Source organism: Notolepis coatsorum (assembly GCF_963971535.1).
Source record: "Notolepis coatsorum genome assembly, chromosome: 5".
Lineage (NCBI taxonomy): Eukaryota > Metazoa > Chordata > Actinopteri > Aulopiformes > Paralepididae > Notolepis > Notolepis coatsorum.
The window spans coordinates 8,732,954-8,805,042 of NC_140169.1; the positions used below are offsets into that span (position 1 = coordinate 8,732,954).

The following is a 72,089-nucleotide window of genomic DNA, read 5'->3' on the forward strand; positions in this document are numbered from 1 at the left end:
TATGTTGTGTATGTCATAAATGTTATCATGGATTGGAAATGGGGGATCTTGATGTAAACAAGACGAAAGTCTTTCTCTGGTCTGCATCCCCTTAACAATTGTGTGTATTGAGCCGTACTGTATTGTACCCATTCTGCAATCTGTTAAATAAAATGTTCAATCAATAAAATCAATCATGACCAGCAACTTCCTAAAACTGAAATCCTACTAGTCAGCCCTATAACAAAAAGAGAAATGTTACAGAGTAATATATGAGGCAATTTACTCCTAGGATTAAACCTGAAGTTACAAGTCTTGGTGTTATAATAGACCCAGATCCAAGCATAAGTCACACATCAACAAGGTGACAAAAACATCATTCTTCCACCTTAGAAACATAGCTAAAGTATGACTATTTATAAATAAAAAGGAAGCTGAAAAACTGACCCTGGCCTTTATTTCAAGCCAACTTGACTACTGTAATGCACTCCTTACTGACCCCCTGGACTGATGTGAAGCACTTTGGGCTGCAATTCTTGTATGAAAGTAAAGTAAGTACTATACAGTGTACAATTAGTGTATAATTTTTTCTAGGTTTTATTTTTAGCATTTTTACAGCTTTTATGGTCAGACATGGCCGACAGAGGAGAGGGAGAATATGTGGGGGAGGACATGCGGCAAATCCGTCCGGGGGCGGGAGGCGAACCCAGGTCGGCCGCGTAGGTCTTCTACACAGTATGCGGTGCGCCACTCTGGGTCAGTGTATTATTATTATCATGTTCTTCAGTGATAACATAACTTCAAGGAAATATTCCAGATCTAATCTAGACAGAAATATATTTTCCTCTTGGCAAGATAAGAGTTCACAGAATTGTCAGTACAGAAATACTTGATCAAACCATTGATTGAGTTTTTGGCTTACTCAAGATCTCAACAGCCTAGTTATCTTTTAAACTGTTTGAAAACAGCCTTCTTGATGATCCTAAAAATCAGGATGTACAATTCCTGCATGTGAATATGTTTTGCCCAAAAGCCACAAGGGAATCAACACATCCGAAAGAGCCAAATGTATTAAGGTCTGTACGATTAACTATTCCATCAGCAGGATTGGCTGCACTTAGGAGTCATGCCATTGTCTCTCTTCACAGGCACTCAGTGTTGTTCACTCACATGATGTACAACAATGTATTGATATGACGTATTCTAGATCCATTGTAAAGTCTCAGCTCAGTGTTATTAGTTATAATCAGGGGTGTAAAGTACTTGAGTAATTGTACTTCGTTACAATACTTAAGTACTGTTTTGGGGGATTTGTACTTTACTCAAGTATTATTAGGTTTGTATACTTTGTACTTTTACTCCATTACATTTCAGAGAAAAAAAACACTTTTTACTCCTTACATTTAAAATGCAGACCTACAAAGTACAAATCTCACAGGTCCAACCATTTTAATTAGTATATTTTAATTGTTTATCTGGCCGAACTAACATCAATGTTATTAATCCTGCGACCGCAGGTAAACAGCCAATCAAATCCCCATCAATGGAAAATGAACCCGCCCATGCCCATGCTGATTGGTCCTTGTGCAACACTAGAAAGCGGGGATCTTTGATTAAACACCTGCTATCAGAAGAATAGACAGTCAGATCCGCATTATGCTGTGGTTAATATTGTGATATTATTCAGGGTACTCTAGTATTCTGTCTTTAATATTGTGATATTATTCAGGGTACTCCAGTATTCTGTCTTTAATATTGTGATATTATGGGCGGCTAGGTGGTGTAGTGGGCAAAGCGCTCGCCACCAATGCAGGAGACACTGGGTTCGAGCCCAGTTCTCCGCATTGCTATCAGCTTGGCTGGTCGTTCATACTAATACAATTGGCAGTATTAGGGGGTGGGAAAGCTGATGGGTGGGGATCGGACGTTGTGGACAGCGACTCCTACAGGTCGGTTGGTGCGCCTGGGCAGCAGAATCAGGAAGCGACGGGGGCGGCGTGTCCCTCCCACGCAGACCCCCGCCACTGAGAGATCACGCTGTGCAGGTGAAAAGATGCGACGGCTGCTTCCTCGAGTACCGGAGGGGACACGTGATGTAAGGCTTCGTCCACATTGCAGCCGGCTTGTGGGAGGCATGGCCTAACAGCGTTCGAGACAGGGGAGGGTAGAATTGGACGATACGAAATTTGGATTGGAGAAAAATAGAAAATGGGAGAAAAAAAGTAGATAAAAAAAATAGTGTTATTATTCAGGATAATCCAGTATTCTGCCTTTAATAGTGATATTATTCAGGATAATCCAGTATGCTGTAGTTAGTGATATTATTCAGGATAATCCAGTATGCTGTGGTTAATATTGTGATATTATTCAGGATACTACAGTATTCTGTCTTTAATATTGTAATATTATTCATGCTGTGATGTGAATGCTGTCCATGTTAGTTTACCTTCAATGGAGAAGTGCATTAAGTAAGGGATAATGTATAGCTACGAGGTCAATGTCGCAAAATAATTGACCGACAGAGTTTAAAATACCGAGGCGCAGCACTGAGGCGTTTTAAACGTCAGTGAAGGTCAATTATTTTGCGACAATGATCGAGTATAGCTATACATTATCCCGCTTATTACATGGCTAACTTACTAACAATATACCCAATTCATTTTACATCGACAAGACGAGATCAAATGCAGACGCAGTTCTGTTCTGGCTCCGCTGTCATCGTCACACACTCCGCTGTCAGTGCAGCCAGCAGGTGTCTGTATCGAGTAATATCGGACCTCTGACGAGCGCTATTGACCAATCACAAGCAAGCATTTCGGCGAATGTGAAAACGCCATGTAATAAATAATTTTAATGCAAAAAAGGTGTCCTCTGTTCTTTCATTTCAGCATTGTCTATCGCAGAACACATTCCATTGTGGGCAGAGTGTATGCTTGGTTTCATTCCAGCCTTGCCTAAACACCAGCTGATGATTTCACCAATTGGCTCACCTCTTCAACTAACTCACCTGGTGCAATGTATAGTTAAAATGAAAACTTGGCCCACGATGGAATGAGTTTGAGACCCCTGGTCTATCCCTTTCAAAAAAAAAATGTACTTTTACTTTTTAGTACTTAAGTACATTTAAAAGTAGGACTTTGACTTTTACTCAAGTGTGTTTTTAGCCAGATACTTTGACTTTTACTTTAGTCAGATTTTGAGACGGTACCCATACTTTCACTTAAGTATAATTTCTGGGTACTTTTTACACCCCTGGTTATAATGAATGAAGCACTGTGTTGCTTGTGATGATTGATGTTTTATATAGCATTTACATTTTTGTTGTTCCAGAGGAACAGAGGTTAAAATGGATGCATTTATATAGTTTTTTTTTTTTTTTTTTATATCTCTAAAGCGCTTTACAATTTGTTCCCCACATTTTTACCCATTCACTCACACCGATGGCGGAGGCAACCATGCAAGGTGCCAAACTGCTCATCAGGAGCAATTAGGGGTTAAGTGTTTTGCTCAAGGACACTTAGACACGCTGCCCGGGAATCGAACCAGGAACCTCTGGATTACCAGACGACTGCGCTACCACTGTCGCAAAAAAGATGGTCCAATTCAAGCATTTTTTTAAAACAATAAAAAAAGTCACAACATTATAATAAATATATAATAACCACATGTGGGGGCATGAATTCATTTATTATTTAAAAAAGGTACAATTACACATTATAGTTACATATCAATAAACATCAATAAACAACAAGACGGGTTTATCGTGCAGGGCGGTAGAGCTCCTGGGCTCTGGTGAAACCCATCCCGTCTTCCTCCAACGCCTGCTGGGTCAGGATGTTCTGGTAGGAGACCAGAGAGGACAGCTCCAATAACTCTGAGAGGCCTCTGGTGGAGCAGAGACAGATGGATAGAGGAACAGAAGAATGTCTGATCAGAATTTGAAATATACATTCATTCAAAGCATTAACTTTTATAAAGTCGATTTGATAGATTGACAGTCTGGATAGAACCAGACATGTGAAGACGGTAGAACCAGACATGTGATGACAGTAGAACCAGACTGGCCAGGGTTCCCACTCTATTTTGAGAAATCATTTTCCAGTCGTTTTTCTTGACAATTCAGGACTCTCACAAATAATTTACTGGTAGGCCTAGTATCAACTAGGGGTGGGACGATAGATCGATATATTATCAATGATCCAATAGGATCGATGCAACGTAAAAAGATCGGTTCATATTGCGATACTCTTATTTTGAAAATGCCGTGGCGAGTATCCGCCCAACAGCAGCCTCTGAAACTGAAGTCTATTTTGCGACCCGAAATAAATCCCTGCCGTTTTATTCCGCAACTGCCTTAAATGCATCTAACATGCTTTGCATCCTCGCCCTTCCTTTATGCCCACGTCGCGTTAAAATTGACGCTACGTTAGCGTAAGCTAACCCTGATCAGAGCCATAGAGAGAACAGCAGAGTGGGGACTGGGGAAAGGGCATTATCCATTTCTGTGTGTGCGTGTGCATTTGGAAAGACGATGAAGTCAGAGGAGTACATTATATTGATAGTAAATTTACCGAGGATGGACAGATAATGTTGATATTTAAACATAAAAAAATACAATACATAAATGTATTCATGATTATCATGCAACATAAAACAATTGTAGGAACGGTTTGGGAGAGGAAGGGGTTTTAGGTTGCGGTTTAGTTCCAACATTTTTACTTAAAGTTTAAAGCTCAATATATCAAAACGTGGCACTTTAGTGAACAGGAGGTCTATTTGTATTCAAAACAATAGATTGTTTTTCATTTAAATGTCTGGAAGAGCTCAAAAAGAAAAATGTCAAGTGATATTTCCGTTGCCTTTTTTTGAGTTGATCTAAATGTTATCGATTCTGTTAAAAGGACATAATATCGATCGCAGGCACCTGAATCGTATCGTGGCAGACTGATATCGGCAAATATCGTATCGTTGTCCAAAGAATCTATATCGTAATGAAACTGGTAATTACCACCCCTAGTATCAACACAGACGCTGTCCACCTCAGTGTGCACGCTCATCAAGGGGGCAAAAGGAACGTAATCCTGGTCAGACTACAATATATTTGCATTTGTTAGCCATGCGATCTAAACAATCCATCCATGCCAAAGCTAGATATGTAAAAGGTGAAAGTCTCGCACACAAGATTTGGCATACTTGAAATGTTTTATCATGGATGAACAAAACATTCAATAGTTGATTTGAATTTCAATTACTTTTTAAGCACCTTGTTAAATCTTTTTGCTGTTTAAGGAATTCCATGCCTTGATTTTTTTTTTGTCAAGCACTTTAAGGACCCGTCTCACCTTCCGGTCACTGATAACCGTCTCACCTTCAGGTCACTGTTCCACCATCACTGATAACTGTCTCACCTTCAGGTCACTGTTCCACCATCACTGATAACTGTCTCACCTTCAGGTCACTGTTCCACCATCACTGATAACTGTCTCACCTTCAGGTCACTGTTCCACCATCACTGATAACTGTCTCACCATCACTGATAACTGTCTCACCTTCAGGTCACTGTTCCACCATCACTGATAACCGTCTCACCTTCAGGTCACTGTTCCACCATCACTGATAACTGTCTCACCTTCAGGTCACTGTTACATCACTGATAACTGTCTCACCTTCAGGTCACTGTCTCACCATCACTGATAACAGTCTCACCTTCAGGTCACTGTTCCACCATCACTGATAACTGTCTCACCTTCAGGTCACTGTTCCACCATCACTGATAACTGTCTCACCATCACTGATAACTGTCTCACCTTCAGGTCACTGTTCCACCATCACTGATAACTGTCTCACCTTCAGGTCACTGTTCCACCATCACTGATAACTGTCTCACCTTCAGGTCACTGTTCCACCATCACTGATAACTGTCTCACCTTCAGGTCACTGTTCCACCATCACTGATAACTGTCTCACCTTCAGGTCACTGTTCCACCATCACTGATAACCGTCTCACCTTCAGGTCACTGTTCCACCATCACTGATAACTGTCTCACCTTCAGGTCACTGTTACATCATCACTGATAACTGTCTCACCTTCAGGTCACTGTTCCACCATCACTGATAACTGTCTCACCTTCACTGATAACTGTCTCACCTTCAGGTCACTGTTACACCATCACTGATAACCGTCTCACCTTCAGGTCACTGATAACTGTCTCACCTTCAGGTCACTGTTCCACCATCACTGATAACTGTCTCACCTTCAGGTCACTGTTACACCATCACTGATAACTGTCTCACCTTCAGGTCACTGAGAACTGTCTCACCTTCAGGTCACTGTTCCACCATCACTGATAACCGTCTCACCTTCAGGTCACTGAGAACAGTCTCACCTTCAGGTCACTGTTACACCATCACTGATAACTGTCTCACCTTCAGGTCACTGTTCCACCATCACTGATAACCGTCTCACCTTCAGGTCACTGTTACACCATCACTGATAACTGTCTCACCTTCACTGATAACTGTCTCACCTTCAGGTCACTGTTCCACCATCACTGATAACCGTCTCACCTTCAGGTCACTGATAACTGTCTCACCTTCAGGTCACTGAGAACAGTCTCACCTTCAGGTCACTGTTCCACCATCACTGATAACTGTCTCACCTTCAGGTCACTGTCTCACCATCACTGATAACTGTCTCACCTTCAGGTCACTGTCTCACCATCACTGATAACTGTCTCACCTTCAGGTCACTGTTCCACCATCACTGATAACTGTCTCACCTTCAGGTCACTGTTACACCATCACTGATAACTGTCTCACCATCACTGATAACTGTCTCACCTTCAGGTCACTGTTCCACCATCACTGATAACTGTCTCACCTTCAGGTCACTGTTCCACCATCACTGATAACTGTCTCACCTTCAGGTCACTGTTCCACCATCACTGATAACCGTCTCACCTTCAGGTCACTGTTACACCATCACTGATAACTGTCTCACCTTCAGGTCACTGTTCCACCATCACTGATAACTGTCTCACCTTCAGGTCACTGTTCCACCATCACTGATAACTGTCTCACCTTCAGGTCACTGTTCCACCATCACTGATAACTGTCTCACCTTCAGGTCACTGATAACTGTCTCACCTTCAGGTCACTGTTCCACCATCACTGATAACCGTCTCACCTTCAGGTCACTGTTCCACCATCACTGATAACTGTCTCACCATCACTGATAACTGTCTCACCTTCAGGTCACTGTTCCACCATCACTGATAACTGTCTCACCTTCAGGTCACTGTTCCACCATCACTGATAACTGTCTCACCTTCAGGTCACTGTTCCACCATCACTGATAACTGTCTCACCATCACTGATAACTGTCTCACCTTCACTGATAACTGTCTCACCTTCAGGTCACTGTTCCACCATCACTGATAACTGTCTCACCTTCAGGTCACTGATAACTGTCTCACCTTCAGGTCACTGTTCCACCATCACTGATAACTGTCTCACCTTCAGGTCACTGATAACTGTCTCACCTTCAGGTCACTGATAACTGTCTCACCTTCAGGTCACTGTTCCACCATCACTGATAACCGTCTCACCTTCAGGTCACTGATAACTGTCTCACCTTCAGGTCACTGAGAACAGTCTCACCTTCAGGTCACTGTTCCACCATCACTGATAACTGTCTCACCATCACTGATAACTGTCTCACCTTCAGGTCACTGTTCCACCATCACTGATAACTGTCTCACCTTCAGGTCACTGTTCCACCATCACTGATAACTGTCTCACCATCACTGATAACTGTCTCACCTTCAGGTCACTGTTCCACCATCACTGATAACTGTCTCACCATCACTGATAACTGTCTCACCTTCAGGTCACTGTTCCACCATCACTGATAACCGTCTCACCATCACTGATAACTGTCTCACCTTCAGGTCACTGTTACACCATCACTGATAACTGTCTCACCTTCAGGTCACTGTTCCACCATCACTGATAACTGTCTCACCATCACTGATAACTGTCTCACCTTCAGGTCACTGTTCCACCATCACTGATAACTGTCTCACCATCACTGATAACTGTCTCACCTTCAGGTCACTGTTCCACCATCACTGATAACTGTCTCACCATCACTGATAACTGTCTCACCTTCAGGTCACTGTTCCACCATCACTGATAACTGTCTCACCTTCAGGTCACTGTTACACCATCACTGATAACTGTCTCACCTTCAGGTCACTGTTCCACCATCACTGATAACTGTCTCACCTTCAGGTCACTGTTCCACCATCACTGATAACTGTCTCACCTTCAGGTCACTGTTCCACCATCACTGATAACCGTCTCACCATCACTGATAACTGTCTCACCTTCAGGTCACTGTTACACCATCACTGATAACTGTCTCACCTTCAGGTCACTGTTCCACCATCACTGATAACTGTCTCACCATCACTGATAACTGTCTCACCTTCAGGTCACTGTTCCACCATCACTGATAACTGTCTCACCATCACTGATAACCGTCTCACCTTCAGGTCACTGTTCCACCATCACTGATAACTGTCTCACCTTCAGGTCACTGTTCCACCATCACTGATAACTGTCTCACCTTCAGGTCACTGTTCCACCATCACTGATAACCGTCTCACCTTCAGGTCACTGTTCCACCATCACTGATAACTGTCTCACCTTCAGGTCACTGTTCCACCATCACTGATAACCGTCTCACCTTCAGGTCACTGTTACACCATCACTGATAACCGTCTCACCTTCAGGTCACTGTTCCACCATCACTGAGAACCGTCTCACCTTCAGGTCACTGTTACATCACTGAGAACCGTCTCACCTTCAGGTCACTGGTAACTGTCTCACCTTCATTATGAGCTTGTCAAACGCCATGGAAGCCTCAAATAGGCCATCTGAATGACGGGCTAAAATACAATTAAACATTTCCAGGACAACATAAATATTTTTTCCAGGATATTTTGGTAATTTTTGCACATTTTCCAGGTTTTTTTCCATGATCTAGTCTCCACGACTTTCCAGGACGGGTGGGAACCGTGCTGACGGACGAGACGGTAGAAGCAGAGCGAGGCCTCACGCTGCCAGCTGATGTAAAATAAAATTATTATTAGAGATGTCCCGATCACATTTTTTTGCTCCCGATCCGATCCCGATCATGTGATTTTGAGTATCTACCGATACTGATCTTACCCGATCCAATAAAAAATAATTTATAAAATTTTTCTTCATCCCAATTTCTCACATTACATTCACCCTGAATGTTGACGTTATCCAGGTGAAAAGTTCATTCAAGCGAGGCATTGCAACCGGAGTCATCTTAAAAACTCCGCCTCCAACCTGCTGCTTCATGAGCAATGGCGCCATCGTATGTAAAAATCAGGTGACTGCAAGTTCTGCAACTAGTGGATGTCCCTCATCCTTGACATAAATCATTTGATGTATAATTAAATCAAAGGAAATTAGTTTGTTTTGGCAAAATTATTCCGCTCTGTGTGACAATAAATAAATGATGATATGCAATTTAAAACCAAAACTAAGACCCCAGTATGAGTTTAAGACGTGAACATGGTCATGTTTGTTGAATAAAAAAATTAAAAATCCCATTTTTTGTTTTGTTTTTATTAGTCTTTATCACGTGATCAGATCGAGACATCCCTAGTTATTATTATTATTAACCGTGCTGAGGGACGAGGCCTCACCCTGCCAGCTGCTGGCTGATGTCCTTGGAGGTGGTCTTCATGTCTCGCAGGTGCTCTGCTGAGGAGCTGTGGTCCAGCTGGCTGCTCTGGGAGCTCTGCAGCAGCACAGCCTCCGTCTCCTTTAGACGCGCCTCCGCCTCGGCTGGGAGAGAGGAGAGGTTACCCAGGGTTCCCACAGATTCAAGGACTTTCGAGTACTTTTCCAAGCAAAATTTCTCTCATTTAAAAACGGATTCAATTAACTTTTAAATTATTTTTTTTTATTTTTTTTATCCAATATTTATGGCTTAACACTTTGGTTGCCTAAGGTTAAATTAATGATATACCATAGATTGCCAGCGCTATTTGTCTATGGAGAAAGTCCCCTTCTTTGCAGGGCTATAACTTTTTAAATTCTATTGCTACATTGCCATTATTAGGGCCCATTCAAAGTCCTATATGTATTGTTCATTGTGTAGCAACGTTAAACTTTTTCATTCACATATTCATAGTAAAGTATGGTCTAATGTATAAGTATGTTTTCATCTCTTTCTGCAGCTTTCTCCAGAACGTGATATATAGCCCCAAATGCATTATATTGATGATGAAATACAGTTTGATGGCAATCAGCGCGATATAAAAAATTCCAACTAGACGTACTTCTAGAAGTTACTACACGTCATCTGATGTTGACCGGATGGGCGAGGGGGCGTTTATAATTCCGTGGGCAGCGTTATACCAATCATCTAATGTGGGTCAAATGTTGATAATATCAGTTATTATCGAAGACGGTAACGTTACACGCTGAAACTCACCCCAGTCTCCGCGCGCCGTTGGGCGATCATCGTCGAGTAGAAATTTTATCATTATGGGATATATTATTACCCGGTCAATCTCCAGCTTGTATAATGGTATATACGTCCAAATCATGTTGTTTATCGAGTTATTGGCAATCGATCGCTATGTAGTGTGACGAGCTAGAGTCACGGGACATGTACCGAGTGGCCGGAAGCAATACGGACGTCTAGCAAAACCTCTACTGCGCTTCCTGTTAAGCGGTTGCGCCGATCGGCCACCAGATGGCGCTCCTGAACCGCCAGAGAGCTCAGTGGGTCCTGCTGGTGGATCTCAGGCCAGCGGAGGGACATTATGAATCCGATCGCAGATTTTTGAAATATTGATATAAGGACGCTGTACAGCGTCCCCCGGCAACTTTAGCATGGCCAGCAAAGACGTGAGAAGACGTGTCCCGGCACCCAAAGTGTTAAAACCAATTTCCGACAATTAGTTACACTTCTGAATCAAGAAATTGCATTTTTTTTATCTGAACAATTTTATCATGGATGAACAAAACTTTCAATGCGAATGGTTGATTTGGTTGATTTGAATTCCAATGACTTTTTAAGCACCTCGTTAAAAAATTTGCCGTTTAAGGAATTCCAGGCCTAGACTTTTTGGAAAAAAAAAAAATCAAGCACTTTAAGCACTTCAAGGACCTTGTGCGAACCCATCGCAGGCGTCCTGCTCACAAACAGCCACTGAGTGGAATATGGTAAATGACTGCATTCATAACTTGTGCCTCACATTCACTCAACACATTTACACACCAACGGCGGAGACGACCATGCAAGGTGCCAACCTGCTCATCAGTTAGGGGTTGAAGGTGCTGTACGTGGCATTTTCTTTGGTTAAAATAAGTAGTCTACATGTTACAATAACAGCTCTACATTCCGACAGCCATCACCGAGTGTTGGGTCAGTAGCGTGGGTCCCTCTGCAGTAAACACTTAAATAAATACATTTCCTGTAATATATGCTTGAAACAAGTGCAATAAGCTAATTTGGCTTGGCAAGATTTCTTGAAATAAGTAGAAATTATCTGGGGTTCTCTTGGATAAAGTGGGAAGGGAATACCAGGAAATGCATTTTGTGAGGGACTGGTAGGCCTTTCACACCGGCCGCGAACGTAATCTCAAACCGGCCGGCGCGTTCACACTGGGAATAATTGGTTCGGAACATGAAAAATCGGTGTTCAGTGTTTTCTTAGAGGGCCGAACTAAAGCCTCAGTCATGTTCCGGTGTGAACGCGCCGGCCGGTTCGAGATAACGTTCGGGAACCGGCACGGAGCCCGGCCGGTGTGAAAGGCCTATGGGAGACCCCATGTTACTGACCAAACACTGATGGCGGTCAGAATGTAGAGCTACTTAACACTTACTTTTAACCAAAACATACCACTTACAGCACCTTTAAGTATCTTGCTCAAGGACACTTCGACAGGAGCTGGAAACGAACCAGGAACCTTCCCGTCAGCCCGTAATCAAATAGCAGGTAATGGTCATTAAATGAGGAGCGTGGCCGGTGAGCTGTGGCCTGGTACTGCGTTATCTTACAGATGAATCTGGTTCATGTTTACATCACAGATTACAGTGTCACCTACCCAGGAATGTCCTCCCGTCTCCTTGGATGTAGAGGTTTTTGACAGGCAGCTCATGGCGCGTGGCGTCAACAGCTGTGGCCAGAGTCTGGTATTCCTCTGTGAACCGCTTGGCAGCTTCAGCCACTGGAGTTAACACAGAGATCTGATGGGACACCGGATTAACAGAGTCATCGTCAAGCCATAGAGCAGACTGATGAGGGGGTGTGTGTGTAGAGTGTAAAGGTATATAGAATATGAAGGTATATAGAATATGAAGGTATATATAGAATATGAAGGTAGGTATATAGAATATGAAGGTAGGTATATAGAATATGAAGGTAGGTATAGAGATATGTATAGAGTATACGACGTATATGTTGTTATAGAGATAACCCGTTACTCCAGGCCAATAGGTGGACAGCATGCAGTAGTGAACCAGGTGAATCACATGGTGTGGAAACGTGTTGGTTTAACCCCTAGCCATATTTTCAGAAAATGCGCCTAAAAGTACATACGCAAGTAAAGGAAGATTGCTCCACTTCTACAAGGTTAGTAACAGACACAATATTTCTGACACTGGGAATACATTCCATGAGAGCCATAGATGAACATGCAAATGGCCCTTGTAGAAGTGGAGCAATCTTCCATTTACTTGGCAGATTTTCAGAGAATAGGGCTCAGGTTTAAGAGGTTAACTATAAAGGCTTAAATTAATTAGATTGAAAAAAAAATTATATTCATTCACATTTATTTTATTATAAAATAAATTTGTATTCCCATTTCGAGTCCCACCACTAGTAATACCACTTAAAATCATTGATAAACAAACGTAGTACTGAAAATATACTGCTGTTTTGATAGGGTTACGGTCTTTATTCTTTTCTACATTTTAAAAAGAAACGCAACATCACTTAATACGGACTGTATTGATCCATTTGTGATGTGAAATAAATCTCGGCCCAGTAACGAGCCGATCGGGTTTAAGAGGAAAGCTGGTTAATAACATCAGTTTAGTGACCTGCAGCTCCAGCAGCTCCTTGGTCCTCTTGTCCTGCTCCATGAGGAGGTACTGCCGCCGTTTCTCCTGGTTCTCCCTCCGTAGCTTCTCCTCTTCCTCCATCATCTGCAGCAAACTGGCCTCCGCCGCGGCCTTCAGTTTAGCAGTATTATGCTGCATCTAAGAGGGGAAAGAGATTATAGTAGTAGATTATATTACTAGTTGTAGATTATAGTAGTATATTATAATAGTGTAGTAGTGTAGATTATAATTGCTAATATAATCTACTTCTACTACTATAATATCACTGCTAATATAATCTATGTTATTATAGTAGTAGAATAGAGTAGTAGTAGATTATAGTGATTGAAAACTTTATTAACAGATTGCAGAATGGGTACAATACAGTACAGCTCAATACAAAAACTGCTAAGAGGATGAAGACCAGAAAAACACTTTCGGCATACAACATTTAGAGACATACAAATATACAGTATTATGTAAGAGAGAGAGAACATCATAAAAATAGAAAATGAGGAAAAAAAATGTACATTAGAGGGGGCTGGGGTTAGGGAGAATTTTGACATTTACCGGGGCCAGTTTTTTTTTGGATCCACTTTCTCCTTTTTCTGTTTTTCTCCCATCCCAATTTAGTCGTGCCAATTCCCCCCTCCCCTGTCTTGATTGTTGCTTGCATGTGCCACTGGTCGGTCGTAGGGAGGGTTGAAGAATCCACTTCTTTTCACCTGCCAGCGCGGACTCTCATTGGCGAGGTGCAACGTGTGGGAGGCTCACACTACCCTCAACATCTCCTGTCTCTGCTGTGCAGGCGCCTTGACCGACCTGTAGGAGTCGCTGTTTACAACGACCAGATTACCACCCATCGACTCCCCTCCTGCTGACTCTGCCAATTTGAGTCAGTATGACAGGCCGGAGGCAACGCTGACAGGCGGATTCGATACCAGTGTCTCTTGCGTTGGTGACGAGCGCAATGTCCGCTGCGCCACCCAGCAGCTACCAGGGCCAGTTTTGAATTATAGCCACCTGTAGGTGCTCTTTGAGAGCGGTTTTGAAGGAGGGTAGGAATTCACATTCCTTTACGGCTGTTGGTAGGGCGTTCCACATTATTGTGGCATACCGTAAATCCTCAAATATAGGACGGGTCTTATATTTACCTCAGCTGCAAAGAGCACCAGGCCCTTATTAGAGAGGCTTATATAAGAAACAGGCCTTAATTTCACAAACTGGCCAATTGTAATTGTGATTGATTTTATTTAGACATAAATATACAGATCACATGAGTATTTGCTTTGTCAGGGTGAAACTGGTGGATTAACGTAATTCACACACTGAAGTTGGAACCGTCTATAGGTTGCGGGGTCTGGGGACGATTTAGCGTGTGGTACCTACCTTCTCGACTTCAGTCAAATCGAGTTGATGATAACATGCAGTGGCTTTAGCCGACGCTATCATAGCCATCATGATCTGTGATGCCGACTGGACAACGCCAGCCCCGCCTGCCAATGTTAACACATTGGGCGCCGGGGGTTGTGCCCATCATTGTACCCAGTCTGCCACCGTTGAAAGCCTATGGAGATGTTTACGTACCTTCTTTGCAGGGCTATAACTTTTAAAATTTTATTGCTATATTGACATTACTATGGCCCATTAAACATCGATTATCTATCGTTCAGGATGTGGGAACGTTATATTTTTTCATTCATACATTGTAGTGTTAATACTAGGGGTGGAACGGTTCACAAAATGGACGGTTCGGTATACGTTGTTTTTATATAAAAAAAAAATGTAACACTAAGAATCTAAACATGCTTCTCATTTATTAAAAAAATAAAAAAAAAAGTTTACAGTGTTAGTGTTTACAGCCTTAAATAATGTTTGGCACACAAAGACCGAACTGACTGAAAAATATAGGCTACATTAAGTATTAACTTAGTGCAAACAAACAATATGCTCAGCCAGCACTAGACTTTCCTTTCTTTAATATAAACACAAAAAAACAATGTCAACAATGTTTAAATTCCCTGATTGTCAGTTCTTAAGGGGAGACACTGCAGGTGAATAGGGTAAATAAAATTAACTACGGTAATAGATATCACAATGAAACTTCCCCAGTTGATTACTTATATTAAGACAAGACTTTTTTGTATTACAAGTTTTCTGAAATTGTATGTTTAAATATGCAAATGAGGCATGATCTACTTAAATATGCACTAATTTGCATATAATTCCAGGACAGAAATCTGAACATTGGATAAAGCCATTTTCAAAATTATAGTTTCATTTTGTTGACATATTAGAGCCAAAGGTTATTACAGAGGGGATTTTGGATATCTCTTTTTATCACTCCATAAATCAGAAAATACTCCATTCAGTCCATTTTTATGGTAAAATTTCATATTTCGCCATGTTTTTAGGAATAAAATGTGATATAAATCAGGGTATGAATGCGATATCAACAAACCCTTCTGTAAATACCTTCAGAACATAGATATGAATAGAACTGGAAGGTTTGGTGTATGCGAGTGCTACTGAGAGTATGAGGAAAAACTCTTAAAACTCATTTTTGGGAAAACGCCTTCAAAGTTCTGTATTGTAAAATGCCACACTTTTTTTTTTTTAAACAGATATTTACAAACACAATACCTAATCAAACCATTAGTAATAGACAACCTAAACACATGCCTGTTAACTGAATAATAATAATGATGTTATTGAACTGAACAGAACTACACACAGGCTACAAACAGTGTAGTACAGTGTAGTACCCCCTAATAGGCAAAACATATTTGAATAGATATCACTATGAAACTCTCCCAATTTGTTATGTACATATAAACTAAGAAAAAATATATTGCAAGTTTTCTGAAATTTATGTTTATATATGCGAAATGAGGCACTTCCCCATTAAATATGTGTACATTTATGGATGCAATAAGGCAAAATGATGTAAAATAAACAACTAAATGTGTGTTGACGTTTTATTGTCACTAGTTTCATAGAAGACATGTTTAGGAAGCAAAATATAACAGATTCGTTTTCTGCTTGAAATTAAAGTGCAGTATTTGAAATACAATGAAAGGAATATGGCTGGATTTCTTATCAAAGGGAAAAGTGTCACTGTTATTTAAAATAAACAAATTAGAAGGCCATCAATATAAATTGCAGCATACATCAAACTAACACACACACTGTACAGTTTCAAAACAACACTGCTCTGTTCATTCTATTTTTAAAATACGTACATTATCCGTCTACATTTATTTAGATTAACATTTAAATATTGAGTGCAACTGTGGCTGAACTATCTATGGGTTGGCGGGTCCGCACGGACATTTTAGTGTCACAGACCTTCAGCTCAGTCAACGTTATCAGCTCCGGTAACGTTAGGAGGTGATGGCATGCAGTGGAGAAGCGGCAATAGTCCCGGTTGGAGTTAGTAAAACACAGTTGTATGTTCTTGGATGTTGAATAAACGCCTATCATTGTCTTTAAACACCCCGCCTCTCAGACTCCCATTTTCTCATCTGGTAGCTAGTAGCTACTATAACATTGCATTGACTGCATTAGCTGGCGGTGTTGTGTTGTACAAACTGCTAACGTTATGGCAAGATGTGTGTAGGCCTATAATGTTAATGGCTATGTTTTTTAAAGTCGTAATGAAGATTGATTTATATTGTGCTTGCCATTTTTACACAAACTGACTAGCACCTGGCTGCAGTGCTGCTGCTGCAGCAGCAGCCAGCGCTCACCTCTCCCGTCTCCGCCAAATGAATTTTTTTATTTTTTTTATTTGCGCATCCCCTGGGCCCTCATTTATCAACGTTGCGTACGCACAGATATGTTTGTAACCCGTGCGTACGATCATTTCTAAGCAAAGTGTGGGACTTATCAATTTGAATGTGTGCTTGACTTTGTGCGTATATCTATGCTCAGCTCAGACCATGCGTACCTGGCGCCCGGCGGTAGAATATGGAGACTGCAGACTGACGGCATTATGCTCTCATCAGTTTCATGCATTAGTTTCAACGCGGAAATAAGCTTCTGTGCATTAGTTTCAACACTGGCGCGTGTTCTGTATGAACCGTAATTCATTTTAGTTCATTGTAAAATAGCGACAGTACAAGAGGTTGGCCTGCTTGTTTGGCACGGGGGGCAGACGCAGAACACCCACCTCCAAACGCGATTAAATATTGTTTAAAATAGAAAGCGAAATACTATTATTTTGTGTGTCATGTTTCCAAATAAGATTGGTCACAACGAAATGCTTTCTACTTCAATTTGTTGGTTAGAATAGATGACCTCCGTTGAAACTTGTGAGCTCACACACAGACGTGGTGATAATAATAATAATAATAATAATAATAGCTTAATTTTATATAGCGCCTTTCAAGAGACCCAAGGTCGCTTTACATAGATAGGGGGGGGGGGATAACAAAGTAACAAACATAGTGGACAGACACAACATATAAATATGATGATAGAATTCAAGTTCAAGTTTGTATTGATCACATAACACGCTTCGCTCGGCTTAGTCCACATACGCTGTATTCGGGGGGCTTTGTCATTGTTGGGCGAGGTGGGTGGAATTTCGGGGCTGTGGGCAGAATACGGGTCATATGAACCCCCACGATAGTGTTCTTCCCCCTTCCTACTGTATAAGAAATAATTAAAAACGCATTGCAACGAGAACAGAGGTTATTTGTTGAGTTTATGCGTATTACAAAACCCTTGCAATAAATGTGTCTTAAATTAATGAAAAGCATACATGCTCTGGATACAGGTAGCATGTATCGTGTGGGTGATATATGGCTTGTATTCTGCTTGCAGCTTCGAGGTTCCACTTATTTCGTTTTGCAATGTCAAAGCCTTTTGAATATAAGTTGAGACGTTCCCGTGTTTCTGCAGTCTATGCGCAAAATAATAACAAGTTGAGTTCTAACAAAGAACGTATTACATGGGTAGGCTGATAGAGTAAACTGTAAATAAAATAGCCCATAACATTATAAAGGATAGGCTATAGCACATGGGTTCCCTTTCTTCCCCAGAGCCCCACGATTCCCTGGAGACATATGAATATGATATGGGCTGCTATACATGGGTCCGTCAGCGAGGAGATTTAGCCATTTGAGAATAGGCTATTATGGCCAAACGAGGGCCTATATAATTATTATTAATGTTTTCATAAGCGTAAAGATACAAGGACAACAGTTATATTAACGATCAAGTTAGTTTACTGTATGCAGGCTTCGCTGGGCTCCGTGTGACATGTCTGGCCATGCTGCGTTATGTGCAAATTACTGTTGCATAATGTAGGCTATGCATATATAATTTATATAGGCTATACCTAATACCGACAACAAAATAGATTGTATGCCTCTACAAATCATATTATACCCGGTAGCCAATCGAATGGAACGAATAAAGGCATTCATATTCCAGCACGGTTATAATGACACACCAACGCCAAACAGTGGTTAACGGTCTTTATTAGTATTTTGAGCTGTCCAGGCAGAATTGCAGCAATGGTCTTAGGGAGTCGTTGATATCTGACATCACTGTGTACAAGTCCGCCTTTTATTTCTCCCATAACACACGTTGTGTCTTCTTGGTTCGACAGCGCCTCTGTGAACAATCTCGCTCGTGGAGTTTCTCAGAGTTCGCTCGGGTCAGTGTTAATTTTGGCAGCTATTTTAATTTTAGTTTTAGTCTTTGTCACATGCTCCTTTTTCGTTTCATCATATTTAGTCACCTTCATTAATTTTTCGTTTAGTCAGTTTTAGTCAACTACAGGTCTGAGCAGTTTAGTCTTAGTCAGTTTTAGTCTCGATTTTGTCTTTTTAGATTTAGTCACAGAAAACGGAAGACATTTTGTCTAGTTTTTCGTTAATGAAAAGAAAAAGGCATTTTATTCTCTTGTAATGCAATTCTATGTACCGCTAAGTAAGTCAGTCAAATTCACATTAATTTCTATTGGGATCATAAATTCATGTAGACGCCCCTCTCCCCCCATAACGTAATGAGTTAAAGATGTAAACAGTTAAGACCCTCACCAGTCTTAAAACAGTAAAGTGAACCAAACGTTTCCACAGCCCATGTGAAGCAGACATGACTACTGGTTGTACAAAAAGAATATATATAGAGCATAGAAGTGCTACTATAAGACATAATCAAACCAATAGTTTTAGTCTGTCATGTGTCAAATGCTCCTTTTTCGTCATCATATTTAGTCACCTTCATTTATTTTTCATTTTAGTCTTAGTCAGTTTTAGTCAACTACAGGTCTGAGCATTTTAATCTTAGTCAGTTTGTCTCGATTTAGTCTTTTTTGTTTTAGTCTAGATTTAGTCAGGGGAAAAAGCTTCGTTGACGACCATATTTAGTCATCATTTTCGTTGACAAAATTAACACTGGCTCGGGTGAGTCGGGATAGTCCATTATTTCACATCCCATGGGGGGTGTATCATTACCATATATGGATAATCATGCACAAGCATTGACGGTATGAACAAATGGTATTTATCAATACGGAGTGTGCGTAGGACCCGTGTACGCACGGTTGATAAATCCCAAGATTTGTGCGTACACACATTCTAAATTCCGTGCGTAGGAACGGAAATAGAACATTTTCTATGCAACATTGATAAATGAGGGCCCTGAACCGTACGATACACAGACGCCCTGAACCGTGGGGGTCGTACCGTACGGTACACGGTTCGAATGCGTAGCGTTCCACCCCTAGTTAATACCGTCTAGAATATAAGTATGTTTAAGGTTTTCTGCTGCAATTCCAAAAACGAGAGTTATAGGCCCCGACGCATACGATAGATTATCGATTGGCGTTTCTTTCCTATACACGCTATATTAAAAAATTCAAATGTATATGATTGTATACATTATGCTTCATCATGCGCGAAGGAAAGTGGGGGGGGGGGGGGGGTCGTTTATAATTCCTTGACGTCAGTAACGGCTTTATTTAGTATGGGTTGATACATTGATCAGATGGATGGTTTGCAGTGAAATGAATAAACAATCGGGCAGAAAACAACATTAGTGTCCTCTTACCGTTCGCCGATGAGACTGGAGGAAAAAGATACCAATTATTTGACACCGATCTCCTAGATCCATTTCCGGTTTGTAAGGCGCAATAAACTCCGAAATCATATCGATTATTGAGTTTAGAAAGCGATCCAAATGCAATAGTGTTTGTCTGGATCCACGTAACAAGATATTACTGCCGGAGGGATTTCCTCGATGCACCAGCGCCACTTCCGGCTTTGGAGAGAGTGTAACTGGCCCAACCATCCACCAGGTGGCGGTATTGAGGCGTTGCAATCTCATACAGGGTGCCGCTGCAGTCCGGAGGGAGGCTGGATGAATTATGAATGACATGGCGAAAATGTAATACTGATCCCAACAACGATTTATGCCCAATGTGTTAACGTTTGCAAAACAAAGCCGGCGTTGTCCAGCCGACACCACAGATCTAGATGTGACGACGTTAGCTAACGCCAGCGAGAGGGAAACGTTAATGGATTTAGTGTAGCGGGAGGCAGCACTTAATTTGCATTGGCAAGAGTTTCTCATTCTATATCACGGCACGAAAAATTAAAAAAAATCTTTTTTTTGAGACCTTATATTGGAAGCCGGCCTGTATTTGTCTCCATGTATCAAACCCCCGGCTTATATAAGAGGCCCGTCCTTTATTAGAGTACCCTCCACTATTAGAGGATTTACGGTATTTGCAAAATTAGCTTAATCCCTTTGAGCCAAATCTGAGTTGAACGTGATTAGTGGAACTCCCTCTGGTGTCGTGGTCATGGACTTCACTGACCTTTAAGTATTTAGGTACATGGGTATCTTTGAGGTGTAGCGTATCTTGTAGACGAGGCCCATTGCAAGTTGCTGTACTCGGTAGTCTACCCTAAGCCATCCTAGACTATCAAAGTGGGCAGGGGTGAGGTGGGTTCTAGGAGTAAGGCCAAGCAGTAGCCTGACCAGTTTGTTTTGGGATGTTGGGAGCCTTGTTTTTAGGGCCTTTGGTACCATGAGGTGCATGCATAGTCGAAGTGACCTTGAATGAGTGCTCCTGCCTCCTGTTAAGAGTCTTCAAAGTATTCTTGTTTACCAGAGAGGAGATCCTGTACAAAAATGTTGTTCGTTGGTTGACTTACTTTATTACATTGGTTGCCATTTTGTCACCGGAAAGATGTCTCTAGTAGTAGATAATAGTAAAAAGAAGCCTCATTTACAATAACTGAGGTGACCCTGAAGGTCGTCTTACCTTGGCTGTGAGGTAGGCCAACAGAAACGCCTCATTATCAATGATCATCTTGTCATCCTCCGAGCCCCTCTCCCGCTCCATTAGAGTTTTCTCTGAGTCAGCGGGGCAAAAAATTATTAAACTCATAAATATTATTTCTCTATTGTGCATACAGTGCCTTACAAACATATTCACCCCCTTGGCATTTTTCCCATTTTGTTGCATTACAACCTGTAATTTAAAGTGGATTTTTATTTGGATTTTATGTAATGGACCTACACAAAATAGTCCAAATTGGTGTGAAGTGAAAAAAACTAAAACTCATTTTACAAAATTTTAGGAAATATGCATTCACCCCCTTTGATATGAAGACCCTAAATAAGATTTTAACATCCCTCCATAAATCCATTATTACCAAATGAAAAGAATATGGCACCACAACAAACCTGCCAAGAGAAGGCCGCCTACCAAAACTCAAGACGGGCAAGGAAGGCATTCATCAGAGAGGAAACAAAGACACCAAAGATTAGCTGGAAAGCTCCACAGCGGAGATTAATATTTGTCCATAGGACCACTTTGAGCCGTACACTCCACAGAGCTGGAAGAGTGGCCAGAAAAAAAGACATTGCTTAAAGAAGAAAACATGTTTTGGAGTTCACCAACAGGCATGTGGGACTCCCCAAACATAATGGAAGAAGGTACTCTGGTTAGATGACTTAACATTGAACTATTTGGTCATCAAGGAAATCGCCATGTCACGTCATAGGCAGGGACTGGGAAACTGAATTGAAGGAATGATGGATAGCGCTAAATACAGGGAAATTGAGGAAAACCTGTTCCAGTCTTCCAGCAATTTGAGACTGGGACAGAGGTTCACCTTCCAGCAGAACAATGACCCTGAGCATACTGCTAAAGCAACACACGAGGGGAAACATTTAAATGTCTTGGAATGCCTAGTAGACCTGGGACTTATAGGAACCCAAGGAGGGCAACCTACACTACCTTAGGCTTACTGCACCTTATGTGGATACTGTGAATAATGTATATTTCAGTGGATACTGTGAATAATGTATACTCAGTAGATAGTAAATTATAACACTACCTTATGCATACTGCACCTTATGTGACACTGAATAATGTGAATATTTTCTTCAGCTAGTTAGATAGTAAATTATATTGACCTAATTGTTTACACTGCCTGTGTTGTTAGCTTAGCGTTAGCCCTGGGAACTCTACAACACCATCCATTCGTGAGAAAAGGGGGTGGGTTATATTGACAAGGCTTGACAACAGAGGTTCAAATATAACTTCATATTTATTGTTATTTTATATCAGCATCCAGTCTCCACCGTGTGTTAAACTCTTCCCGTTTACATTTTCGAGCGTGACATCATCGCTTACGGCAAGCTTACAAGCTTAAAACGCAAACCGTAAACAAAACCCAGAGCGCACCAAGACTGAGTGTGTACACAAACTAGAGGGGGGAGAGGAGTTCGCATCAGATCTCGGAACGGACCAGAACGGAATGGAATGTAACTGAAATGGGCGAGTGAGAAAGGCCCCTTATAGAGACATATAACCCAAGAGATGGTTGGTCATTACAACCAGGAATACAAACACTTAACCCTGAGCAGTCCAGTACCGGACCAACAATCATGTCACGCCATAAATAGACCAATACAGTCCGTATTAATTAATGTAGCCCCCCCCCCCTCTAATGTAGCCAAGAGTAAAGAAGACCCTAACCCTATCAAAACACCAGTCAAAGTGTATATTTTCAGCACTACGTTTGTTTACCAATGATTTTAAGTGTTATTAGCTAAATTATGGAGTTCATAAATATCTCAGTGCATCCCGGCAGAAACCGGATGAATTAGACGAAAATAAAAAGCGGGCATACGCGTGTGTGTAGTCTTAGACAGGGCTTTTGAATTTCATAAAACTACACTTCCAAGCTCACACCAGCCCCCCGTCAATCATCTGACTTCCAGCAGCATGAACTTTATTTTTTTGTATGTTATTTTCGGGATCATATCTAATAATAATAATAATGCAGGACCTGCTCAGAGGTCTTTAATTGGCATGCAATTATCCTCAACACACACCGGAACACACACTCATGCATTGTCTCTGTAGGATCGCCGATGCGATTCGTCTCTGCGATTAACCCATCCCGTCATATTTACATTATAAAAAAGTAACTACTTACAGTAATTTCATTCACAGTTTTTGCTGCCCTGTCAGGGGCGCCTGGTGGTACTAAATACATATTGAACTCTGCCATTGGGAAGAGGAGATTTGGCCTGATCCATAGATGTGAGACTTGGCCATAATAAGGTAATTTATAGGCCTGATATTCTATATTCATATTTAAAATTGTCCGGATTGGCTAAATTCAGTACTGTATCTACGACACCCCCTGTAAATCATCTGCCCTTTATTCATTCGCTTAGATTTCTTTGTATACTTGGATCTCAAGAAGGTGATGAATTTCTCAGGTCAATGTTAGTATAGTGTTATTGACCGTCAAAGATGAAAAAATTATATATATTGATATTCTCCTTTGGTTCATTACAATTTACTCAAGCCTAGTAACAGACTCTGACACTAAGAATATCCCCTGAGATCCATAGATGTCCCTAGATACCAAGGACCTGCAAATGGACCTTGTAGAAGTGGAGCAATCTTTCATTTAGTTAGGTATGCATCTTTAGGCGAATGTTCTGAAAATATGGCTCGACATCGGATGGCGGAACTTTGCCCTCGTCCGACGGCTTCAGGCTGTATTTTCGGTGATCAATCAATACATAGAGCATCAGCATGTAATTTATCCAATCCGGTGCATTCCACGTGGGAAAATGGAAAGTAGGGAGGAGATACATGTCCGCGACATGTAAACAACATTCTTTTTGGACCCGCAAAGATTTTTTTTTTAATGAGAAATTCATTAATTAATAATAATTTTTTGGGGGAAAGCAATACTTTTATTCAGCAACTTCTATATAAATAAATTAAAAAAAAAGATTAGTCTACATAAAATTTGTATCTATAGCACCTTTAACATCCCGAGTCATCAGTCAGTTCTACGGTTAGTTGGGCGCGAGAGACTTTACCTCGGATAACTGAAAGATCAAACTCTGGGTGAGCAGCGTAGTGGCCATCCGAGAAGGTGGACTGCAGAAAACTTCTCCCAAGCCGAGCGGGCTCTAGGAGACTGGACATCGCTGGAAGGAAGGAAGGAATCACTCATCAGCCAAATCAAACTAAAAACTATACTTTGAATGCACTCAAATAACATTCCAATATTATTTTGTGTGATTATATATTAACCCTTTCACTGCCACACGACAGAAGGTTAACCCTTTACTATCACACAACCGACGGCGATGCTCCATCATTAGCTCCGCATCCGCAGAGCTAATGATGGAGCATCGCCGTCGGTTGTGTGATAGTAAAGGGCTAACTTTCTGTATTGTCACAGTGAAAGGGCTAATGGCTCCATCTAGCCTCACTGTTAGACGTTCACTCGCGGTTAGTCACTCTGCCCCCTAGTGGTGGCTCACACACGGTACTCTGTACAAGGTCGACGTCATTAGGAATGCTTGGAGGAGGTGTTTGGGACTTACAGGTGGACCGAGGGGCCATGGACCGTCTCGGGGGGGTGGCCACCCGGGGTCTCACGCCGCCAGCGGGCTTGGGAGAGGACGGTCTGACGACGCCAGCGGGCTTGGGAGAGGACGGTCTCACGCCGCCAGCGGGCTTGGGAGAGGACGGTCTGACGACGACAGCGGGCTTGGGAGAGGACGGTCTCACGCCGCCAGCGGGCTTAGGAGAGGGTGGTCTCAGTGGGAGAACAAACTCGTTGGTGAGAGAGTTACTCTGGGGAAGAAGCGGGGGGGGTAGAGACACGCCGTCATGAGTTGAAACTGATGAGATAAAGTCACTGCTGCAGTGCGGCGCTTTCAGAAGCATCTAGAACACATCTATTTAACAGCAGATTCCATCAGAACATCATGATAACAGTGATGTACTAGAGAATATCAGAACATCATGATAACAGAGAGTATTACCTAGGACAGAGCAGCGTTTCCGTTAGCCGGTAATTACCGGTATTTGACCGGCAAAATCTGTTGAAGTCCGACATATTTAATCTCTCCGGTCTTAATGTCCGGTGAAAATAATTCCCTGAGTCTAAGCACAATTTGAATTGTATTAAAATAGGCTAAAATTAAATAGCCTATGCGATGAACAAAACAATCATTACATTTGTTTCATCGTTGCTTCTAATAATGACAACGACGTTGTCAGCGAGAGCTTAGTGATGGGTGTGCGAACTTTTGTGAAGCTGCAGAGCCGGAGCAGCAGCAGCACAATGCAGTACTCCAGCAGTACTCCAATTCAGCCATTTTCAATTCAATGTTGGGTGGGGGGCGCTGCTGTGCGGTCCCCAGAAAAGAGCCAATAACAGCTGAATCTGCATCGACATACTCTCGCAAATAAGTCATTGGGAGGTGGAGAGAGAGAGAGTCGTCACGCAAACCCACGATAATGTTGCCGTCTCTCTCTGCCAAATTTCTCAGTTCTTCGCTTGATATAATTAATACAAATGTCCAATATAACGGAATTCGTTAGCTCATAAAAATGTGATTATAACAGACTGTTGTTTATTAATGTCGGGCGACTGCCCACAGACACCTATTTGATTTAAAGTCGGCAGCAGCACGAGTCTCGGGACTTATTTTATTTGGAATATAATGACTTTATACGCAAAAGTAGCCTGGTTTTAAGTAAAAATATTATAAATCTACATGCCTTGATGATGTCATTCTTTTGTTTTGTTGTCATTCTTTTGCCTATCAATTGTTTTTAAGCTCAATAAACTCTGACCGGAATTTCTCTCATTTGACCGGTAGATTGAAATCTACCGGACACTGAGGCCGGCAACAATTTTTTCTAACGGAAACCCTGGGACAGAGTATTACCTAGGACTAGGGGTGTAACGATTCGACCTCACAACGATTCGATTATGATTCTTCAAGCAACGATTCAATGCATCATGAAATCTCTTCATTTGACCACGATTCGATTAATTTTCTATTAGTTAATTCCCCCAAAAAATTTGAATACACAAATGTGGCTGGGGGAACTGATTCACTCAGCATGAATGGACTATAGGTCAATAAAAATAAACATAAAATATTTTATTCTTTTCCGATTATAATCGATCGAATCGAACACATTAGAATCGATGAATTTCGATTAATCGATAATCGTTACACCCCTACCTAGGACAGAGAGTATTACCTAGGACAGAGTGTATTACCTAGGACAGAGAGTATTACCTAGGACAGAGTATTACCTAGGACAGTGCATTACCTAGGTCCGGACAGAGAGTATTACCTAGGACAGAGTGTATTACCCAGAGAGTATTATCTAGGACAGTGTATTACCCAGAGAGTATTACCTAGGACAGTGTATTACCTAGGTCCGGACAGAGAGTATTACCTAGGACAGAGTGTATTACCCAGAGAGTATTACCTAGGACAGTGTATTACCTAGGTCCGGACAGAGAGTATTACCTAGGACAGAGTGTATTACCCAGAGAGTATTACCTAGGACAGTGTATTACCTAGGACAGTGTATTACCTAGGACAGTGTATTACCTAGGACAGTGTATTACCTAGGTCCGGACAGAGTGTATTACCTAGGACAGAGTGTATTACCCAGAGAGTATTACCTAGGACAGTGTATTACCTAGGTCCGGACAGAGAGTATTACCTAGGACAGAGTGTATTACCCAGAGAGTATTACCTAGGACAGTGTATTACCTAGGACAGTGTATTACCTAGGACAGTGTATTACCTAGGACAGTGTATTACCTAGGTCCGGACAGAGAGTATTACCTTGGGCAGAGTGCATTACCCAGAGAGTATTACCTAGGACAGTATTACCTAGGTCCGGACAGAGAGTATTACCCAGAGAGTATTACCTAGGACAGTGTATTACCTAGGTCCGGACAGAGAGTATTACCCAGAGAGTATTACCTAGGACAGTATTACCTAGGTCCGGACAGAGAGTATTACCCAGAGAGTATTACCTAGGACAGTGTATTACCTAGGTCCGGACAGAGAGTATTACCTTGGGCAGAGAGCTCTTCTCAACAACAGGCTGCCGGTAGCGAGACTTCACCACTGTGCCGCTGGCTGGAAGAGAAAGATGAGGAAGAAGAGAAGGATGAGGAGTAGGAAGAGAAAGATGAGAATGAGGAAGAGAAGGAAGAAGAGAAAGATGAGGAAGAAGGATGAGGATGAAGAGAAAGATGATTCTGAACTGTTTAACATAACTGTAACATGGTGGTCAGCTCGTTATAGTTGAGTCACACAACAAGCACAATAAACACATGTCTTCTGGTCTGTAATATAATGTTACATATTGAATACAATCTATAGTACTACTTAGCATGCAGGATAATGCAGATTTTTTTATTTATTTTTTATTTAACCAGGTAAGTAATTAACAACAAATTCTTATTTACAATGGCGACCTGGCAAAAGGCACAGCCTTGTGAGTCGTGAGGGATAGGAGCAGGGGGTAAAAGAAATAAGAGTTAAAACAGAACAAGATTAAAACATGGCAAGACAAACAGAGCAAAACAAAACCGCAGGCAGGCAGATGCAGGTGCTAGTTAGGAGCAGATGCAAGTGTCAGCTAAAATGTCCATGATAGTATACTTGAAAGCTGATTAAATTGTACTACTGTACTAAGTTGGAACGCAGTATAACCATGTACTACTTAGCATGCAGTATAGCCCTGTACTACTTAGCATACTGTACTGGCTTAGATATGGGTAGATCCTGGTTTAGACACAATAAAAGGTAGGGCTGCACGATTTTGGGAAATAATCTAATTTGCGATTTTTCTGACAGATATTGCGATTGCGATTAAATTTGCGATTATAATTATTATTATTTTTAAGCAGCCCCACAGAGGTTTATTGTAAAATGCGGCTTGCATCTGGTTTAACACCAGGTTTAGATAAGGGTAGTTTCTCCCTCTGAGGTTCCTATCCTCCACTAACTACTTTCCTGGGGAAACACTGGGTTTGATTTACTCACATTTGGTTTTCTTGCGAGCTCCACTGGCTTGGTTTTCATTACCTCCTTCAGAGCTAAATAAAATGGAAGAAAAACAGTAGAGGATTATTTAAACCAGGGTTACCACAGACATTGCAAAATGAAAGGAAGTTCAGAGTATCGGGGAAGATACTCCAGTCCTTCTACTCAGGAGCTGTAGAGAGCATCTTGACCGGAAACATCACTGCCTGGTATGGGAACAGCACGGCACAGGACAAGAAGGCCCTACAGAGTGTGGTGCGCTCAGCCGAGCGTACCACGGGTATTGCGCTACCTCCCCTGCAGGCTCTATACAACAAGAGGTGCAAATCCAGAGCCTGCAGGATAATGAAAGACCCCCACCACCCCAATAACAGCCTGTTCCAGCTGCTGAGGTCAGGCAGACGCCTGCGAATTCTAGAGACTAAGACGGAGAGGCTTAGGCTAAGCTTCTTCCCCCAGGCCATCAGAGCCTTGAACAATGAACATTGAGAGACACAGAAACTGAACTATCCACACACAAGTACATACACGACACGCACGCTGAGCACGCTCACACACTAGCAGCCACTTTAACACTCATGCCGCACACACGCACACTTATGGCCAGAGGAAAGGCCACTTAAAGTAGTATAACATCAGGAACAGTGTATTGCACTACTAAAGCTAACTAGCATGTCCTATATGCTCTGTAAATACTAATGTACAGATACCGAGATGGCACACCATGTACCTGTTTATTGCACTGTTTTATTGGATTCTATTAATATGTTGTACCACTGTATTTTTATTGGATTCTATTATATGTTGTACCACTGTATTGCACATCGTCGCGGGCAAGACCAGCCGCATTTCATTGTATACCTGTATGCCGTGACAATTAAAACTCTTGAATCTTGAATGAAATTCAAGGACTTAAGTACTTTTCCAAGCACTATTTTTTCATTTACAAGGATGTCACTCGAAGGATACAATTCACTTTTAAATGCCGTTCTTTTTTAAGCATCTTCTTGGCCTGCTTGCCAGCTAGAGCATCATGTGAAGAAATTAGGAAGAGCAGTTGGAGCACGCAACTTTGAAATTGAAGAAATTAAATTTTATTTACCCCCCCCCCCCCCAACTCAAATAAAGAGGGGTGCCTGGATACATTATGAGAATTCTGGCTTATTGATATTCCCACCAGACTATGCATGCAAAATGGGGCAATAGTGTCTCAGCCCCATTAGGGGTTAGCAATGGGGTCAGACAAGGGGGAATTTTGTCCCCAGTTCTTTAATCTATATGTCGATGGTCTGTCCGAGCAACCGAGTGCATGAAATACTGGTGATACTTTAGTGAACCATATTATGTATGCAGATGATCTTGTGGTATTTAGTCCGAGTAGCGCTGGTCTCCAGCAGCTTGTTGCTATATACTAGGGATGGGTACCGAATTCGGTACTTTTAAAAAGGTACTTACCGAAACACGTCGGTACTGTATCGATTCACGTGAGATACCGTTGTCGGTTACACTTTTTTTCTTTTCATGTCAACGTTCACACGCACAATATACGCTTACCTGGGATTTGACTTGATTCAACAACAAAGCAGTCGGGGCAATGGCAAGCCGAAAACGGTCGAAAGTGTGGTTATTTGAAGTTTGGATTTTTTTTTTTCAGAACTGAGGTAGGTAGATTACATTTTTAGAGACTAAAGTACCGAAAAAAGGTACCGTTGGGTACCGGTATCGATTCACAGGTACCAGTACCGTATCGGTTCAAATGTGAAGGTACCCATCCCTACTATATACTGTGTATGGGGTTGAACATGATATAAAATACAATGCCAGTAAGAGTGTCGTTTTAATATGTAGATCCAAAGAGGACAAAATGTCTAACATTTCCTGACTTCAAATTGTCTGAAAATAATCTTGGAGTCTGTGAAAAGGTCAAATATCTTGGACATTTTATTACAGAACAAATGATATATACAGGCAATGCAGGATGTATGCACAAGCGAACACTCTCACGCACGTTTAGTATGTGTACAGATGGAGTGAAAGTGTCTCTGTTCAGAGCATATTGTACACCACAAGTCTTTATACTGCACACTTGTGGTCAAGCTACAAGAAAGCAAGTTTGTGGAGACTTCAAGTAGTTTATAGTGATGTCATGAGAATATTACTCAAAAGACCTAGATGGTGTAGACCAGGGGTGTCAAACTCATTTTCACAGAGGGCCACATCAGCATTATGGTTGCCCTCAAAGGGCCAAAGACCGTATAAATGTTAATGTAATGTAAAATAAATGTAGCTATACATTTACATATTGTTAAACATGGTGTTTCTGTATTTATTACTTATTCAAGTTATACATATTGCATATTCATTTGCATAAATGTAAAAATATATGTTAGCTTATGTTATTTTAAAAAATTATTTTAGTTTATCAGAACCCCATATTACTCCACCAATCAATGATCAAACCATTCAAGTAAATAACAAAGAAGAATATCATCAAATACAAGCTATGACATTAAGTTTGTTCAAAACCTTTTTGTCACAGTCAAGAGGGGCAGAACTAACAACTGTGAGCTGCAAAGAACACGTGGGACAGATGTAGCAGATGTTACAAAAACAAATGGCTGCACACAACCTTGCAGAGGCCATACATCTAACTAATGGAAGATAGTTTAATTAACTTTAATTAACAGATTGCAGAATGGGTACAGTACAGTACAGCTCAATACACACAATTGTTAAGGGGATGCAGACCAGAGAAAGACTTTCGACTTGTTTACATCAGGGTCCCCCATTTTCAATTCGTAATGAAATTGCTATTATGTGTCTGCATGAACACACAACTGTAAATGTACTCAAAAATAACAAAATAAGGGTTGTCTCAGTTCACAACTATATTGGTCAAGTTTTGGGTGGGACTTGTTTGCGTCCCTACAGCTTCTTATTCAATTGAGCGAGATGCTCGGTTATGTCACACAGCCAGTTTGCATCCGACAGTTCAGACAATATTTCTTCAACCCTTTGTTACCTATTCCGCCTGGATCTTTTTTGTATTTTGGGCTGTAAAATTGTCAAAGAATGTCAGAGAAGTAAGTGCTTTTGGCTTTTTTCCTTTGTTACCTCAGATGTTCAACATGCATGCATGTGTAAGAATGTGTAATAACTAAGGCTGTCAAAGTTAAAGCTTTATTAACGCATTAACCCACAATTATTTTAACACTGCTATTTTTGAACCCAATATTAATGTAAAAAAAAAAAAAAAAAAAAAAAAAAAACTGAGCTCTTGGGGGGCCACATCAAATGACGTGGCGGGCCGGATTTGGCCCGCGGGCCGTGAGTTTGACACCTATGGTGTAGACAGTACAAGTGAAATGTTCATGGCTGCACCGTCCAAAATGTTTTAAGAAATCTCAAGTATGGGGCGGCTGGGTGGCGCAGCAGACATTGCACTCGTCACCAACGCAAGAGACACCGGTATCGAATCCGGCTGTCAGCGTTGCCTCCGGCTTGGGCCGTCCGTCATACTGACTCAATTGGCAGAGTCAGCGGGAGGGAAGTCGATGGGTGGTGATCTGGTTGTTGTAAACAGCGACTCCTACAGGTCGGTCAGGGCGCCTGCACAGCAAAAGACAGGAGATGGCGGGCGCAGTGTGAGCCTCCCACACGTTACTCCTCGCCAATGAGAGTCCGCGCTGGCAGGTGAAAAGATGTGACTGGCTGCATCCACATGTATCGGAGGGGACATGTGATGGGCTTCTATCCTCCCTACGATCGGCCAGTGGGGGGCACATGCGAGCAATGATCAGGACAGGGAGAATTGGCACGAGAGGAAATTGGGATGGGAGAAAAATCACAGGAGAAAAAGTAGGTAAAAAAATAATAATATCAAGTATAAATTCATCCGTCTGCTAGATTAGATCATTCTGGTTTTATTAGGTTCAGTGCCACACGTTAGCACTCATCTATGTGGAGACATTGGCACAGCCGTCTATTTGTGGGACATTGAAGCATTTTTAAGTGATGTCATTTTTGCCTGTTGTGTGTAATTGTATATAGGGTGTGAATGAATGAATGAATGAAAACTTTATTTAACAGATTGCAGAATGGGTACAATACAGTACGGCTCGCCGCTCAATACATACAATTGTTAAGGGGATGCAGACCTGAGAAAGACGTTTGTCTTGTTTCCATCAGGGTCCCCCATTTTCAATTCATAGACATTTATGACATACACAACATACATGACATTTATGGCATAGGGACATATAGGTATTTAGTACGGATACATTTGTGACATAAGCGGTATTCAAATATACAGTACTGTTACGCCTAGATCCTAGACAGAGTATATACATATGATGGGGAGGGGACTGTACATTAGGAGGGGGTGGGTGGGTGGGAGGGAAATATACATACGGCGGGGAGGGAATATATACATGCGGTGGGGAGGAGACTGTTTGGGGGTTTTGGGCATTTACGGTGGCCAGTTTCGAATTGCAGCCTCCCGTAGGTGGTCTTTAAGAGCGGTTTTGAATGTGGGCAGGGATTCACATTCCTTTACAGCTTTGGGTAGGGCGTTCCACATTGTTGTGGCATAATTGCGAAACGTGTTTAGTCCCTTGTTTGAGCCGAATCTGGGTTTAACATGATTTGTTGAGCTTCCTCTGGTGTAGTGGTTGTGGTATTCACTGACCTTTGGGAAGTATTTTGACATGTACATGGGCACCCCGGTCGTATAGTGTATCTTGTAGACCAGGCCCATTGCAAGTTGCTGTACTCTGTCGTCTACTCTAAGCCATCCTAGGTTGTCAAAGTGGGCAGGGGTGAGGTGGGTTCTGGGGTTCAGGTCAAGTAGTAGTCTGACCAGTTTGTTTTGTGATGTTTGTAATTTTGTTTTAAGCGCCTTTGAGGTGCTTTGGTACCATGAGGTGCACGCATAGTCATAGTACCCTTGAATGAGTGCTCCTGCCAGAGTCTTCAGGGTATTCTTGTTTACCAGAGAGGAGATCCGGTACAAGAATCTAGCGTGTTTACTTCTTTATCTGGACCACCAATTTAGAAATTGAATTGAATACCGTTATCGTTATCGGATACGTTTCGATATACGATACGTTTAGTGTTCTTTATTGGGTCGTTTAAATTAGTTCGTCATGTATGTCATATTATCCGTCACTATGAATTGAAAATGGGGGACCCTGATGTAAACAAGACAAAAGTCTTTCTCTGGTATGCATCCCCTTAACAATTGTGTGTATATTGAGCTGTACTGTATTGTACCCATTCTGTTAATTAACATTTCCAATCAATCAATCAATCAGAGACGTAGCTGTGAGTTCTCCTAAACAGCAGATCAGCTATGATGCTAACATGATGCCCCCCCACCTCCAATGTACAGCCCCACCCCACCTACCCAACCTCCCCCAATGCACAGTTTCTATGTCAAATGTATATACTCTTCTTCTGGATTTTTTTTGTATCACAAACAGTACTGTATTTGAAAATCTGGTATGTCATAAATGTATAGATGTAGCAGTACTGTCTATCTGTATGTCATGTGTGTCATATGATGAATTGAAAATGGGGGACCCTGATGGAAACAAGACGAAAGTCTCTCAGGTCTGCATCCTCTTAACAATTGTATGTATTGAGCTGTACTGTACTGTACCCATTCTGCAATCTGTTAATAAACTTTTCAATCAATCAATCAATCAATCAACACAGCTAAGCTGTGTTATCAAAGCACAATGATATTGACGTTACAAATAGTTGCAGAACATGAGACAACAATTGTCAGAACACAGCAACAACGCAAGGACGGCGTTAGTGCTTATTATATATACCTGTTATCTGCTGAACTTGGTTGTTCTGGGCGGCTGGGCGCTATCGATCTCCTGGAAGACATTTTACTAAAGAACGAAAACAAATTCCGGGTTGCTGTTTTTATATCTAACCGCCTGTACGTCACTAACAGAATGTCCGGCGGAAACACATCCAACAACACTTGTGTTCCACGGCCCCCCTCCCTCTCTGTGCATTGATTGATTGATCGATTGATTGAAAACTTTATTAACAGATTGCAGAATGGGTACAATATACAGTACGGCTCAATACACACAATTGTTACAACCCTGATGTAAACAAGACGAAAGTCTTTCTCTGGTCTGCATCCCCTTAACAATTGTATGTATTGAGCTGTACTGTACTGTACCCATTCTGCAATCTGTTAATAAACTTTTCAATCAATCAATCAATAAGGGGATGCAGACCAGAGAAAGACTTTCGTCTTGTTTACATCAGGGTCCCCCATTTTCAATTCATCATAACATATGACATACATGACGTAGATATACAGTACTGCTACATCTATACATTTATGACATACCAGATTTGCAAATACTGTTTGTGATACGAAAAGAGTCCAGAAAAGAGAGTATATACATTTGACGTAGAAACTGTACATTGGAGGAGGTTGGGTAGGTGGGGGGGGGGGGGGGGGGGGTGAGGTTGGGTAGGAGGGGTGGGTGGGAGACACTGTACAACTGTACAAGCAAAACATTATTTTCCGATTTAGTAAACATTAAGTGATGCCACAGATTACTTGTAAAAAATAATCTGATTACTGATTACTCCTTTAAAAAGTAATCTAGTTTTACTGATTACTTGATTAAAATAACTAGGTTACGAAGTCGTCGTCGTCCCCCCTGCTGCTGCCACAAGAATGCCAACAGTTTTTTTTTTAATAATGCTTTATTGAAAGTGCACAATGTCATAAATCATGATTGGCTGCTCAGACAGGTCATCATGAGACGTCATCAGCCATCAGGCCATACTCCGGTCTAGCTGACTGTACCCCTGGCTCTCTTATCATCAGCATTATGAGATAGTAACTAAATAGTAACTCACAGCCACTTGGAAAAGTAACTGTAATCAGATTACTGGCTTGTAAAAAGTAACAAGTTAGATTACTATTTACTAAAAAAAGTAATCAGATTACAGTAACTAGTTACTTAGTAACTAGTTACTGGCATCACTGCTCGTCACAGTTGCACACCCTATCTGCAATCATATGACGAGTCTGATTCTGAGTCAGATTATCATCTTGCAGGACGGGTTTGTGTTGATCAAACCAAAGCAAATTTAGTTAGTAGTTCCCAGAAGTGACCACTAGAGGGGAGCAGGGTGTTGTGTGTCGTTTTCTTGTCCTCCTCACCATCACACAAAAATCACAGACGCCTCTCGATTTCCTGTCATTGCTGCTGATGGAAATTAAAACATTTTGTTAAAACATATCCCTGTTACTTTAGACTAGAGTCTGCAGCCTAGGTCTACTCTTTGGCTTGGAGACTAATTGTAGCTGAGGGGTACAATTCCCTGACTGTATTGTTAGATATGATATTTAATACCACTACCTCATGTACTTTAACTTCTGGCCACCCAGTACAAGATATAAGTATGATGAACACTTTCCCACCTGATGAAACGAACCAACACAAATGTACCAAATCGAATATTTAATACAGCAAAAGGTGTATACAACATTCACTTAATTACATTTATGATTTGAAATATTGAATATGCACTTTTATGGCAAATGAGTATTCGTAGGTAAATCAACATTGAATGTCCAATCTCTGGTTGCGCAGGGAGTAAGTATACAACCTGGAATATTTAGGAAACGATAGCGATGGTACTTAAATGATTATAGCTGGATACACTAAGGGGGGGGGGGGGTCCCGCTGGTTGTAAGACAGTAGGAGGGGGGGGGGGTTAGAGAAGCCGCTGGCGGTATCCCATCTGGCCGACGGTGTCTTGGGAGAATCCAAAGTCTTAGACACAGTGCCCACAGAACCTCGGGCCGCAGACGAATACAGCTGGACCCTCTGTGGAACGGTATCTGCCGGTCCACAACGGAGAGACGTGGTGCGACCTCACGTGTAGAGCGCCGCCTCACCTGGAGTCCTCTCCGGGGGGTAATTCCAACACTCGACAGTGTTGGCCCTTATCCATGGAATAATCAAAGCACACAAAGCATAATCCAAGAGCCGTGGAAGGCTCGCCGTCGTCGGGTAGAGTAATCCAAGATACAGGTCCAGTCGCTCTTGACCCGGAGCTCCTCGGATGCAATCACCACTAGGGGTCTGACCAGCCTGGATAAGCGTCCAGATAACGTCAGGAACGATGGGGGTACTGATAACTGTAGAACTCGAACCGAACGATGCACCATACATAAATAGACTATTATTAGCTTAATAGAATACGTCCAACTCGACGGTATGGTGCCAAACTATGACCATTCAACTATTAATCTACACGATATCTCAATGCCTATTCTGGGCCAAGTAGGCCCTACTACACCGCACGTGCGTCGTGGGGAGGCTTTTGCGTCTGTCACTCTGTTGGAGGGTAAAGAACTGGACTAAAAGAAGGTTCTACTTTACGAGCGCCATATATATATGCGCTATGAACAAATAGTACCATTCGTATTTCGCCCGGCATATTACTGCGCGGAACCGGGGGTTGCCTCGACATGTTAGGCGGCACGATTGAACTTGGACCTAGGGGTATGGCAACCTGGCGCCAGGTTCTCGTCCAATGGTAGAACGAAACTATTATGGGCTGTTTAGTAGAAACGGGGATATTCAATGCATATTGTACAAGGAATATACAGGGGATATCAAACGATATACAAATACAATTAAATATATATATATAAATAAATATACATATTCGGTTTAATCTGATCCTTCACAACAGCCGCCCCCTAATTAGTCCCACCTAATTAGCTAAGCAGAGACAGATTAACCGCACTGTCTACCACTCAAGGTCCGCTGTAAGGGTCAGTCAACTCACAAAGTCATAGGGTCATGGTCATCATCGATAGTATCTGGGAGTCGGGGCAGTTCTATGAGCCTCGCCACGGGCCGTGTGTAGGTGCGCCCTTGGACGAGTACTTCAGCTGCTCGGACCTTGCCATCGGCACCGGTGATCACTTTGCTTACGCGGCCAGCCGGCCACATAGCTCTGGGGAGTGACTGGTCAACTATCATGACGACTGTTCCTTCTGTCAAATTGTCTCTCTCTTTTACCCACTTCTGGCGGGTCTGTAGAGACGGTAGGTAGTGAAGTAGGAAGCTGCTCCAAAACTTGTCAGCTAGTACTTGGCTGTACCTCCACATTCTTCGGCCGTTCGCTTCTTCGGGCCTGTACATTGTCTGGGGTAGCGCGGGGTCCAGCCGCACCATTAGGAGTGTGTTGGGGGTGACTGGGTCGACATCTGCTACATCACTGGAGACGTAACCGAGGGGCTTTGAGTTCAATACTCCCTCGATCTCCGTGAGGACTGTCATTAGGACTTCCTCTGCCACAGTCTGGGCTCTGAGTACGGCATACAGGGCTGTCTTTATAGAACGTACTTCTCGTTCCCAGGTTCCACCGAAGTGGGGTGCGTTCGGGGGATTAAACTGGAAGTCAATCTGGGCTGGAGCGAGGTGGGTCTTAAGTTCTGGGCCCATAGCTTGGAAGCTCTCTCTCAGCTCTCTTTCTCCACCTTTGAAGTTGGTCCCGTGATCAGACAACAATGTAGACGGTTGTCCTTTCCGTGATATGAATCTCCGGAAGGCCATAAGGAGTGAGTCTGTGCTCATGGTCGGAAGGAGCTCGATATGTATCGCTCTGGTGGTCATGCATTTGAATACAATACCCCACCGCTTCTCGGTGCCTCTTCCTCTCTTTATATACAACGGGCCAAAACAGTCCATGCCTGTGGAGTGGAATGGCTTGTCGCCGATTCGGAGGCGACAGGGGGGTAGGTCAGCCATCCGTGGTATGCTGGGCTGCGCGCGCCACTTACGGCAGTCTAGACAGGTTCGCTGGAAGCGCCGTACTGCTTCTCTCCCTTGCAATATCCAATAACGACGTCTGATCTCCGCGAAGACTCTCTCTGCTCCTGCGTGGTGTACATCCTCGTCGTATTTCTTTATGATCAGCTCTGTGACCTTGTGTCGGCTGTTCAAGACGATCGGGTGCTTAATGTCATCTGGTAGATCGGGGGCTCTCCGCAGGCGACCACCCACTCTGATGAGATTATGTGCGTCACTCTCTGGTGCCAGGTGAATCAGTCTGCTGTCTGATGGGACGGGGTTTCCTCCCTGTAGACAGTCTAGCTCATCGGGGAACGAGTCTCTCTGGGCTCGTTGTAGTAGAAGAAGTTCTGCTTCTTCGTAGTCAGCTGCTGACATGTCAGTGGTGGACTGAATCTCTGGGTGGTGCCGCAGGAATGTTCTTTGTTGCGCACTCTCTAGGGTAATGCAGTCATCTATGTTCGGGTCTGTGGAGGCGACAGTGCTCAGTCCACAGAACATAGGCTTCTTGTTCTCAGCCTCCTCGCTGCTGGCTTCCCTCGGGGTGGGCGTAGGCCAATCTCCTTCCGGGAGCTGGAGGAATGCTGGTCCGTCACTGTAGATGTTGCGACGGGTTAGGTCATCCAGGGACATTCCCCGGGTGATGACGTCAGCTGGGTTGTGTTTGGTATCCACATACCTCCAGCTTGCTTCTTCTGTTAATTCTTGAATCTCGGTGACTCTGACTCCCACGAAGACTTTGTATCTGCATGAATCAGACTTAATCCATGTGAGTACTGTCGTGGAATCTGACCACAAGATTGTTCTATGCACCGGAATGGTGAGTTCACGTTGGATTAACGTGGCTAGATGCGCTCCTGCGAGGGCTGCGCAGAGCTCTAGACGTGGGATAGATTGTTGCTTACGTGGGGCTATTCTTGAGCGGGCCAGTATGAAAGCAGTGTGTATCTCTCCTCCCATCTCTTGGGCACGCAAATAGGCAACCGATCCGTAGGCTACTTCGGAGGCGTCGCTGAAGACGTGTAGCTCAATCTCGCATGTCTCTGGCCTCACTGTGGATGGGAAGTAGCTGCGGCGTATATTGACACCTGGGAGTGAGCGGAGTTCCGTCTCCCACTCTCTCCATGTTGAGGCAAGGTGTGCGGGTATTGGGTCGTCCCAGCCCTGGTCCTTGTCCCATAGTGCTCGTACAATCATCTTTGCCCTGGTGGTGTAAGGTAGAATACATCCCAGCGGGTCATATTGTCTGGCGAGTGTTCTGTACACACTCCGTCTGGTGGTCGGTATCGCCGCCGACCTTCCTTGCTCTGGAGCCAAGGGTTTGTGTCTATAGTGGAGCGAGTCTGTTTTGAAGCGCCAGACTAATCCTAGTGTCATTTCTTGGGCTTCTCCTGGGATTGTCGCCATCCAGGTCTCGCTGCTGGCAGCCTTGTCTGCGGAGGAGAGGCTGCGCAATACGTGCGGGTCACTGCTGGCCCACTGCCTGAGATCAAAGCCTCCTTTGATTAGGGAGGCGCGTAACTTGATTAGGAGAGCCTCGGCTTCTTCTTGAGTCGAGACGCTTTGTAGACAGTTGTCTACGTAGAAACTGTTCTTCACACTGTGTTGGACCTCTTCATCTGCTGCTGGGTCCTCTGTGACGTGTTTCTGTAGTGCAAATGTAGCACAGCACGGGCTGCATGTGGTTCCGAAGGGGAGTACTTCCCACTGGTAGATGGATGGGTTCTCATCTCCGATCTTCTCTCTCCATAGGAACCGTAGCAGAGGCTTGTCCTCCTCTACTAGTCTCACTTGCAAGAACATCCCTTTGATATCCCCGCTTATAGCCACCTTGTCCTGGCGGAAGCGCAGTAGCACGCCTAGTAGGGAGGGGCCGAGTGTGGGGCCGGGCAAGAGCTCTTTATTCAGATTTTGGGATCCGATCTGGTAGCTGCAGTTAAACACAATGCGATCCTTGCCATTGTGATGGACCTTGTGATGCGGCACGTACCATGATTCGGTCGTCTGATCGGCCTCTTTAATGTCAATCTTTGTTACGTGTCCCGCTGTGATTAGCTTCTCAATCTCAGCTCGGTACACACTCTGTTGAGCGGGGTCTTTGGCTAGGCGCCGCTCTGTGTTCAGTAGATAGCGCTCCGTGGCGTCTTTCTTTGCGTGAAAGGGGGGCATTCCCTCTCGCCTCAGGAGTGGAGTTGCGTATCTCATCACTCCGCCGACTGTGACTCTCTTTGTCCCCTGCTCGAGTAGGTGGATGGCGTAAATGTCTTCTTTAGAGCGAATGTCTTTCTTTTCGTTCTTAAAGGGCATTGTCTCTAGGGTCCATAGCCTCTCGACATGCTGCAGGAGAGTGGTGTCTTCTTCTGTCGTTCTGGAGTGGAAGCAGCTAGTAGCTGCGGTTCGGTTGAGAGATTTAGCGAGGGGGCCTTGTAATGTCCATCCTAGGCGGGTCTCGACTGCTGCAGGACAGCCTCGGGGGCCTGTATGGACCCGGTCAATCGGGACTATGAGTTCTGCATGGTCGGAGCCTATCAACAGGGTCGGGGTAGCGCCGTCTATGAGCGGGATAGGTAATTGGCGCAGGTGCACATATTTATCCATCAACTTGGTGACAGGGTAGGTGTACTGCGAGAGTCCTATTTCTTGGCTGGTGAAAGCATTTGTGATCTTGTACCGTCGCTCTGGCTGCCCGTTGGCTGCGATAGTGAAGGAGACATTCTCGCCCTTTATCGTCTTTAAATCTCTTCTTATTGTCCGAATCGTCATTTCGTTCTTGCTCCCCCGCAGTCCCAGCTGAGTCGCAGCGGAGGCGAGCAGAAGGGTCTTCTCTGACCCGTCATCAAGGACGGCGTAAGTGTCCATGACTTTATCCTGGTAGCTCAATGTCACACAGACTACCTTTAAGAGCACTTGAGCTCCGTTGCTGCTGGCGGGGTCAATGTACATGACACTTGCCTTGGTGCCGCTCCGTGGTGCAGGTATAGGCCGTCTTCCGTTACTATCGTGTAGTATATCTAGATGGGCTCCATCGCACCGGCTGCACCTTTTCTTTAGGCGGCATTCGGCTGCCATGTGGGGCCGCGCACATCGATAACAGCGCCGGTTGGACTTTATCCATTGGCTCACTTCTTCTGCATTCATCTTTGTGAATGAGTCACATTGTGACAGCCAGTGTTCTTTCTCACAGTAGGGACACGCTATCTTCCACTTCTCCTTTCTCGAGGGGGTGCTGTGACTCTTACTGCTCGGTACTGACTCTGATTGGTGCATGACAGTCACCGATCTTCTTCCATCACTTATTCTCCTGGGTCCCTCTCTGGAGCTTGGCGTGCTCCGCCCGAAGGTGTCCAGTCGTAAGCTGCTGACCTCTCTCGCCAGGAAGTCGGCCAGATCAAGGAGGGATGGCTCGGGGCCGTCGGGATCTCGGTAGTCCCTCTGCCGCCGAAAGCGCTCCTGTCTTGCGGGTGGCAGCTTCTCCAAAATCCTCTCAACGTTAGAGTTGGCGTACAGCTCATGCCTGCCCTTCTCCCGTTGAGCTCCCAGCATCCCCACCAGGGACTGCACTTTGATTGACAGGTCGTCTAGTGAGCGATTGTCTGTGGCTGGGGGTAGGTGGTCAATATGCCTTATCTCCTGGATTACGTAATCCCATATACGTCCATATCTTTGATCCAGCGCTGCAAGGGCCGCTGTGTATGGGGTCGAGGAGGTAGCATAGGCTAGCGCTATATTGTGCGCTCGCGGTACTTTCAGGTGCTTCAATAATATTGCATACTTGTGGCGTTCATCAGCGACATCCACCATCATTGTCTCTAAACACATCCGGAGCTCCGTGTACTGTGCTCGACTCTCATAGGCGAAGTCTGGGAATGACGGCGTGGCGTTGTATGACGCCGTGGATGGCTGATACATCGGCGAGCGTTGGGGGAGAGACCTCCTGGGCGAGTCCCCTCTTGCGCCTCGCTGTGGGCTGGTACTGGCAGGGTACCATGGCCCGCTGGTCCAGGTACTGTTCCTCGGGGCTGGTCGTGCGTCGTGCTCACCCGTAAATAGAGTCGGGGGTCTGTAGCGCAGCGCCGCGGGGGTATAGCCTGGACTGTATGGGACCTCCTGGTCCGGTGGAGTACTGTGCTGTCGTCGGGCTTGGTTCTCCTCTTCTCCCTCTTCTTCTTCTATCAAATCTTCCAGATCTTGTAATCGTTTATTTAGCTTCTCCGCAGTGTAGGCCGCTCCTTCCTTGTAGCTGGGTCTCGCTTGGACCGGTATGGGAAGGGGGTCTGCGGGGGGTCTAGACTCGGTCTGTTGGTCAAGTTCAGGGTCGCTTGCTCGTTGCGGTGACGCTGCTCTTGACTGCTGTCTCGACGAGTTCCTTGAGCCCCTGGCGGAGGGAGAGGGAGTTGTCCTTTTGATCAGCTGCTCTATTAGTTGCGCTTGTAGTCTGTCGCGCTCTGCGTCTCTTTGGGCACCGGCAGCGGTGCGCTGGGCGTCGGCGTCGGCGCGCTCTGTTTCTCTTTGGGCACCGGCAGCGGCGCGCTGGGCGTCGGCCCGGTCTCTTGCCATATTCTCTTCCATCTGGAAGCGTCTCATCTCCAGACTTGTGCGCTGTTCTTCGCTCCGTTGCTGTGCTTGGAGGTGTTCGCGCTCGCTGGTCGCCTGTGCTTGGAGACGTTCGCGCTCGCTAAGCGTCTGTGCTTGGAGCCGATCGCGTTCGGTAGAGGCTGTCAGGCTGACGAGGAACGCCTGTTGTAGTATCCTCTCCGCTTCGCTGGGGGAAGGTGGTAGTGGAGGTGAGCCGCTCCTGCGTGAACCGCTCCTGGGGGTACTCGTTGGGGAGTCCTGGAGCTCTAGTTCCTCGGCGCTCTCCTCTTCTTCTTCCGTGCAGAGTTCTCTCTCTGTAGGGTTGTCTTCCTCCCGGGGCGTGTCGGGGACTACTTCTTTAGTAGTGGCGGGGGGTAAAGGCATGTCAATTCCCTCCTGGTCCCCACCGTGGGCTTGGTCAGTTACATTAGGACCTACTAGGGCCTCTGTGGTCGGGGAAACCTGGTCGTTAAGGTCAGACATAATTTTACTTTCTACTTTTACCACGTTTACCGTTTGTCGAAGGCTAGGTAGTTGACTGACAGTGTAAGCCTCTAAGTACTGAGGTGTCTGTCGTCTGCGCCGCGGGCGTTCTAGGTTAGGAGGATCGTTTCGTGGAGTGTTCATCATAGGCCATTTCGATATTAATAACACTATATTAATATTACACTAGTTACCCTCCGGCTCGAAGGACCAATTGTAGCTGAGGGGTACAATTCCCTGACTGTATTGTTAGATATGATATTTAATACCACTACCTCATGTACTTTAACTTCTGGCCACCCAGTACAAGATATAAGTATGATGAACACTTTCCCACCTGATGAAACAAACCAACACAAATGTACCAAATAGAATATTTAATACAGCAAAAGGTGTATACAACATTCACTTAATTACATTTATGATTTGAAATATTGAATATGCACTTTTATGGCAAATGAGTATTCGTAGGTAAATCAACATTGAATGTCCAATCTCTGGTTGCGCAGGGAGTAAGTATACAACCTGGAATATTTAGGAAACGATAGCGATGGTACTTAAATGATTATAGCTGGATACACTAAGGGGGGGGGGGGGGTCCCGCTGGTTGTAAGACAGTAGGAGGGGGGGGGGTTAGAGAAGCCGCTGGCGGTATCCCATCTGGCCGACGGTGTCTTGGGAGAATCCAAAGTCTTAGACACAGTGCCCACAGAACCTCGGGCCGCAGACGAATACAGCTGGACCCTCTGTGGAACAGTATCTGCCGGTCCACAACGGAGAGACGTGGTGCGACCTCACGTGTAGAGCGCCGCCTCACCTGGAGTCCTCTCCGGGGGGTAATTCCAACACTCGACAGTGTTGGCCCTTATCCATGGAATAATCAAAGCACACAAAGCATAATCCAAGAGCCGTGGAAGGCTCGCCGTCGTCGGGTAGAGTAATCCAAGATACAGGTCCAGTCGCTCTTGACCCGGAGCTCCTCGGATGCAATCACCACTAGGGGTCTGACCAGCCTGGATAAGCGTCCAGATAACGTCAGGAACGATGGGGGTACTGATAACTGTAGAACTCGAACCGAACGATGCACCATACATAAATAGACTATTATTAGCTTAATAGAATACGTCCAACTCGACGGTATGGTGCCAAACTATGACCATTCAACTATTAATCTACACGATATCTCAATGCCTATTCTGGGCCAAGTAGGCCCTACTACACCGCACGTGCGTCGTGGGGAGGCTTTTGCGTCTGTCACTCTGTTGGAGGGTAAAGAACTGGACTAAAAGAAGGTTCTACTTTACAAGCGCCATATATATATGCGCTATGAACAAATAGTACCATTCGTATTTCGCCCGGCATATTACTGCACGGAACCGGGAGTTGCCTCGACATGTTAGGCGGCACGATTGAACTTGGACCTAGGGGTATGGCAACCTGGCGCCAGGTTCTCGTCCAATGGTAGAACGAAACTATTATGGGCTGTTTAGTAGAAACGGGGATATTCAATGCATATTGTACAAGGAATATACAGGGGATATCAAACGATATACAAATACAATTAAATATATATATATAAATAAATATACATATTCGGTTTAATCTGATCCTTCACAACACTAATAGATTCATGTTACTACATGTAATGGGATTACTGTAGTAGGGTAACCTGGAAACAAACTAGGAACAGTTACATTCTAGCCCAGGAACTCTTATCTGTGAGGATACAGTATTTGTTTTTACATATGATTTAATCCAGAGTTCCATCTGTCTGAACTAGTCAGGTAACTACAGGAACTCTTATACATGATTTCAGTGTGACATTAATTAAACTATTCAAGTTTGTTTTTATTTGTCACATAAAACGTACATGTACTTCACAGTGAAATGCTTGGTTCTGTATGAGCCCCTGAGAATGTGCTTCATACAGTAAAAAAAAAGGGTAAAGGAGGAATTACAATATACAATACAATATACAAACTAAAGTACAACCTAAGTCAATCTAAGTACAGTGAAAGACTGCAAGAAATGCAGACTTAATGAGGTACAACACTTTTAAGGCAAGGTGCAAATGCAAATGAAGAATGAATGTAGTGCAAATCCTTTTAATAAATAGATAAATATAATGTAGTGTTAAAGTGTCTAAAGTGAGTGTTAAGGTGAGTGTTTGTTTAAAGTGAGTATGTGCATGTAGATGTGTGTGCAATGAGTGTAGATGAATGGGTTGATGATGTTACATAGGGTCATCCTGATGGCCTGGGGATAGAAGCTCCTTCTGAGTCTCTCTGTACTGGCCGCTAGCGCTTGCCTGACCACAGCAGTTCAAAGAGGCAGTTGTTTGGGTGGCACAAGTAATGCATTTTATGCTACTTCTATTGCTTACTTTTATTCTATTGCCATTGCTGCTGTATGGTTGAGGAACCCAAACCAAAGACTTTCACTTTGCTGTACTTGTATATGAAGATGTGATGATACAGAATGTGAATGTGCTCCAGGAGTTCTGTCTGTTTATTTAAAAAAAAATTATAGATTTTTTAAGGTTCAACAACATTATATACATACAAACATACATACACTACATGATTACACATAACCACACAATACCTAAAATAAATGAAAAATACTGTAAACAAAAAGAGAAAAAGAAAAAGAATAATAATAATAATAATAATAAAGAAAATTGCATCGTTCTTATACAGGCTGTCACTTGCCATACAGAAATGGCCTATCTAATAAATCACCGTTGTTGTGAAGGATCAGATTAAACCGAATATATGTATTTATTATATATATATATTTAAATAGTATTTGTATATCGTTTGATATCCCCTGTATATTCCTTGTACAATATGCACTGAATATCCCTTTAGTCTACTAAACAGCCCATAATAGTTTCATTCTACCATTGGACGAGAACCTGGCGCCATCAGCCATACCCCTAGGTTCAAGTTCAATCGTGCCGCCCAACATGTCGTGGCAAGCCCCGGTTCCGCGTAGGAATACGTCTGGCGAAATACGAATGGTACTATTTGTTCACAGCGCATATATATATGGCGCAAGTAAAGTAGAACTTTCTTTTTAGTCCAGTTCTTTACCCTCCAACAGAGTAACAGACGCGAAGCCTCACCCACGACGCACGTGTGGTGTAGTAAGGCCTACTTGGCCTCAGAATAGGCATTGAGATATCGTGTGGATTGATAGTTGAATAGTCATAGTTTGGCACTATACCGTCGAGTTGGACGTATTCTATTAAGCTAATAATAGTCTATTTATGTATGGTGCATCGTTCGGTTAGAGTTATAAAGTTATCAGTACCCCCATCGTTCCTGACGTTATCTGGAGTCTTAACCAGGCTGGGCAGACCACTAGTGGTGCTTGCATCCGAGGAGCTCCGGGCCAGGGCGACTGGACCTGTATATTGGATTACTCTACCCGGACGACGGCGAGCCTTCCACGGCTTGGATTATGCTTTGGGTGCTTTGATTATTCCATGGATAACGGCCAACACTGCGGAGTGTTGGAACTACCCCCCGGAGAGGACTCCAGGTGAGACGGCGCTCTACACCAGTGAGGTCGCCTCACGTCTCTCCGTCGTGGACCGGCAGCTACCGTCCACCAGAGGGTCCGGCTGTATTCGTCTGCGGACCGAGGTTCTGTGGGCACCGTGTTCAAGACTTTGAATTCTCCCAAGAAATCGTCGGCCAGATGGGATACCGCCAGCGGCTTCTCTAACCCCCCCCTCCTACTGTCTTACAACCAGCGGGACCCCCCCCCCCCTTAGTGTATCCAGCTATAATCATCTAAGTACCCTCGCTATAGTTTCCTAAATATCCAGGTTGTATACTTACTCCCTGCGTAACCAGAGATTGGACATTCAATGTTGATTTACCTACGAATACTCATTTGCCATACAAGTGCATTTCAAATCATAAGTGTAAACAAGTGAACGTTGTATATACCCTTTGCTATATTAAATATTCGATTTGTACATTTGTGTGGACTTCGTTTCATCAGGTGGGAAAGTGTTCATCATATTTATATCATGTACTGGATGGCCAGAAGTTAAAGTACAAGAGGTAGTGGTATTAAATACCATATCTAACAATACAGTCAGGGAATTGTACCCCTCAGTTACAACCGTCCTATGCCTAAACATCCTCAACCGGGAATTTTTTATAAAAATAATCTATAAATGGCTGCCAAACCTTGAAAAACTTCTGGGTAGAGCCCCTGGTGGAATATTTAAGTCTCTGAAGTTTTAGGTGTGCCATCACCATCACATCTTCGACCCAGTGTTGATGTGATGGAGGAATGGCTGACTTCCAGTTAAGCAAGATAAGGCATCTAGCCAACAAAGAGGAGAAGGCCACAGCATCTGATTGAGCAACAGATACCCTCATTTCGCCAGGGAGCGGCTCTCCCTGTCACAGATGAAGGAAAAGGTCTCGAAAACAGAAGGCCATAATCGGGATAATGATGGGCATGACCAGAACATGTGGCAAAGAGTGGCTGGAGCCACTGCCTGGGGCAGGTTTGATTGATTGATTGAAACTTTTATTAACAGATTGCAGAATGGGTACAATACAGTACGGCTCAATACACACAATTGTTAAGGGGATGCAGACCAGAGAAAGACTTTCGTCTTGTTTACATGAGGGTCCCCCATTTTCAATTAATCATAACATATATGACCAGGGCCGCCTGGGAGAAATGCGAGGCCCTGTGCGAGATTTAAACGCGAGCCCCCCCCCCCCCCCCCCCCCCCCCCAAAAGGTAAAAAAAAAAATATATATATATATATAAATATATAATTTTTTTATTTTTAATTTTTTTCATACAGTCAACATATTCGTAAATAATAGCGCTGCCCGAGGCTGGGCATGATACAGTCAACATATAGCAAGAGAGAGAGCGAGAGAGAGCTCCCGTTCTACAGTCAATATACAGTGTACAGAGAGAGAGACACATTGGAAAGAAATTGAAATGCTATTTGGCCCTAAACAGAGAGTACACAGTGGCAGAATACCTGAGCACTGTGACTGAAGATCCTTGACTAGGTACAGACTCAGCGAGCACAGCCTAGCCATCGAGAAAGGCCGCCATAGGCAGACTGTATGTGTTAGAAAGAGAGAGAGAGAGAGAGAGAGAGCATGTGTGTTTGTCGTGTGTGTGTGTTAGAGAGAGAGCATGTATGAGAGAGATAAGCAAAGATGACCCCCTAAAGGATATTCAACTTTTAATGAAAGAACAAAACAGAAGGAAAAGATAACTTCACAAAGGCAACATGAATATACATAGATCCAAAAGGACAAAGATCAACACTTAAATCCAAAGAGAAGAGGGTCTATACCAGAGAAAACAAAGCAGCAAGGAGCCAATGGCCGACAGCTAAAGGCTAGCCAGGTAGGCTACTGACACCAGGCCACACACAGCTTTGGCCAACGGCCCAACGCTACCCAAGCTACACAAACGACCAAGACAATGAATTCACACACAGCACATGTCGTATCTCCAAATGTTGTGAAGTAACATATGTTTTGCCTGGAAAAAAACATCGTTATTAACAAAACATTCGGGAGGGGAAGGAAGGAAGAGTGGGGTAATGTCATGGCATTTTCATTAATCTTACCTGCACCAAGGAACGCAGGGCGAAAGGCCGCAACACAGGTCTCCACGTTGACGAAAGGCCTCTCGCTGGCGGGACAAAAATAAGCTATGGCCAGAGCCTTGTCATGGTGCAGGCCCGACTACATCTTCTGTCAAAGATGATGTCGTAGTCAGAGTGCCAGAACCCCCTGCTATTCTCACGGCTAATGTCAATGGTCGTAGCACAAGCTAACAGCTAACTCAAGGGGGGGCAGGTGGCGCACGGAGATTACGTTCGTCACCAACACCGGGAGACACTAGGATTCGCCTGTTCGAATCCAGCTCCCGGCGTTGCTATCAGCTTGGCTGGCCCCTCGCACTGATACAATTGGCCGTATCAGAGGGTGGGAAAGCTGAAGGGTGGGTCCTGGGCGTTGTGGACAGCGACCCCTACAGTTCGGTCGGGGCGCCTGCTCAGCGAGGGTTGGATCTGAGGAGAGATAGTGTGGCCTCCCACACGCTACACTCTCCCCGGTGAGAACCTGCGCGGCCAGGTTGGCCTGCCCCAGGCTGCACATGCGTCGGAGGAAAGCATGTGACAGTCTCCGGTCTCCCGGACCAACAGTAGGGGAAAGTACGCAACAACCAGGAAGGGTGGGATGGGAGAGAAATCGGGAAAAAGGAGGGGAAGAAAGATAAAAAAAAAAAAAAAAAAAACAGCTAACTCAAGGCTAACTGATAGCATCAAACGAACGTTCCCAGCCGAGCGCAGCCGGCAGCTAACGTCGTAGCTAAACAGCTAACTGGCTAACAGTTAGCTCAACTCGGCTATCGCTAACCATTAGCTAACGCAGAAGCAAGCTATGCGGCTACCACTGAAAAACTGTACAATGTGATAAAAGCAATACAGGTGCTGACACCAGGCCACACACCGTTAGCTACTAGTAGTACTACAACAGCTAGTCGGCCAGTTTAGCTCCAGAGAGAGAGAGAGAGAGAGAGAGAGAGAGAGAGAGAGAGATGTCCACGGCGGGAATAGAATAGAGTTAATAGAATAGGTTAAAAACTCACCAAACGTCCAAGAGGATGGAGACAACCGCGTGGAGTTGACGAAGTTCATCTGCCAAACGACCATCCTCTTCATCTTGGCTGCATGCGCTGTCTCTAGGTTAGCTAACGCTAGTTAGCCTTTAGCTAAGCTAGCTACTAGCCGACATCATCATGGCTATATCCCGACTGCACCATGACAAGGCTCCGGCCATTTGTCCCTCCAGCGAGAGGCCTTTCGTCAACGTTCCTTGGTGACCGACCGACTGATAATGACCGACCTCTTCGTCTTGGCTGGCATAACTAAGCATAATAGTCAAAAGCTGCACGCGCGAAATAGTCAAACGCAGCTGACGCACGCCGGCGTACTACACATGATGTAAGTAACCACTCCCTTCGAAACCAATAGTATGTCTGCTGCAGAGCCCCAGAGCTCCAATAGTGAGTATGTCTGCAGACCCAGGAACAAGTCAGACACATTCTACAAACGTGTCTAATGTGAAATATATAAGCATATAAGCAAAACTAGATTTTAGGTCTGTGATGAAAAAGGGCCTCGCGGGAAGGGGGGCCTCGAAAAAAAAAAAAAAAAAAAAAAAAATATCTTTTTTGAATTTTTTTGAATTTTGAATTTTGCGAGGCCCCCCTTCCCGCGAGGCCCTGTGCGACCGCACTACTCGCACACCCCCTGAGGCGGCCCTGTATATGACATACACGACCTACAGATAGACAGTACTGCTACATCTATACATTTATGACATACCAGGCGGGGTGGGGGGGTAACTATACATTGGATTATTGACAAACCTTACTTGGTCCCAAGAAGAGGGTCTCGTGTATTATTGGGTTTAATAGGACATTTATTGTACATTGGAGGGGGTTGCGTTAGGACATTTACAGGGGCCAGTTTCTAATTGCAGTCTCCCGTAGGTGCTCTTTGAGAGTGGTTTTGAAAGTGGGTAGTGATTCACATTCCTTTACAGCTGTGGGTAGGGGTGTTTCACATTGATGTGGCATAATTGCGAAACGTGTTTACGTCGGGTCGACACCTGGGTAGATCTCTGCAAGTCTGCTCTTAGAGAGGTATAGTCTATGAAATACCTTGAATTGGAGTAATCCATGTCTGATGCAGACAGATGATGAGTGTATTCTTTTAATTGCCAATTGCCAAGAATCATCTGGGATTTCAAGTCCCATATCATTACCCCATGACTCCCTAATACGGTCCAGTGATGGGGATGCCATTTTAGTAGTTTACCGCTGGTATGTATCATTTGGTTAGTTTATCACTGGTATTTACCACTTGGTAGTTCATCACTGGTATTTACCACTTGGTAGTTTATCACTGGTATTTACCACTTGGTAGTTCATCACTGGTATTTACCACTTGGTTAGTTTATCACTGGTATTTACCACTTGGTAGTTTATCACTGGTATTTACCACTTGGTAGTTTATCACTGGTATTTACCACTTGGTAGTTTATCACTGGTATTTACCACTTGGTTAGTTTATCACTGGTATTTACCACTTGGTAGTTTACTGCTGGTATTTACCACTTGGTAGTTTATCACTGGTATTTACCACTTGGTAGTTTATCACTGGTATTTACCACTTGGTTAGTTTATCACTGGTATTTACCACTTGGTAGTTTACCGCTGGTATTTACCACTTGGTTAGTTTACCGCTGGTATTTACCACTTGGTTAGTTTACCGCTGGTATTTACCACTTGGTTAGTTTATCACTGGTATTTACCACTTGGTTAGTTTATCACTGGTATTTACCACTTGGTTAGTTTATCACTGGTATTTACCACTTGGTAGTTTATCACTGGTATTTACCACTTGGTTAGTTTATCACTGGTATTTACCACTTGGTTAGTTTACAGCTGGTATTTACCACTTGGTAGTTTACCGCTGGTATTTACCACTTGGTAGTTTATCACTGGTATTTACCACTTGGTTAGTTTACCGCTGGTATTTACAACTTGGTTAGTTTATCACTGGTATTTACCACTTGGTAGTTTACCTCTGGTATTTACCACTTGGTAGTTTATCACTGGTATTTACCACTTGGTAGTTTATCACTGGTATTTACCACTTGGTTAGTTTATCACTGGTATTTACCACTTGGTTAGTTTACCGCTGGTATTTACCACTTGGTAGTTTACAGCTGGTATTTACCACTTGGTTAGTTTACCTCTGGTATTTACCACTTGGTAGTTTATCACTGGTATTTACCACTTGGTTAGTTTATCACTGGTATTTACCACTTGGTTAGTTTATCACTGGTATTTACCACTTGGTTAGTTTACCGCTGGTATTTACCACTTGGTAGTTTACAGCTGGTATTTACCACTTGGTTAGTTTACCTCTGGTATTTACCACTTGGTTAGTTTATCACTGGTATTTACCACTTGGTTAGTTTACCGCTGGTATTTACCACTTGGTAGTTTACTGCTGGTATTTACCACTTGGTTAGTTTACAGCTGGTATTTACCACTTGGTAGTTTATCACTGGTATTTACCACTTGGTAGTTTATCACTGGTATTTACCACTTGGTAGTTTACCGCTGGTATTTACCACTTGGTTAGTTTACCGCTGGTATTTACCACTTGGTAGTTTACCGCTGGTATTTACCACTTGGTAGTTTACCACTGGTATTTACCACTTGGTTAGTTTATCACTGGTATTTACCACTTGGTAGTTTACTGCTGGTATTTACCACTTGGTAGTTTATCACTGGTATTTACCACTTGGTAGTTTATCACTGGTATTTACCACTTGGTTAGTTTATCACTGGTATTTACCACTTGGTAGTTTACCGCTGGTATTTACCACTTGGTTAGTTTACCGCTGGTATTTACCACTTGGTTAGTTTACCGCTGGTATTTACCACTTGGTTAGTTTATCACTGGTATTTACCACTTGGTTAGTTTATCACTGGTATTTACCACTTGGTTAGTTTATCACTGGTATTTACCACTTGGTAGTTTATCACTGGTATTTACCACTTGGTTAGTTTATCACTGGTATTTACCACTTGGTTAGTTTACAGCTGGTATTTACCACTTGGTAGTTTACCGCTGGTATTTACCACTTGGTTAGTTTATCACTGGTATTTACCACTTGGTAGTTTATCACTGGTATTTACCACTTGGTAGTTTATCACTGGTATTTACCACTTGGTAGTTTATCACTGGTATTTACCACTTGGTAGTTTATCACTGGTATTTACCACTTGGTAGTTTATCACTGGTATTTACCACTTGGTTAGTTTACCGCTGGTATTTACAACTTGGTTAGTTTATCACTGGTATTTACCACTTGGTAGTTTACCTCTGGTATTTACCACTTGGTAGTTTATCACTGGTATTTACCACTTGGTAGTTTATCACTGGTATTTACCACTTGGTTAGTTTATCACTGGTATTTACCACTTGGTTAGTTTACCGCTGGTATTTACCACTTGGTAGTTTACAGCTGGTATTTACCACTTGGTTAGTTTACCTCTGGTATTTACCACTTGGTAGTTTATCACTGGTATTTACCACTTGGTTAGTTTATCACTGGTATTTACCACTTGGTTAGTTTATCACTGGTATTTACCACTTGGTTAGTTTACCGCTGGTATTTACCACTTGGTAGTTTACAGCTGGTATTTACCACTTGGTTAGTTTACCTCTGGTATTTACCACTTGGTTAGTTTATCACTGGTATTTACCACTTGGTTAGTTTACCGCTGGTATTTACCACTTGGTAGTTTACTGCTGGTATTTACCACTTGGTTAGTTTACAGCTGGTATTTACCACTTGGTAGTTTATCACTGGTATTTACCACTTGGTAGTTTATCACTGGTATTTACCACTTGGTAGTTTACCGCTGGTATTTACCACTTGGTTAGTTTACCGCTGGTATTTACCACTTGGTAGTTTACCGCTGGTATTTACCACTTGGTAGTTTACCTCTGGTATTTACCACTTGGTAGTTTATCACTGGTATTTACCACTTGGTAGTTTACTGCTGGTATTTACAACTTGGTTAGTTTATCACTGGTATTTACCACTTGGTAGTTTACCTCTGGTATTTACCACTTGGTAGTTTATCACTGGTATTTACCACTTGGTAGTTTATCACTGGTATTTACCACTTGGTTAGTTTACCGCTGGTATTTACCACTTGGTTAGTTTACCGCTGGTATTTACCACTTGGTTAGTTTACCGCTGGTATTTACCACTTGGTAGTTTATCACTGGTATTTACCACTTGGTTAGTTTACCGCTGGTATTTACCACTTGGTAGTTTACTGCTGGTATTTACCACTTGGTAGTTTACCTCTGGTATTTACCACTTGCTAGTTTATCACTGGTATTTACCACTTGGTAGTTTACCGCTGGTATTTACCACTTGGTTAGTTTACCGCTGGTATTCAACACTTGGTAGTTTATCACTGGTATTTACCACTTGGGAGTTTACCGCTGGTATTTACCACTTGGTTAGTTTACCGCTGGTATTTACCACTTGGTTAGTTTACCGCTGGTATTTACCACTTGGTTAGTTTACCGCTGGTATTTACCACATGGTAGTTTATCACTGGTATTTACCACTTGGTTAGTTTACAGCTGGTATTTACCACTTGGTTAGTTTACCGCTGGTATTCACCATTTGGTTAGTTTATCACTGGTATTTACCACTTGGTTAGTTTACCGCTGGTATTCACCATTTGGTTAGTTTATCACTGGTATTTACCACTTGGTAGTTGTTGTAGCCAATTTAATGATTTTCTGCCTTTATGTTACTGTATGAAGGCACCGTGTCATCATGAAAGTGTTGACCAATTAGCAGGCAGTGGGCTCAGGAGGCGGGGCTCATGTGCGCTTAGGTGCAGTCTATATGTATGGGTTCACAGGTGTGCAGCGGCAGGGAATTTGGGTAATTATCACAGGGAAGCCACACTATCTTTTTACCGTGCTCGTTTGTTTGTTTTCAGTTACATTGAGTCACTTTTTGAGTTTATTTTGTATGCTTATATTTGTCCACACCGCAAGTAGTAATAAAAACTCTCAACAGTAACCAAGGAGAAGACATCACTTTATTATCAACAAGCATCACGCGTAGGAAAGAGCTTCACCCAGTATTCCCTCACTGGCAACATTTCTTGTTAGGTTGCCCTTACACAAGTAAAAAGATAAGCTTCTAAACAAGATTGTTTTCGAAGACGGACAGATACGGAAGGAGTCAAGGAACAGCGCCCCTTTTCATTGACGTTTCTGCCGATTCAACCACGATATCAACAACGCGGAACAGCACATCAAAGAAGTTACGGTGAGACGGATTCATGAATGAATGGAATAAAGTTGTGGAAGGAGTGGCCTCGCGCAAATGGACAAAGGCAAATCCTACCAAGAATTCTATATAAAACCTCCGCCTATTGCTTGACATTGTAGACATGAGTAGCGTGGGGAATCAGGAAATTAACGTTGAAATGGAGGCAGCTGTCAATCAAGATGAAACAGACAATGAACTTGGCAAAAGGCTTTCTAAGCCCACATTTAAAGCTTTGGAAACAAAGATCATGTTGTTGCATAAAGAAAGGAACTTTGGACTGAAACAATTGTGTAAAATAGCTAAAGAGTTGGATCAAATGGGTGTGTGCTAATAGGGAGCAGTGCATGCCCACACAAGTTGATGACAATGATTACGAATTCAATGATGTGCCCAATGCAACTGAGGGTGTGGTTGACACAAAGAACAATGCTGTTTCGAGTACAAATGAGGTTCTGAATAACAACGGTTCAAATAACAATGCTGTGTCCTATACAAACGAGGGTCTTGATAATGATGGTTCAAATTTCAACTTTGTGTTGTGGTACCCTTGACTGAGATTTCATAATCAAAATGTTAGATCAACCCTGAAAACTGAAAATATCTGTGGTAATGGTAATTCATGCATTACATAGACTCTCAGAGTACATTCCGGAGGAAACCTTCAGGCACAACCTCTCTAATGATAAGGTTGTTTACACAGTTGTAGAGGCGCCATTCCAAACCCCCAAGAACCAAACACATTCTAGACATGTGACGGTTGAGCACAGCAAGAGAGGCTGAAAGCGGAGATGCCTCTGTGAGATAAGACAAATGTGGTTGAATCTATACAATAATAGATTACCATTTTAGGAATGCCAAAGCTGGTTCCTTTCATAGAATAATACAAAGTGTCAGTTTGGTAGATGGGGTTTGGTGCTGGCTCTTGTGGACTGAATGGTATTAACCTAAGAAGCAATGACTATACTGGGTTAATGCTAGATCAACACAAGCCCTATTAAGGAAATGTTAAAAGGTCTGAAGTCATCAGACCTCCTCGATGTTGAAAACTGGAAGAAGACACCAAAAAGGAAGTCAGGGGGGAGAAGACGCCAACTCATCAACATACCACGGGCCCCCCCCACCCCGGTTGCTATAGGCACCCACACGACAAGGACATGTTGGGGCAGATAGCCCCAACAAGAAGACTGCCTGTTTTTAGATACTTGTGATTGGTTGAACTAGTTTAAGAATAGTGAGGTCATTAAATCTATAAGTATGGGAACAGTAGTGAGAGAGAGACCAGGCCAGCTCAGACCCGCCACACCCAACCCAGGGGGTCTTTTCTGGTCTCCACCACCTCTACAGACCATGGTTTCTACGTTGCCGCTATGTAAGTAAACTGTATGATAATCACTGTTGGTGATAACTATATAGGAAGATGTCTATTTAGACCAGGTTTACCATATGGCGGCAACAAAGTACTATGGTCTTATTTCATAACATAACATGAATACTCTTTATGTGCAATACTGTCTTGATGTAGAGAGCCAACGTGTAAGGGCTATTGTGATTTACCTCATCAATCCTTTTGTACAATCATGTATTATGCTTGAATACATTTCCTGTATGTAACCAATGCATTAACTCTTGGCCACGCTGCAAATAAATAAGTTTGGACCAAAGCTCCTGGTTGTCTGGCTAATACAAGCTTATTTCTCAGCTGACTAAAGTCAGGTGAGGAGACCATTCTATCATTCTGTGATCTTTCCCTCCTTCCAGATAGCAACCTCATTGTGCTGCAATTAACCGTAGATATTCATTAGGAATATACGACAAATTGGTGCTGTTTTTAAGACCCGTTCTGATTTGTTCACATAATGAACAAACAGTAAAAGAGCCGGGAATTGGGGATTTGCAGTACAGAGTGGTGGCTGTCTGGATGAGGGAACGTGGGGTGAATAGGAATATTGGTCATGTATAAGCCACAGTAGGGCCCAGGGTGGATGTATTATTTGCGTACAGGACTGGTGGAGTGATGTTAGATTTAGACTGTCCGAAGATAAAGGCAGCCCGCTTGTTGTTCAGTAAAGAGGCAATCATGAGCTTTTTGATGGTTGTGTTGTTATTAGAAACAGGAGGCCGCTGTCGACCTGCTTGCTTGGGGTTTTATTGCAGGAAATACGAGCGACGTATTTGTGCAGTGCCAGGGTAAACAGGAGGATGGAACTTTTTTATTTTTCGTTGATTATATAAAGATGATGGCCCGACGAGTAGTTATTAGTCATATTGTAGGGACAAGCTAGGGCTGATGTTAGGCGGCGCTGAGGAAATGATTGACACAAGATGTCGAGTTAGGAGGCTGCATGGATTGAGCAGACCTAAGTGAGGGAAAGTATACGGATCTGTATGTCTGTCTGGTGAAAGCAAAAGCTTGGGTGATCCAAAGCATATAGTTTAGTTTAGGTAAAAAGGGACCGGCGTGGAGTGGTAGAACGTGGATTAAGTCACAGAGATGCAGGAAGCGGGACTGAGAGGTGGCTAGACAATTGATGGATAATGCGGGGTAGTCAGACATATCTTAAAGAAAAGAATGTAGTGTAGGGTTAGGTAGAAAGTGTGAGGAGTGTGTAAATGTGGGAGACTATACCCTGTTAGTGGGACGAAATTGTATTATTAAATATATGACTGGGCTCGTCGCTCGGAGGAACTGTGTATGACGCGGGAGATTAGGAAAATATGGGGTTTTTAGGAAATGGACACTAGCGGATGTTCAGTGATACATTTTTAGATGAAAAGTCGGCTTACACAAGAATCCAAGGTATAAATGTTGTGCCATGTAATCAAAAGCCTTGTACGGGGAATTGGTTTGTCTGTTCAATGTGATGTGTAAATGTATGTGATTAGTAGCAAGCTTGACGAAGGTTGTTATGTTGTTAGACGTGGATCAGATCGATACGAGTCTGTGGATCGTATTGGAAGTTGGGGCTAACTAGCTTAGCTCTGTGGAAGAGCCGCGGTAATCTAGGGATGTTAAGGTGGTGATATGAGAGAATTGACGAAACACTGTGGGAGCAATTGTTGTTAAGAAGCGAGTCGAGGCGTTTGTTGAGGTGATTGTGGCCGTTTTAGTGGTTATATATAATGCGGTAACAATTGTATACGATAGTATGGTGAAGGAAAGAAGTCGCATGATGATGACGTCATAGTGTTGCGTGGGGAGTGTGAAAGTCCCATGAGGATCCAGGCGGAGAGATGGGTAGGAGAAATGATTCGTGTTGATCTGTGTAACAACGTTGATATATGAGAATGTTTTTAAGTTCTTTTACGATAGTTGTTCTTTTAAAGTAGTTGTTGTTTAGACATGTGTAAGTTGTTACACAGAGTTGGATTGGATTGGTACTGAGCGACTTGAATGGATGTACGGATCTCGAACAGCACGGCTCCCGGAAGGGCGTTGAGCGTCGCATTAGGTTGGCTAGCTGTTTAGCTGGTATGAGAGTTTGGGAGATAGCGCCGTGGAGAGGGCTCGTGCAATATTATGGTTAGAAGCGGCATGGTGGCGTTAAGTGAGCGATGTTTATGTGTGAAGCGATTGTGTGATAATAACGTTGATTGGGAGTTATTTGCAAAAGTTGGTCGCTTCTGACGTCATATTGTGGGACCTAGATATGGGGTAGCATCAAGGCTGGCTAGGATATTAGCTTGCATGCGGCTGTTTTGTGAAATTACGGGCGACATGTGGGATGGTTAGAGTTTGGGATATAATGGTTAGGGAGTATGGTTGTCGTGGCATTTTTTGGTTGTCGTGGCATTTTTTGGTTGTCGTGGCATTTTTTGGTTGTCGTGGCATTGTTGAAACGGAGTGTTTTAGGGTGATAGTTGTACTTTGTCACGATACATCGTTCTGTGTGCGCCGTTTGCGCTGGTGCGCATGCGCGGCGGATCGCTGTTTTTTCATTTAATTCGCTCAGAGGACGGGAACGGGTGAGAAGATATTTTGCATTATGTGAAATGGTTGTATTTGTGTGTGGTGCATTGTGTTTGTGTGTACACAGGGGAAGAGATGTAAAATTATCAGTGGTTGGTTTAGGGGAGGAAGTTGGTGATAGACTGCAGGCATTGCAGTGTGCCTATCAAGGGGTGGATAGTTAATGGATGCATTGCCTAAAATAAGCTGGGATTCATAAAACCAGCTAAGCTGGGTAAATTGTATTATTGACTTTAATGGAAACATACATGCACACATTGGGGACAAGGGTATTTTTAACCAAGGGGGGATTGAGTAGTTGATTGATTAAAAATAGTACAGCTAAATACATACAAATTGTTAAGGGAATGGAGACAGAGAACAGAGTACAGGGAATATGAGATGGGCTGAATTGGGTAAAATGTTCTACAAAGTAAAATACATGTAGAATCGGTTTGTCACATGTGTATGGTATGAGGAAGTATTTAGAACTAACCACTATTAATGTTTTTCTGAAATGAGTGATGCTTACATGTATGATGATTAGATTTGATGGATGTTGCCGGTAATAAGTTAGATTTCACAAAGCTAGCTGTTATGGGTGACGATCGTTTAAGAAGGGAAATACTGTGTGCACTGCACAAAACATATGGGTACAGAGTGTCCTTCGGGGCAGACCTGGTTTAAACACGTTTGAGACCACTTTTGGGAATGTTGTTTTGTTGGGAATGAGTGATGCTTAGGTTTGTAAATTTATTACTTGAATGATGTTGTGTTAAATGGTAGTTTTAAATCTGTTTAACATGTACAGTTGTAAGCTTGGAATAATGATGTTGTGTTTTACTGGAGTTTATTATTTAGCTTGAATTAAGGTGCTTGTATAGAATGCATTGATGTTAAGATGTCAGATTTTAATACACTGTTGAATTAATGTTGCTGCAAGTCTTTAGATCAAAGCGGGGTGATAATTTAATGATGTAGGCTTGATGGCACATGTATTTTGTTGCATTGCTATGTTGAAATACTGTTAGATTGTTATATCTTTAATGCCATTGGTTTACATAGGCTGATGTTTTATATTAAGATTGATTGCAAATCCTTGGGTCACAATAGGATAATTTAGTGACGGGGGACTTGTTTAGATGCTGCTTTGATGTATGATTGTGTTTTTGCAGTTATTATAAATGATTTGTCTGTAATGGTTAACCCTTTGTTGAATTTCAAGAGGGTCGAGGGGTGGTAAAGAAATTTAGAAAAGGTCACAAGGCCCAAGGGGGGTCGAGATGGGCCGCTGTTGCAGGGGCTGTTTTACGACAGGAAGACAGAGCAGAGCTAATCAGTTAAATGCAGGGGAAGTAGAGTAGGGAGGGGGTAGGCTCCCCGAACCTCTACTCTACAGCAGGCGGCGGTGGAATCGGAAGATTCCCTGGGCATGTTAAATCCCTCATATAGTAAGCAAGGGAGATACTGAATGGCCCTCGTGTCTGGCAAGATAACCAACATCTTACTGTGTTACCGTCTAGTCGGCCCAGGAAACGTCGCATGTAATGTATATGTGGGCACTGGGTGGTAGGTGGACGACGGTCCACACCTAGAAGTAGGGCAGTGCACCGGAGGGGGCACAGCACCTGCTGAGAACAGGCCAGGCTGGTGAAAACGGTCAAAGTTTCCATTCCCATAGCAAGTGGGGTGGGGATCAGACCGTAGGTTTCAAAACTGAGTGGCTGAGAGGTACTACGGACCTCAGCCGCTTGGGGTCCTGACTTGATGATGGACTATGAGATCTCTATCGACTGCGTCACCGGTCGGTCCGATGAGCATTATGACCCTATTGGCATAAATGCGTCGGGCTCAATGTACAGTCAGGCCACAGTAAGCCGAAACCGAATGCGTTAGTAGGCGAGTTGTGCTTCTGTGATCAGCAGGTTTGAAAATAACCACTGGGAAGCAGAAGGGTAAGGGGTGTCAATTCAGAGGAATCTGGACTGTCACTCCTAAGATTGGAAAGGGACCCAGCCTTAAACTGCACCTGAAGGTAAAATAAGGGGACTTCTTCCATTCATGAGAGGAGACCTTACCGCCGGAAGTGGAGACCTGCATCTCTGTGGGGGGAGAGGGGCCGGCGTCGGACAAGGCAGCCCTAAGAAAGGAGCTGGTTGTACCGTCGTAGCGGACTGCCTAAACCTTACGGGGAGAGGTGCATCTAAGTAGGGGAAGGAGTGCATCCGAACGGGAGGAGGGTACTCTTAACTGGAAGGAGGTTAAAAGGGTCAAAGCGGTCAGAGGTGAAGATTGCAGAAAACAGTTGCAAAGTGAGATAACAGTTGACAGTTATTTTTACAACAGGGGACATGGAAGGGAGACAGGAAGTGGCTAATTTAGGAAGAGTAGGTAGGAGTAGGTTGAATAGGGGCCAAGTCAGATGCGGTTATTTACATTGATTAGGGCGGCCTATTTGATTGAAGGAATAACCTGGAGTTATCACGGTTCTAGCAGGCTGGGGTGACTTCAGGTTGAAAAAGGGGTTCTGCTAGACCCTTTGAGTGCAGATGTAAGTGAGATTGTGTTAGCCTGAAATGAGTGTAGACTGAGTTAGAAGTAGGAGAGGGAGAAACAACTAACCATTGTTTGTCTGTATGTTGGGTGATTAACAAGTGTGGGAGCAGGTTGAGAGTATTTGTTTATAATATGAGTGATGTATGTTGGAGAGGACAAGGTTGAAATGGTCAGAGTGGCTGTGAATGATTGAGAGAGTGTTGGTTATTTTGTGTGTTTGAGAGATTATGTTGTATGAAAGGGTTTTGATGCAGGAGTGAAGCAGAGCGTGAATGTTTTTTCTTTGTGAGGATTTCGATGAAGTAGAACGGTGGATGATTGAGATGCTGTTGGGTTTGGCTGTGTCATTTTTTATTTCAGTTCATATCATTTGAATGAAAGAGTTTGTTTTGTTTAAGTAACAGCCACTGTGGTATGCTCAGAAGGTATGGATGATGTTGAATTGTGATGTTTGATTGGTTTTTGTTTTTCTTTCTGTTCTGAGGACTCTAATGTTCAGGATTGAATGTGTTGTGAAACTGTGAGATATTGGATGAAAGCGTTTGCTTTATGTCATATTATTTGGTTGAGTGTCAAGGTTTAAAGTTTTATTTTAGAAACAGTGGTGGGTTTGATACAGATACACTGCTTTCATTTAAGTTTAATTTTTTTGAATGTATGGGTGAGCGGTTGAATGTACATTTTTAGATTTATTTTCTAATTTTTTATCTGTAATTGTGTGGACTGAAAGGAGGTTGAATAGGTCAAAGCGTTAGGGGTGTCAAGTCACAGGTTCCGGTTGGGAGTGTGTGTGAAAGTTGCAGCGGGAATGATAGAGCTGAATGGATGGTTTTGGAAATGTGGTTTTTATTTTCTTTCATGTTTTAAAAATTCGTGAATTTTTTTCATGTTTTTGGGTGTGCATGGTTGTTACATAGACTGGGGCCACAACAGACTGGAGGTGTTTGTTTATTGAAGTGTGTGGCTTTGTTTGATTTTTTCTCTTTTTCTTCCCAAATGTTTTTTTATGATCTGGAGAGAGGACTGGTGAAGGCTGGGATGCATTGGAACAGATCGATGACAGATAAGTAGTGCCACCACGATTTGCATATGGAATTAATGGCTTCCCTTATAAAGTATGTTGACATATGGTGTAATGTTTCTTCAACAGCTCAGTCAAGGAGGGGGATTGCAGATCAGCGGTGGGAGACACATGAATACATTACATTAACACGGTAACGTAGAATTTCAGCTTCCCTGCTTCTCTGCAGTCCAATGGTGGTCAATTACAAATTGTGGTGAGATAATTCTTGTACACGGAGACCCCCGTCTATACAGACCCCATACAGGGGGGGCCAGGTTGTAATAACTGAACAGATGTAGTTTGGAGGAACCTCCACGCTGAAAGAGTCGTCTGACGACGGGTTGTCATGAGATAATAGATGACTAGACCTGGGACATGTGACCTGGCCTGGGGGGGCGGAGCCGGTCTGAGGGCTGAGCTGAAAATGTGTGGACAAGGTTCTCTGGGGAGTTATGAAGTTGTGATTGGACTGTGGGGGACAGGGACATGACTGAATAGCTACTGATGGGCTTTGTTTTGTGCACATTGATTTGGTAAAACGCGCAAACAAAGGGCGGATAAATTACACAACGCAGGGACAGGTAAAGACGCTTTCACATAGTGAGGTTATGGCCAGAGTAAGTGAAAATATTTCGTTGAAAATCTGCTTTCCTCTACCGGACTGGGCTGTGGGAACCAAGGTGGTAAGATTATGACCATTATATGTGTCATAAAGGGGGGAGGATAGGTGGGAAGCAATTGATTGATTATGCAAATGTGATTGTACTATTTTAAGAAGGAATTAGCAGAAGGAAGATATTATTTCAGAAAATGAATGTAAAATGAAAATATTGTGATACTAATTATGTTGTCTCCCCCAGATCATATAAAAGAATTCTGGAAATTGGGTTTTTTAAAAATTGTGATTGATTATACTTTAATGTGTAATGTTTAGATTAAATTGTTTTAATTGTTTTCAACAAATGACCTCTGGCTGTGAGCCCAGATGAACAAAGCCTGATGAAAGTAAGTGGGAAACACTATTTCAAAGGCAGGATAAGTTAAGAGGGAGAACTGATAAATGGGTTATTAGCACTCCCGGGAGGGGATCATAGTCAGGGGCAACTGTGAGGGAAAATTGAGAAAAATTGGAAATGGAAAGAAAAATGTGAGAAAAAAGGAAAATTGAGAAAAATTCAAAATGTATGATTTTGTTATTATGTTAAATTGTATGGCTAGTATGTATAGAAATCAAGTCAAGGTACTTGTATATGACATTAGTAAAATGTCAAAGGGAGGAATTGTAGTACCCTTGACTGAGATTTCATAATCAAAATGTTAGGGTCACAGTGTGGAAACATGTTCTAAAATGGAGAAGAAGCGGCATGGTGAAAAAATAGACTTTCTAAAAAGAAAGGGCGCTTGCTTTGGATGCTTACATGTCGGGCACATAAGTTCACAGTGCCATAGTAGGTTGTTTTGTAAAATATGTAACCTAAGACATCCTACCATTCTCCATATTCATGAAAGGGAATGGCAAGAACTAAGATCACGACAAGATGGCACACGAGATGAAAACGGAATGAGTCAAGTCACCACTCCCAAAACTTGTGGCCACATAGGGGCCGGAGCACAAAATTGCGTCTTGTCTATTGTACCCATCAAAATCAAGGCAAAGAAAGGCAACACAGTCTTAGAAACCTATGCATTCTTAGACCCCGGCAGTTCATCCACTTTCTGCTCTGAGCAACTCATGAGGAAGCTCAACTTGACAGGAAGGAGCACTAGATTCCTGATGAAAACAATGAACCAAGAAAACTTCGTCAACAGTCAAGTCATTTCAGGACTAGAGGTTGCAGCACTAAACAGTGACACCTACATTGAATTGCCTGATGTGTACACCCAACACAAGATGCCTGTGACTCGATCTAACATCCCGCGACAGAAGGACTTGTATGCTTGGCCATATTTAAACACTGTGGAAATTCCTGCTATTGACGCTGACGTGGAGTTGTTGATAGGAACTAACACTCCAGACGCAATGGAGCCATGGGAAGTGATAAACAGCAGGGGTAAAGGACCTTACGCTGTTAAAACCCTGTTGGGATGGGTTGTTAACGGACCGTTGAGAGAAGGCGGTGACGGTGGGATCGGCTGCCCCACGGTCACAGACAACCGCATTTCCATTGCTCAGATAGAGGAATTGTTGGTTGAACAATACAACCATGACTTCAATGAGAAATCAACAGCAGACAAGCCAGAAATGTCCATAGAAGACCTCAAGTTCATGCAGATTGTCAATACTTCAGCCGAACTAAAGAATGGACATTACTGCTTGCCATTGCCTTTTAGAGAGGACAATGTTGTCATGCCCAACAACCGCCACCTTGCTGAGCAAAGAGTCCTCGGCCTAAAAAAGAAATTAAATAAAAACCCTATCTTCAAAGAAGAATATACTAACTTTCTCAATAACGTCATAAGCAACGGCTATGCGGAGAGAGTGCCAGAGCACCAGTTGGAAGGAAAAGAGGGATGTGGTATATCCCTCACCACGGGGTACACCATCCTAAAAAGAAAGACTTGCGAGTGATTTTCGACTGTACAGCAAGCTACAAGGGAGTGTCACTCAACACCAAGCTACTTCAGGGACCCGACTTGACAAATTCCCTGCTTGGAGTTCTCACAAGGTTTCGTCTAGACTCTGTAGCAATTATGGCTGATGTAAAGGCTATGTACCATCAAGTCCACGTGGCAAAACGGGACGTGGATTTCCTTCGCTTCCTCTGGTGGCCAGGAGGTGATCTAACACAGCCACTCACTGAGTACAGAATGACTGTCCACCTGTTTGGTGCAGTATCATCACCCAGCTGTGCTAGCTTTGCCCTCAGGAAAACGGCTGAAGACAACAAAGCAGACTTCCCAGTCCACGTAACGGATACCATCCAGCACAACTTCTATGTGGATGACTGCCTGAAATCTGTGTCCTCAGAGGCAGAAGCCATATCCTTGGTTACAGACTTTACAGCCGTATGCCAGTTGGGAGGTTTCCAATTGTTGAAGTGGATGAGCAACAGCAGATCTGTGTTGGAAACCATTGATGTTGAAAAAAGAGCCAAGAACGTAAAGGAACTGGACTTCGACAGGGACAGCCTTCCCGTCGAGAGAACCCTAGGACTGCAATGGTGTGCAGAAACTGACACCTTTAGGTTCAAAATGTCAGTTCAGGACAGACCATTCACAAGGCGAGGTCTTTTGTCTGTCGTCAGCTCAGTCTACGACCCTATTGGGTTTCTAGCACCCTTCACATTACCTGCCAAGATGTTGCTGCAAACTTTATGTAAACTGGACTACAGTTGGGATGAGCGTATTCCTCAAAAGTATCAGTTACAATGGGTGGGGTGGCTAGAGGATTTGAAAAGACTCAGCACCTTTAGTGTGCCAAGATGCTTTCAACCCAAAGATTTTGGACAGCTCACAGGTGCCAGATTACACCACTTCTCTGACGCCAGCGAGAATGGCTATGGCACAGTTTCATACTTGAGGCTGCAAAACAATAATGAGAAGGTTCACCTGTCTTTTGTTCTAGGAAAAGCACGGGTTGCTCCTTTAAAGAGTGTGACAATTCCAAGGATGGAACTGACAGCTGCTGTACTGGCAGCAAGAGTTGACAAGCTCCTGATATCAGAGTTACAACTGGAACTGGAAAACTCGACCTTCTGGACAGACAGCACAACGGTGTTAAAATACATCAGGAATGAAACAAAGCGCTTTCACACCTTTGTTGCGAATCGGATTGCTGCTATCAGAGAAGCTACAGATATCTCACAATGGAGGTACGTTGACACAAAGCGGAACCCAGCAGACGAGGCCTCCCGCGGGGTGAAAGTTGAACACATTCTCACCTGCAGTAGATGGATCCACGGCCCAGAGTTCCTTTCCAAAAGTGAGGAAGAGTGGCCTGTTAACATTATGGATACAAGTTCCATCAACAGTGATGACCCAGAGGTCAGAGGAGAGGCCTCAGTTAATGCTGTCATCATCAACGACGCACCACAAGCAACAAATCAGCTGATAACTTACTTCTCCTCATGGAACAGACTTAAGACCTCAGTTGCGTGGTTTCTTCAGCTAAGGAAGACGCTGCAGGTGCTGCTTCAAAGGAGAAAAGAACTACAAGCTGCTCTGTGCAGCACCGAGTTTGACATAACTCACAAGAACAAAGTGGAAGAGGACATGAAGAGTTTCAGAGCCACAATGGGTGGTCACACCTTATGTCCTGAAGACATCGACACTGCGGAAAGAGCCATCATTCAATACTGTCAAATGGACAAGTTTAGTGATGAAATCATACTGCTTTAAAAGAAGGAACATCTGGAGTGAAGAAAGGCAGCCACATTTGCAGACTTGATCTAGTACTGGATCACGGACTTTTGAGAGTGGGAGGAAGACTTAGCAAAGGAGCAATGCCCGATGATATAAAACATCCAGTCATTCTTGCTAAAGGTCAACACATCACCACTCTCATCTTACACCACATGCATGAACAGCTGGGACACTGTGGAAGGAACCACCTGCTTTCGGGACTTCGCAGACGGTATTGGATCACCAAAGCAAATGCGGCTGCCAGAAAAGTACTCAAATCCTGCGAAACAGAGGAAAGCTGGGCGAGCAAAAGATGGCAGATTTACCAAAGGAAAGGTTGCAAGCTGACTTTCCACCGTTCACAAATGTCGGCATAGACTATTTTGGACCATTTGAGGTGAAGAGAGGCCGTAGCCTCATCAAACGATACAGAGTTATTTTCACATGTATGGCCAGCCGGGCAGTCCATTTGGAAATGGCCTACTCATTGGACACCAGTTCTTGCATTAACGCCATACGCAGATTCGTTTCTAGAAGAGGCCAAGTGTCACACATTAAGTCCGACAACGGCACCAATTTTGTTGGGGCAGAACGTGAGCTGAGAGAAGCTTTAACTCACCTAAACCAAGAGAAAATATCAAACTCACTACTTCATCTTGGAGTAAAGTGGAGTTTCAACACTCCAGCTGCATCTCATCATGGAGGAGTGTGGGAAAGGGTCATTCGCATGGTCAGGAAGGTGCTGACTTCTGTTCTTCATCAACAACATCTAGACGATGAAGGATTACAAACATTCCTGTGTGAAGTAGAGGCCATATTGAACGACCGTCCCATTACGAACGCCTCAGAGGATCCAAATGACCTTGAACCTTTGACCCCGAATCACATTCTTCTGTTAAAGGGCAAACCTTCCCTACCACCAGGGCTCTTCAGCAAAATTGACTCTTATTCTAAACGTCGATGGAGGCAAGTTCAATTCCTCTCCAACCTTTTTTGGCACAGGTGGGTTCGAGAATATGTACCACTGTTGCAGGAGAGACAACGATGGACAAAGGACAAGAGGAACTTTGCCACAGGGGACATCATCATGATTGCGGACTCTAATGCCCCTCGTGGATCCTGGCTGTTGGGCAAGGTACTGCAGACCTTTCCTGACAGACATGGACTTGTGCGATCCGTGAAAGTTCAAACCAAATATAACATTCTGGAGCGACCGATCACCAAGATCTGTCTTCTTTTGGAAGCTGATTAGATTAATAACCATTTTTTCCATTTGGACATAGGAGAAGTTTCCATGATCATAAAGATCTACTTTCTATTGGACGCTGAGTAGACTGAAGCCAATTTTCTATTAATGGGGTTACTAACCCTACTGGATTACACAAACTTTATGAACTACATGACTTTTGAACTATCGCCAAGATCTGTCTTCTTTTGGAAGCTAATTATATTATTATCTGTTTTTTCCTTCGGACTGCATGAACTTTGAGCACTACGAGTTAAATATCAACACGGACTACGCACTTGGCTACAACCACTTGCATGCATTGAATTGTTACATGTTTATATAGTATCAATTGGGGCCCGGAGTGTTGTAGCCAATTTAATGATTTTCTGCCTTTATGTTACTGTATGAAGGCACCGTGTCATCATGAAAGTGTTGACCAATTAGCAGGCAGTGGGCTCAGGAGGCGGGGCTCATGTGCGCTTAGGTGCAGTCTATATGTATGGGTTCACAGGTGTGCAGCGGCAGGGAATTTGGGTAATTATCACAGGGAAGCCACACTATCTTTTTACCATGCTCGTTTGTTTGTTTTCAGTTACATTGAGTCACTTTTTGAGTTTATTTTGTATGCTTATATTTGTCCACACCGCAAGTAGTAATAAAAACTCTCAACAGTAACCAAGGAGAAGACATCACTTTATTATCAACAAGCATCACGCGTAGGAAAGAGCTTCACCCAGTATTCCCTCACTGGCAACATTTCTTGTTAGGTTGCCCTTACAGTAGTTTATCACTGGTATTTACCACTTGGTTAGTTTACCTCTGGTATTTACCACTTGGTTAGTTTACCTCTGGTATTCACCACTTGGTAGTTTATCACTGGTATTTACCACTTGGTAGTTTACCGCTGGTATTTACCACTTGGTAGTTTATCACTGGTATTTACCACTTGGTAGTTTACCGCTGGTATTTACCACTTGGTGGTTTACCACTTGGTAGTTTACCACTGGTATTTACCACTTGGTAGTTTACCGCTGGTATTTACCACTTGGTCGGTTGTTCTAATCTAGTGCAACTTGCTGGTGGTAAACTCAACTCAGACATTTCCGACTTTACGATTTGATGAGGAAACAGCCAAACACATGATGCGTCTAGGTTTCTAAGCTGGTAAATCAGGCCAATCAGGCCAATTGTTGGTGTGGGAGGTGTTACAGCTACTTCCTGGCACTGCTCCGACTATCTCTGAGTCTGGATAAACAACGGTACCTACAACCAACCAACAGACATTCCACCAGACCAACCACCCAGACGCTGGTGAAGCAGAATCCTCTGAGACACACTCAGGAAGTGTTCTACAGGAGGACTAAATAAAGCCTTTTTATCTAACCCTAACGCTAACCATAAGCCAACCATCGGCATGGACTGCTGCCAGTATAGTTGGAGAGCTAACGGCTGGAGAACAGTGGCGTCGTTAGCCCTTGTTTAATTTTTTTTTTTTGCTTTTTTTTTTGCTTTTTTTTTTTTTTTTTTTTATGTCAGCATCCCCATTGTCTGTGCTGAATGTTTGTTAGTGTTTGGTATTTTTTGTTGGTTTTTAGTACTTTTAAACATTTTTAGTAAGTAGTTTTCATTTGATCCTATAATTCTTTCATTCACCGATTTGTGGACTTTTTTTTTAGTGTCCTGAAAGGCGCCTTATAAATCAAATGCATTATTATTATTATTATTATCATCCAGGAGGGAAAAGACACTTTGGATAGTAGGGACTGCATCTCTGCCTGTCCTGACCAGGAAACACTTTGCAACTGTGATCTCCTCTGGCAAGGCAATAGTTGGATATTGTAATGTGTGGCGAGGGGTTGCAGCAATTCCACTGAGAGAAACTGGTCTGAGGCTGGATAACATGCCTGTATGCCTCTCATAAGTTGTTATCCAACTCATGAGAACCTGCTCTCAAGCTCTTGCAGTATTCTGTCGACGACTGGATAGAACAGTCTCTGTCTCAGCTGATCTCCTGAGCTGAGGTCTGAGCTTGTGCCACAAGATGACTCAACTACATACTCGCCCATCCTTTTCTGCTTCCTCCTTTGGCTGGTAGTATGTTCCTCAATCCAAAGGCCATTACATATGGCCTTTGTCCTGTCATACATGTCCACTGCCATCTCTGAGGTGCGATAACCTTTGAGTGTGTCCTGCACTGTGCTTTTAAATAGTACAGATATTGAAGATGTGCACTTTAACGCAGCAGCACCTGGAGCCATCCATACCCATGTCCAGTGTCCTATAATAAGCTTTAATCGAACCTCGGATAGTCCGGTTGGTTTGGGGTGGTGTGAAAGCTCATTCACTCTTGCAAGTGAACCCTGCTGCGGTTCATTTGAGATGTGAATGCAAAGCGGACCAAAGGCAGGAAAAGACCCAAAATCGAATCTTTTTTTTATGAGAAGACTGAAACATATGTATATAATGAAACACACAATAGTTTTTTTCTATTGTTTAAGCATGATTTTGAAAACGGGGCCCGGTGTTTCAAAACACACAATTAGCACAACCACACACACAATTATCAGAACACCTCAGATCCTTTGCTAAATTAAACACTTGTCAAAACCATACACTAATTTTGTTACCATATGAAACACACATTTCATAATGACTTAATTCTGTTTGAACCAGTTACACACACTGCTGTGCTTAACCTAAAACACATTTAGCAATTCTACTTCTCAGTGATTAGAGTACTGTAAGTGAAGTACGCAGAGAATGTGCAAATATACAATAAATTCACCAAACACTACACAAGACCAATGCTGTAGACTGATGAAAATATAATTTATTTATCTACATATACCCAAATCAATGATGCAGACTGATGAAAAAAATAACATTTTCTCTCCATATACCCAAATCAATGATGCAGACTGATGAAAATATAAATGTTCTCTCCATATAACCAAATCAGTCAACATTTCAACATGGAGAATCACAACAATACATGTCCCAGTTTTCATGCTACTATGTGCATAACACTGTAAGCTCAGCAAATATCAGACAAACATAAAATACTGTATCCAGTACAGGTTAAAATTACAGTAATACAATTTCTTTTTGAAAAAATCTAAACAGAAAATACTAGACATTATCTCTTTGCCTAGCTGGATCTGGCAAGATAATTTTTTGTTGTGATTCTCCATGTTGACATGTTGACTGATTTGGGAAAATGGGAGACAATTTATATTTTCATCAGTCTGCATCATTGGTTGTCTTGTGTAGTGTTTGGTGAATGTATTGTATATTTTCACGTTCTCTGTGTACAGTACTTCACTCTCCTTCCATTTTGGTTGAAGACAGGTGAACTCACCTGCTGCATTTTTATAGTGCTTAAACCTGATTGTGTAATTAAGCAATGGTGTGTTTGTGCATCTGATGGCTGTGTTAACCAATTGGCTCATATGTGTGGTAATTTGACATTCTGTGTCTAATGTAATGCAAGTGTGTTTAGTGTTTTGCAAATCACTGTGTGTATTGTTTTGCAAAAAGTGAGGCTGACATTGTAGGGGTGCAAATCTGGGCCTA

At 43.2% G+C, this 72,089-nt stretch overlaps 1 protein-coding gene across 1 annotated transcript; it reads right to left on the minus strand.

Annotated features, from left to right (window-relative positions):
• Positions 1 to 3,658: 3,658 nt before the first annotated feature.
• Positions 3,659 to 34,453, minus strand: LOC311228687 (HAUS augmin-like complex subunit 8). The gene is made up of 10 exons (XM_084314627.1): positions 34,345 to 34,453; positions 28,511 to 28,563; positions 27,534 to 27,598; positions 25,022 to 25,274; positions 24,509 to 24,619; positions 21,417 to 21,508; positions 13,136 to 13,294; positions 12,139 to 12,280; positions 9,723 to 9,864; positions 3,659 to 3,864 (listed from the first exon to the last, which is right to left on the minus strand). Exons 1-10 carry the CDS (start codon positions 34,404 to 34,406, stop codon positions 3,738 to 3,740), a joined length of 1,206 nt encoding a protein of 401 aa, XP_084170753.1. The 5' UTR covers positions 34,407 to 34,453; the 3' UTR covers positions 3,659 to 3,737.
• Between the last annotated feature and the right edge of the window lie 37,636 nt (positions 34,454 to 72,089).

Coding starts and splice junctions, on each gene's coding strand:
- LOC311228687 (XM_084314627.1), bottom strand. CDS start 34,406: ATGTCTTCCAGGAGATCGATAGCGCCCAGCCGCCCAGAACAACCAAGT. Junction 27,599..28,510: donor AGCTCGCAAGAAAACCAAAT/GTGAGTAAATCA, acceptor TTTCTCTTCCAG/CCAGCGGCACAGTGGTGAAG. Junction 9,865..12,138: donor AGACGGGAGGACATTCCTGG/GTAGGTGACACT, acceptor CCTCTCTCCCAG/CCGAGGCGGAGGCGCGTCTA.